This window comes from Nomascus leucogenys, chromosome 12 (genome assembly GCF_006542625.1).
Source record: "Nomascus leucogenys isolate Asia chromosome 12, Asia_NLE_v1, whole genome shotgun sequence".
Classification (NCBI taxonomy): Eukaryota; Metazoa; Chordata; class Mammalia; order Primates; family Hylobatidae; genus Nomascus; species Nomascus leucogenys.
Genome location: NC_044392.1, coordinates 43,751,773 through 43,823,861, shown reverse-complemented (window position 1 = coordinate 43,823,861; position 72,089 = coordinate 43,751,773). Strand labels below are relative to the sequence as shown.

The following is a 72,089-nucleotide window of genomic DNA, read 5'->3' as shown; positions in this document are numbered from 1 at the left end:
TGTCCCCACCAAAGGACAAAATCTGCTCCTCTAACAAATGTATTTGCAGGCTTCTGAATAATCTCTGGGGGCCCTGGGCATCTGCTCTATGTGTTTACATCTGGCTGTGTGCTCCCTGGCATACTTCATTCAGTTAACAGTCATTTAGTGCCTACTATGTACAAGGCAATGAGGCTAAGCACTTGATATGCATTATCTCAATTCCCAAAACAACTCTTTGTGGTGGGTATAATCAATGTATTCACTTTATAGATGAGAAAAGCAAGGTTTAGAGGATCAAAGGGACTTAAGACCCAAGGCTGGTAAATACTGGAGCAAAAATTCAAACTCAGGTCAGTCTGGCCCCATATCACTTGTTCTATACTTACAATACAATCTTTAAAAAGAAAACAAATTAGCTTGGATGTAATTTACATACCATATATTTCCCCATTTAAAGTGTACATTTCAATACTTTTTAATATATTCACAAGTTTGTGCTGCCATCAAAAGAGTCCATTTTAGGACATTTTCATTACCTCAAAAAAAGTTTGTATCCTTCAGCCATCCACCCATTTTCCCCTATTCCCCATCTTTCCTCAGCCCTGGGTAACCACTAATCTAATTTCTCTCTATATAGTGTTTCCTATTCTGGACTTTCATAGGAGTGGAATCAAATAGATGTGGTCTTTTGTGACTGGCTTCTTTAATTCTGCACAAGATTTCAAGGTTCATCAGTGTTGTTTTATGTATCAGTACTAATATTCCATTGAATGGATATATAATTTTTTAAATCTATTCACTCATCCATTGTTTGTTTCCACCATTTGGCTATTGTGAACAATGCTGCTATAAACACTCATGTGCAAGTTTCTGTGTGAACATGTGTTTTCATTTCTCTTGGGTATATGCCTAGAAGTGGAACTGCTGGATTATATGGTAAAATTCTGTGTTCAATCATTTGAGAAACTGACAGACTGCCTTCTAACACAGCGGCACTTCACCATCAATGTACGAGGGCTTCAATTTCTCCCCATCTTTGCCAGCACTTGTTGTTATGAACTTTTTGATTCTAGCTATCCTGATGGATGTGAAGTGGTATCTCAAGGTTTTGGTTTGCATTTTCCTGATGACTAATGCTGTCAAGCACCTTTTCATGTGTGTATTGGCCATTTGTATATCTTCTTTTGCAAAATGCCTATTAGGTCATTTGCCTATTTGTAAATTAGGTTATTTGTCTTTTTATTGTTCAGTTGTGAGAGTTATTCATATATCCTGGATAAAAATACCTTATCACATATACAAATGCAAATAATTTCTCCCATCTGTGGATTATCTTTCCATTTCCTTTTACAAAACTATGTCCATGTTTTATTGTATTGTTACATTCTCTACCTTTAAAAAAGTAGTTTGAACATAAAGGTCTTGAAGGCTCAAGGTGGGGACCCTGGTAGGGACTGACCACAGGTGCCAGAAAAGGATTTGCTCAGAGTCTTCTTAGAAATCTTCTGTTTTTCACAATTCCAGGATGGGGTAAAAAGTGATAGTTTCACTCCACATCCCCAGATGAGCTCATCTGATGATGAGAAAACAGCCCTTCATGGAGCATATGTATGCAGAGAGAACCATATGTTAAAAACAACTGACACACATAATCTTTAATTACAAATAATAAACGCCTGAGAAGCAAAACAGTGCAGATGAGATGTAGTATGAAGGAGCTGGGAACCGGGAGGAAATGGACGTGACATTCCAGGCAGAGGCAGTGGTGTGTGAGAAGGTCTGAGATAGGAGGGAGCAGGTGTGATTCAGGGGCTGATGGCTTCTATTGAGGTCCAGTTTACATCCAGTACAATTCATCAGTTTAAAGTATATTAACAAAGTTTCCTTGTGTTTCTTAGAGAAAAATTTTAACTCTTCTACAACTGCGTATTAGATTCATGTACTGTTTTTCTTCTTACATGGGAATGGGGGACAGTCTGGCCTGGTCTGTCATTTTTCTGATGATATCATGAGTCGAACCATGTCTCCCCTTTCTGTTTGCATCTTCCCCCTGGAACTTAAGTTGAGAGAGACACATGTTGATGTTGATGTTCTCTGCTTAGCTACTGTGTAGACACAGGTGGGTTTAGAGGCTGGACTGTGGGTAGCTATCTTCTGAAAGCTTAGTTTCTGTGGTCTTTCTCTGAATTTTTTGGAAACATTTGTACTTCAGGTCAATGTCCTGGGCTTATGCAGTATTTTCCAGTGACAGCAGTGCCCCATTGATGTACATGTCTGTGAGTGTGCATGTGTATTTTAATTTCTGAAAGACCTACCACCTTGGTATCCAGTATTATTTGTGTTACTATGTCTGGGAGCAGAGCCTAAAGAAAACAGCAAGGGCCGGGTGCAGTGGCTCACGCCTGTAATCCCAGCACTTTGGGAGGCTGAGGTGGGCAGATCACAAGGTCAGGAGTTCTAGACCTGCCTGGCCAGCATGGTGAAACCCTGTCTCTACTAAAAAGACAAAAATTAACCAGGCATGGTGGTGCGCATCTGTAATCCCAGCTACTCAGGAGGCTGAGGCAGGAGAATCACTTGAATCCAGGAGGCAGAGGTTGTAGTGAGCCAAGATCATGTCACTGCATTCCAGCCTGGGTGATAGAGCGAGCCTCTGTCAGAAAGAAAGAAAGAGAGAGAGAGAGAGAGGAAGGAAGGAAGGAAGGAAGGAAGGAAACAGCATGCTCATTGCAAACCCTTTTGGGGTAAGGATAAAGAGCTTTGCAGAAACTACAAAGTTTGTTTCCTGAAACAAAAGGCAGAGCAGGGTATCTTGGCTGTTATAGGGCTGAGATTTGGGTTCACTTGGAATCGAGCCATTCTTCACTCTTGAGATGCTTACTCAATGCAGATCAGCTCTCACTGTAGATGTTAGAGAGACCTGTAATTACAATGGAATATTTGGGAATTTTTCTAACAGATGCCTAGTTGCATCCTCACATTTCTTGGTGTGTGCAGCACCACTGTGGGAAAGAGCTGGTAGCTTGGGTGAATTAATGGGACTCTTCTCCTTATACGTTAATTTGCAGAGGCTAGGGAGGGATGGAACCCACACATGGATTCCCAGCTTCCCAGCTGTGCTCCCAGGATATGATGCTGTTCTGCTTAAGACTCCTTTCAGAACTTGCACCTGAAGGCCCGGACCTGCGATGGCTGAGCTGAGCTGAGCAGGGCAGGGCAGGGAGGGTAACCCATGTATTTGGCCTCATAGTTGAGATCCAGTGTCAGCAGCTGATGGTTCTGGAGTATGTTGCCTCTGATGATAAAGCTGGTGGAGGCAGGTGTATTGGGGCCTTAAGACCACAGAGACCTACAGGGCAGGGGTGAAGCAGCTGCACCACTTGACCCAAGTTGCACCTGGTGGCGGTGTCAGGAAGGATGGAGCAGACCTGGTAGTTTCTGCTCCACAAGGTCTGGCTAGCTGTCATTCACGGAAGGACACAAAGAAAATATTAATAACTACTGCAATAGTTTGTGTTTATATATGACTCATTTAGGGAAATATTTCAAAGGTAATTAGCATTACGATGAATCAATACAGCAAGGGATTGTGGAAAATGGGGTATAAATGAATTGAATTATTGGAGTTGTATTATTCAATGTATTGGCACATGAAAAGGATGAGTTGATGATTTTTAAAATAGCTAATGTTTAAGTAGGAGTTTTAAAAATTACTGAAATGATGGTCCATCATGTGTACAGTAAATAGACTTAAGTCCATGACCAGCAGATCAAAAAAATGTGAATGCACATTAGTAATGTTAAAAAGTCCAAATTATCCATTTAGTTCCAGTAAAATAACGTTACCTAGCACGTTATATTAACTTGAATTTTATTGCTGTTTCTATTTCTATACTTTTAATTTTATTGTTTTGAGATAAGCATACGGTGTATAGATTTTGTGTTTGTATGCCTTTGAGTTATGTGATAGTAAAACAATTTAAGTCAAAATTGGGGTTCAAAGGGCATGATGTTTCACTTTTAACAGGGGACTCATTCTCAGCCCTCACGCTAGTGTCGGCCACGCATAGTGTCAGTGACACCTAGTGGTTCAAGCAAGAACTGCAACTTCATTGAATAGTGGACGATTTCAAAGAAAAACAGGTTCTCTTCTTGGATAAGCCTGTGGATCCCTTTGATGAGGTGTTGAAATGAGGGACTACCAGTCCCCGGTGTCTCCCATATTGGCCTGTTCCACACTGACTCTTCAGCTATTTGAAGCAAATTTATGGAGGAGGGAATGACACTTCGTATACTAGGAACAGAATGTAGAAACTAATGATGACTTTTAGAGTGAGAAAGTTTTCAGGAAGACATTTCTAACAATTAGAGTGGTTCAACAATGTACACCACGAAAGCCACTAAGCCATGATTTTAGGATCACTTGGCAGTCTGCTAGGCTCATTCACTAGCTAAGCCATCTACATCACACCAACCTCATAGAACACACAATTCAATTTTTTTATATTTGTAAATTTATGAATTGTTACGTGCTAGAGAACATCAGGCAATTTATGAATGATCAAATCCACTGATTACAGAATTCTAAAGGTCATCATGGTCTTTACAATGATCTGTCCTCAGCAGCCTGTGCCTGACCCATTCCCATTACCATGCCTGCTTTCCCACCCAAGTTCAAAGCCATCCTGAAAAAGTTGCTTGCAGCATCATGGAGGCACCAACACCTCTGAACTCTCATAATTGTCTTTCTGCATACTGGAATTGGGGGCAGGGAGAGGAAGAGGGGAGAAGTGAAAATAAACCAAGCTTGCAGCACCTTCGGCACTAATCATGAGGTCTGCTGCTCTCTAACTGCTTCCCCACAGTTGTTTGGTGCCTATGGCCTCAGAATCATGTAGATCCTCTTATAAGATTATAGCTCCTATCAACTGTTCTATAAATAACAACTTGAAATGTTATGTTTTCCCTTTGAGATATTCCCTCAGGTCTTGCATACTGATGAAACTACTGACTCAGTGGGTCTGAATGATTCCAGGAGCAGCTGACTCATCAAAATATGCAGTTTCCAAATGCTGATTATTTCTCCCCTCTTACCCCGACCAATCAACAACCCCAATTTTCTGGCCTCTCACCCTGCATGATATCCTTAAAACCCCAGCCCAGAACTTCTCAGGGAGATGGATTTGAGGATCTTCTTCTATCTCCTCACTCAGTGCCCTGTGATCATTAAACTCTTTCTTTGCTGCAAACCCTGCTGACTTAGTGTAATTGGTCTGTTACTGCACAGCAGTCATAGGAAACTATTGGTCCTTTAACAGTAGGTACCATTAATATATTCATATTTCCATTTTAGAAAGATGTGAAACTACTTTTCATAAGTTGTCCAGGCACACCCAGTAAGAAAGTGACAGAACTGGGCATCTGTCTGCAGAGCCTGCACACTCAACTTCTGTTCTTAGAGTGTGTCTCCAGATGGTGGTCACAGTTATGACCCACAAACTTGTCATCATTCCTAGGCCATATGAAGCCCTTCCAATCTTTGCAGGATATTAGACCCACCTGTGTCTCCAGACAGACCATCCCTACCTTCAAATGGAATGCCTGGAATTTCATTCAATTGTGCTCTGCAGTGTTGCCGGAGGTTCCCCAGATTGGCCCAAAGTTCAGCATACTCTCAGGCAAAAAGGATGCAGTGTCACTTGATTCCAAGGAAACTCTTGTCAAGTTTAGGCAGGTCACACATGGGCAGGAAATCAAACATGAAGAAGATGGTCAGGTTCCCCAGCACAACATGCCCAGGGAGAGAGCACCTGCCAGAAACAGCTCAGGGCCAGAGGAATCATAGCTGAGAATCAAAATGCAGAAATCATTTGCATCTGATCCTTCTCAATTCTGGAAAGCCTGGAATCCAGAGGCGTCATGATCCCCTTAATTTATTAGGCTGCCTCCTTCATTTAATGAGAATTGTCTTGTTAACCCCATTCTCAGGTCTGTAGAACCATGACAGTTGTTTTCAAATATCTCTTTTGAACACAGGTTCTTCTTATCTCAGGATCGTCATAAATCTCCTCTTTGTAAACAGGACTTTGGTCACAATCATACTTGGAATGAATATCTCATAACCTCTTAACTGCATTTTGCTCATGACCTTGATAATTTTATCACATTTGTTTGAAACAACTTTATATTGCCATTGCTCTTCTTCCTGGCCTCTGTGGATTTTTCCTGAAGTCATCATAGTTGAAGGGCTTCACCCTTGTGAGGGTGTTTGTGCGTGCTACGCCTCTGCTATCATTGAGTTTGCACTGTAAATCTATAGCTCAAACTCCTGTGTCTCCAACTGCACATATTGTGACACATTAAGTACAAGGCCACCTTTGACTCCTTCATCGTCACAAAGGTGCAATTCTTTCCCTATCTGTTTGCAATTTGGAGCACATCTGTTCTTTTCTCCAGGGCAATGACTCTCAAACTCTAGGCTGCATCAGAATCACCTGGAAGGCCTGCTGAACCACAGATTGCTGGGCCCCACCCATAGAAAAAAAAATAACAGAGAGGGGGGTGGGAGGGGATAGGATGAGAGGGGAGAAAAAAAAAGAAACAACTAGAGTTATCATGTCATAGAGTCAATGGTGAAATATGTATTTATTGTCTGTCAGTGGCAAAAGCTTTCAGGACTTCTGTCACTTCACTGCTAAGAGTTCCTCCAGCCTCTGCTTGGTTAATTCCAGGGAAGGAGAAACCCACTGCTTCCCAGGCTGGCAACTTCAGCCTTGGGGAGCTGAGACGAGTCACACCCCATGAGGGATGCAGGAGTGACAACCAGGAAGTCAGAGTTACCCCTGATGACAGCTCCTTCTCTTATGTCCTTTGATTGTGAACCTCTTTTCCTACTATCGTCTCTGGCAGCCACTGATGTATTTGCTGTCCCCATAGTTTTGTCTTGTAAGAGTGTCGTCAAAATGTAATCATGCAGTTTGCAGTTTTTTTTGAGAACAGCTTCTTTTGCTTGGCATAATGCATTTGAGAGTCATCCATGTGAGACAGCCAGGTGGGAGGGGGCTCCTCAGAAAAACTCCTACCAGCCTGCACAGTAGGGTGGAGCCACAGAAGTTTGTGCTCTTTCCAGTGGGGAGGAGTCAGGCCCCTCCCCTTCCTTTGTGGAACCTGGGATGTGAAGGGTGGGAAGGAAATGCTCCAGCAGGGACTCTGGCCTTCCAAGAGTTCTTTGCCACTTTTCTTTCTTTTTACCCAATACAACCCTGTCTTACTCACCATTTAAATTGTCTGCAAGCCTGAATTTTCATGGCCATGGGACAAAGAACCCTGTTTTTAGCTGAACTAAGGAAAAGTTCTGCAACATTTTTGGCGCACAACGTTGGGCCACAAAAGCAGTGAGTGAAATGGGGACTCAAAACCTCTCAATGTTGCTCCTAAGCCTTTTCATCCTTGGACTTCTGAGGGTGGGGGAAAACACGCCCCCAACCCCCTTAGCTCCTGGGACTTTTTATGGCATTTCCCTTCCTTTTTCAGGACCCACTGGTGAGCAGCAGCTCCCCGCTGCTCTCCCCTCCCTGCCGGGGCTGGGATGCATGGCCCAAGGGTCCCACACAGCCAGTTGGCTGGCATTTTCCACCACAAGCAGCTGGAGACTTCCCCTTCTCTGTCCAAGGGGTTCAGCTCCATTGGACAGTAATTAAGCTTTTCTCTTCGTGGGGAAACCACTTGCCTAAGAATAAGAGGTTCCTCCCAAGATTTTTAAACTATTCTTTTTCCCTCTTCTCTACCCTATCAGCAGTTAAGTTTCAAGCAAGTTTTTGTTTGTTTGTTTGTTTTGTTTTGTTTTAGAAGATGTTTTACTAGGCTAAGTCCCCCAACTATCACTATCACTGTTGGTACTCTCCATAAAGTTTTGGTTGTGAAAAAGAATCTAATGGAGACTGGGCTTTCTTCTGCCTGTCTGTGTATTGTGTGTAATGTCTAATTAATTTGTCCTAAAGAAAGACAAGTGCTTGAATCAAGTATTTTTTTAAGGGAAGTTAAAAGTTGCAGTACCTTTCAGTTCACGTGACTTTAATCTTTGAGAAATAAAAGCAGCCTTAAAGATTATTGGTAAAATGCTGGTGCCATTAAAATGTAAATAGGTGAACTAAATTATGCAGGTCAGATGCAAGGTTTGGTAAGTGTTTTGAGGTTACAAACTGCTCTTTGGATTTTGAGAACTGTGCCTTTCCTGCTTTACAATTGGTAGGGCCTAGGGACATATGGAACTAACCATGCCCTTAATTTAGAAGGCAAACCTTGGCTGCAGTTAGCACACAATTAAAGCAATTTACCAAGTTTTACCTTAAAGTTAAAAATGTCTAGGAGTTAATTGAAACTACTAGAAATAGATTTACATGCAAGGTGTGTAAGAACAGTAACATTTGTTTTTTAGTAAAAGGTTATAAGAAGGCATGGAAATGTAAACTTTTGCCTAGGGTTAAAGGATTGTTTTGAGTTAGATATGAAAAGCTGAAAGTTCAAAGAAGTGGTGAAAGAATTGTGGAAATTAATCTTGCAGAAGAGGTTCTCTGTGTGAACATATTAATTAAATTCAAAGGGGTTATAAAAAGTTTCTGCTTCTTTAAATTTCTAAGTCATCATTTTGGCAAAAAGTTTATGGTAATCTAGAACTTTATTCAAGTGCTTTAAACACATTTAACAGTCTTCCTAAAATCAAACTTAAGTTTCAAAATTATCTTTCCTGACACCTAGCTTTTCAGATGCTTCAGAGCACCCCTGAAGTGTCCAGAAAAGACAGGTAAACAGGATTATTTGACATGTTTAGGTACATGGGGTTGCCAAAATGATGTTCAATTTTCTTTAGGTTATATCTTGGAGAATAAGGCTACTATATGTTCCAAAATTGTGTGGAATTTCTAAAATTCTAATTTCTGAATTCTGAGTATATGCTATCAATCATAATTAAAGTTTTTTATATTAAGTTATTGTGAACCACAGAGATAACCAAACCTCTTTGTCAATTATGTTTCTAACTGTAACTGCCCTAGACATTTTGCTATTCACAGACAATTGTTGTTTTGTTTTAATCCTTTAAAAGATGGTTTATAATGAACTATAGAATTTTAACAGGTACTCTCAAATACAGGCTTCTGATAACTTTAGAGATTATAATACTAGAATAAAGGAAAACATACAGGATTCATGAAGAGCTGAAATGTTCATGAATGTCAAGCAAAACAAGAGTTAACTAAATGGACTGAACTTGGAAAGCTGAAGCAACCTTTTTGACTTTTGCTTAGAATATTGCTGATCCTTGTTTTGTTTTTCAGAGTCAAGGAAACTTATTTTGAAATATTTATAGCCTTTAGTAATCAAGTAAGGTATGTTGATGAAAAGAGTCAAACTCTGTAAAATATTTTAAGAGATTTATTCTGAGCCAAATATGAGTAACCATGGCCTGTAACACAGCCCTCAGCAGGTCCTAAGAACATGTGCCCAAGGTGATTGGGGTACAGCCTGGTTTTATATATTTTAGGAGGCATGAGACATCAATTAAATACATTTAAGAAATACGTTGGTTTGTTCAGAAAGGCAGGACAACTCAAAGCAGGGGCTTCCAGGCTATAGGTAAATTTAAATATTTTCTGGTTGACAATTGTTTGAGTTTGTCTGAAGACCTGGGATTAATGAAAAGGAATGTTCAGGTTAAGGTAAAGGATTGTGGAGACCAAGTTTTATTGTGCAGAGGAAACTCTCAGATAGCAGACTTTAGAGATAGCAGGTTGTAAAATGTTTCTTACTGGACTTAAAAATGTGCCTGGCTCTTAGTTGATTACCTCCTGGGTCTGGGAAGGAAGGAAAACAAAGGGGAAATGGGATTTTCTATAGAATGTGGATTTTTCCCATAAGAGACTCTACAGGTCAATTTCAAGGTATGGCAAGAAAATATATTTTGGGGTTAAACATTTCGATTTTCTTCCTTATTATGCCAGAGTCAGATTGGAAAGTAAGTCATGATATACAGGGTTAAAATAAAGCCCATCTGATGAGAATTTATGGTTTGTAGGGCATGACTCGTTAGACCCTTTGGGTAGGAATGTGGGAAAGATAAAGAATCAGAGCTTAGTCCTCAGGTATATACATGTTCGTTTCTCTCTGCCTGGTTCCTCTAGACTTTGGAAACTATCTGTGAGTATTTTTATGGCAATATAGTTTTTTTCATCAGTGCACCAAGAATCCATTTTTCTTTTGCAACAGGACCCAATTAGAAAAAATGGTTATTCTACACGGGTTTGACTGGAAGGGCATACTTCCCTTTAAGGAGTCAAGCTTGACTTACAGAGCCAATAAAAGCCTCATGGAAGAGTGGCCTCACACCTTCCCCTACACAGTCTCTGTACAAGGTTCCTGACCTGTGGTCAGTAAAGAATGTGACTTTCTAACAAGTCTAGGAGCTCCAAGTTTATCTTGGGACCTTAAAAGGAGAGGACCATGCAACTCACAGGTATTTGAGGATACAAACCCATGGCTGGGTTGGTTCAGCTTTAAAAGGTCTTATCTGAGATGCCTTGTGGAACAGAATTCCATCAAGGCCAATCCAAAAGTCCTATGTAGAAATAATTATTCTTGCTGCACTTTATGGAAATAATCAGGCCTAGTATAAAACCAAAGTCTATTTTGCAAACCCTCAGTCCTATGACGATTTGTTTTTTAACAAACATGAGGACTACAGAGAGAGAAATTATGTTTCAAAGCTTATCATATATTTGTCATTAAATTCTAAACACACTAGTTGTTTGTAAGTTTTCGCCTACATTTTAGGATAACCCTGCTTGTTCCTGTGAACCAACCAGCAATCTCTAGCTGCAGCTCAGAAAGAAGAGGAAGGATGGGTAATGTAGAAATCTGGATCGATATTCTAGTTCTGAGCAATTATCCTGCAAATCCTGCCAGGTGATGGAAATAAATAGGATGCCCATCACGTGAAGGTTTCTCTTTTGGGAAAGTAACACCAAGGGAGCTAACCAAAGCCAAGGACCATGCATCCAAATCCTAGCAAGCATAACTGTAGCCACCAGTTATCTGGGTTTGTCACAAGACATCCTTTTTTTTCCCGTCTTGGAGGACTCAGTTCCACAGTTTCACCTTAGCATTTGGCTTATGATAAGGAGTCCATGCAACCCCCTGAGAAACATTTTTGTCCCAAACTCAATTCCAAGCTTCAGGTCAATGCTATAAGAAAGAGAACTGGGCCAGGCGCGGTGGCTGACGCCCGTAATCCCAGCACTTTGGGAGGCCGAGGTGGGTGGATCACGAGGTCAGGAGATCCAGACCATCCTGGCTAACACGGTGAAACCCCATCCCTACTAAAAATACAAAAAATTAGCCAGGCTTGGTGGCAGGCACCTGTAGTCCCAGCTACTCGGGAGGCTGTGGCAGGAGAATGGTGTGAACCTGGGAGGCAGAGCTTGCGGTGAGCCGAGATCTTGCCACTGCACTCCAGCCTGGGTGAGAGAGCAAGACTCTGTCTCAAAAAAAAAAAAAAAAAAAAGAAAGAAAGAAAGAGAACAGGATCTAACAGATCCAGAGGCAGGCAACTACAAAGGTTAAAAGGCACAGCGCAGGTGAGCGTGGCTAATTCCTGCCGATTAAGCCAACCCCGAGCTTGCTATTTCATGGATAAAGGCCACGTTAATGTCCATGCCATAAATGAGATACAGGGAACTCCAAGGCTAGCAACAGCAGGGGCGATACGGCATACATGGGTAAGAGTGGATGATTCCCACCCCTAAGGGCCCCCTGCTTCATGGATGCAAGCCACTTTGTCAATCATGCAGGACCCGCCTAGGTTGTCGGGACTTGGGGATGCAAGGACGGAAGAGGAAAGAGGACACTCTTCCTTCTCTCCGTCACATGCCCCGGGTATCTGCTAGGAAGAGAAGGGAGAGAGGGATGTCTGCTCCCCTCTTTCTAGATGGGTAGCCATTCATCTTCAGTCTATACCCCTTTCACATGCGCCCCGAACCTCTGGGACTCCTTTAACAGGTGCCTCTTTTTTTCCTTTCTCCTTCTCTGTCCTCTCTTCACTAATAGGTAATTGTGTCTCTGTACTACAAGACACTCCCTTCGGATGCATCCTACAAACTGGAAAGAGTTAATTTCCCAAACCTTAAACTGGTTGGCTTAGGATTGGGCTCAGGGGAAGGGAACCCAGAAGCCCAACATGCTGGCAAAAGGGTAAAGTATTTTAACCAATTGGGCTTTTGGCCTCCCTCTTCCTGTGCAAACTGGTAAAAGGCCTCAGAATTTTTGAGCTGTCCTTAACCCTCCCCTTGTTTCATATTGATACATGTTTTCTAATAACATAGTTTGTCTCTTCTTGCCTTCAGGCCATCAAACTCCAAACAGTCGTGCAAATGGAGCCTCTGACAATGTCCCCTTCTGCTGGGAAACTTTAAATAGACCTTTGAGGGAGCTTGGACGTTGTTTCCCCAAAAGAGCGTCCCCTGTCAGCAGGAAGCAGTTAAGCTGGGTCTTCATCCTTATCCTTAATCTAACAAAAGTTTGATGTACTTCTTTAGAAAGGGGAATGAGACAGCCGGGTGGGAGGGGGCTCCCCGGAAAAACTCTAACCAGCCTGTGCACTGGGGTAGAGCCACAGAAGTTCACACCCTTTGTGGGGAGGAGTCGGGCCCCTCCTCTTCCTGTGTGGAACCTGTGATTCCAAGGGCAGGCGGGAAGCGCTGGAGCAGGGACTCTGGCCTTGCAAGAGTTCCTGTTTGCTCCTTTTCTTCCTCTTTACCCAATAAAAACCTGTCTTAATCACCTTTAAAATTGTCTGTGAGCCTGAATTTTCATGACCATGGGACAAAGAACCCCATTTTTAGCTGAACGAAGAAAAAGTCCTGCCACGCATGTTGTTGTGTGTTTCTGGAGTTTGTTCATTTTTTTAGTTGCTGAATAGGATTCCATTGTATGGAACTTGTCCAATTTGTTTATCCATTTCCCTATTAAGGGGTATTTGGGTTGTTTCCAGTTTTGGGTGACTATAAACAAAACTGCTAAAAATATACATGCATAGGTTCTTCTGTAAATCTCAGCTTTCATTTCATTTGGGTAAAACCTAGGGGGGAATTTCTGGGTTGTACAGCAAGTGTATGCTTAACTTAATAGGAAATTGCCAAACTGAGAAGCAGTTTCTAAAATGTTTATGAATATTTTAGTCTTCAGAGCTGCTCGGGGTGGGTACTGCTATTATCCCACTCCCAGGTGAGGATGCTCAGCTCTCCTGGGCTGAGCAGCTTGCTGCAGTCACAAAGTTGGCACACAGATCTAGGGAAGGTGGCCTCAGGCACTCTCGCTTGATGCAAGTACTGCTATCTGCTTCAGTTTCTGTTTTCTCAGGACTGGCTTCCTTTGCTTTCTCACAGTCTCTGCCCTCCTAATGCAGGCTGGCCCAGCCCAGCCTTCTGTGAACCTCCTCCATCAGGACATTTTCCCTGTGGTGGTGCCATTTGGGGCTGCCCATGCCCTGAGAACTGCAGCTGTGTGCCAAATGCCAGCTCTGCTGCTGGCAAGCCACTGGCCTCCAGCTGCTGCCTCCCTTTGCCCCATTCCCTGTCAGGGTCCCAGAGAGACAGATCAGTCAGCTCTCCTGGCTCCTCTGCTCAGAGCCCCGCACAGCCCAGGGACCTAGTGACACCTATTGGCCATTTGTTAGAACTGTGGCTGTACTTGAGTTCAATGTGCAACAAGAAGGCTCTGATGCAGCTTCACATTAAATAGGCACTTACGTGGCAAAAGGATGTGTGCTTGTGTTTAAAAATTCAAATAGCTGGTACAGACATACAATAAAAAGTAAAGTTTCTCCTCCCTATAGCTCGCGTTTACTCCTGTGATTAGCGTTTTCTGTTTTTAGTTATCTGGTCAGCACACAAATATAAATAACATGATAATACGTGTAAATCCTTGATTTATGCACTTTAGATAGCGTGTTAGTCCATTCTCTCTTGCTATAAAGACATGTTTGAGTCTGGATAATTTATAAAGAAAAGAGGTTTAATAGCTCACGGTTCTGCAGGCTGCACAGGAGGCATGATGCTGGCATCTGCTCAGCTTCTGGGACGCTTCCGGAAACTTACCATCATGACCGAAGGCAAAGTGGGAGCAGGTGCATCACATGGCCATAGCGGGAGCAAGAGAGAGAGGGACAGTGTAGGGGGAGGGGCCACACACTTGTAAACAACCAGCTCTCACAAGAACTCACTATTGTGAAGACATTACCAAGGGGGAATGGTGCTAAACCATTCATGAGAAATCTGCCCCAGAGATCCAATCACCTCCCACTGGGCCCCACCTCCAACACTGGGGATTACATTTTAGAATGAGATTTGGGCAAGGACACACATCCAAACTATTCTAGATGGTGTCTATTAACTACATTGTAGGAAAGATCAAGAATTTAGGGCATTATAGGGCTTTCCTGTCTTCCTGTCCCATTTACTTCCTGGATTCAATCTGTAATACGACTAGGTTTTTCTAATGGCTAGATTTATGCTGTAAAAAAAGTACCTAAATTTCAGTTTCTTTTTCTTTTCTTTCTTTTTTTCTTTTTTTTTTTTCTTGAGATGGAGTCTCACTCTCTCACCTAGGCTGGAGTGCAGTGGAGAAATTTTGGCTCACTGCAACCTCCACCCCCCGGGTTCAAGCAATTCTCCTGCCTCAGCCTCCTGAGTAGCTGGGATTACAGGCGTGTGCCACCATGCCTGGCTAATTTTTGTATTTTTATTAGTGACAGGGTTGTACCATGTTGACCAGGCTGGTCTCAAACTCCTGGCTCAAATGATTCACCGGCCTTGGTCTCCCAAAGTGCTGGGATTACAGCTGTAAGTCACCACACCCAGCCAAATCTCAATTTTTTGATGTATTATTTTTAGAAAAAGTCTATATTGATTCTCCACTACACACACACACATACTCTGTTCTCCACCTCCAGATTTCTGTGAGCCATAATATTACTTTTCTGTTGCACATGTTTATAGAATTTGAATACTGAAGTAGCCATAATTAAGTGTTCTGCACTTGAAGTTGATTCTAAAAATTGAAAACCCTTAAATAGTATTTAAGGCATTATGATTATGTAAACACGATTCACTGCAGAACCAAGTACTGTGATTAGGCCCACAGAAAAGGAAATAAAATACTATGTAATTAAACCTTGAGCACTCAAAGGAGAATGTTCTATGAATGAAGGTCTCTTTTCTCCACTCCATTAATTATCCAGTTACCCACACTTCAGTTGCTTCAAATTTGAACCACGACTTTCTTAGACTGCCTTGTTTTCCCTGGATTTCTAATTGTCATTCTATTTGCTGTAATTTTTATTGAAGAATCACATATCTCATCTGATTGTTTAGAATTGACTTAGACCTGCTTAGAATCTTTATTCTGTGTTCTTATTTCTATAATTTCTGGAGTGGAAGTGACTTGCTCTGGTGGAAGTGGCACAGTTTTCACCGAGTCCTCTGACTTTTTGGATGCATTTTTTTCTGGGGCTACTGTGTAGCTGTCAGCTTGGATTTTTTTCTGGCACACCTGAGTCCTACATTCTCATGGATCTTGTGACATTTTCTTTCTTGGATTTTATTTTTATTGTTAAAGTTTAGATTTGCTGGAACATGTGCTACATCAGTATAACATGGTGGTTAAGAATGGGCCCCTTGAGTTTAAAACCTTGCTTCATATTAATCCTGTGGCCTTGAATAACTGGATCTCAGCACTGTGGCATCTTCAGCTGTAAAACAGGCACAATACAGCTCTCTTCTAAGTTATTTTGAGATGGAGTGAGACAATATGTATAGTACTGTTAGGACAATGACCAATAAATGGTATATCTAATATTTTGGTGGATTTTGCAAGGGAGAGAAGTAAAGGGATGTGCTCATTTGGCCATCCTGAATTGGCAGACAAGACATATTTCTGAAGTAGTCAAGAAGGCCCACCTCGTCACTATGCACATCCTCAATGCCCTCATGCCATCCTCGATGCCAGTGACTGACATGTACATCTCCAGAGCTCCCTCCTGAATCCAGCCTTCCATCGCTGACTGTCTCCTTGACATCTCCACCTGCATGTCCATTGCTCAAAACCAAACTTCTGATCCTCTCCCCTAACTTGTTCCACTTACAGTGTTCTCCACCTCAGGATGGAGCTGTCATCCTTCTAGAATCTCAGGCCAAATATTTTGGAATCATGTTGATTCTTTTCTTTCTCTTGAATCTTCATTTCATCCATCAGAAAATTCTGGATACTTTAGCTTCAAGATATGCCCAGTATTCCATCACTTCTGACCCCACCATCTCAACTGTCATAATCTCTCACCTGGATGGTGTAGTGGTCTCCTAACTGGCCCCCCTGCCTCCACGTGGCTCTCTGCTGTCTAGCCCCAAACTTGTTGGGTGTGATCCTATTTTATGCCCTCTTCTTGGGGCACTCCTCCCTCTGACACCTGCAGGCTGTCCAAATGGCCATGGAACATTTCATGCCTTTGTTCAGATCACCGTCTCCGTGAGGACTTCCTCGACCACTCTTTATTGTTGCAGCCTCCTCTGGGCATCCTAATCCTCCTATTTGGCTCTATTTCTTCTTTTTCATGGTGCATGCCACCTTCTAAATCATGACATAAGTTACATACTTATCATGTTTAGCATTCACTGTTTCCCCTGCTAGAATGTCAGCTCCTTGAGGGCAGAATTTTTTTAATCTGCCTTGTTTACCAATGTATTCCAAGTACTTAGTACAGCAAGCACCTGGCTCAGTTGTAGGTACAGAATATGAATACATATGAATAAGAATTCTCAGTTGTAGGCAAAACTGAGGATATGTGTAGTAGCAAGGTGGGTCTTCTTGATGACTTCTCAGCAATTCTCAGTTGTAGGCACTGAATATGAATTCACACTAAATAACAACACACACTTAATGGAGGAGTTTGCAAATGGTGGTGAGGAGAGTGGAGGAGCTCCCACATTGCCTTGCCCCATGGTTTAGCTGTTGAAGGTGACACCTGAAGGAGGCGGTTTGGCTAAGTACAGGGAGCAGACTCTCCTTAAGGGTAAGAGTGACAGGGAGGTCACTTTCAGAGTGCAAGAAGGGTGACAGGAAACATGAGCATGCACAGGGCCTGATGGTCTCAAGGGCCCCTTCCAGCTCTAACCTTTGGTGATTTCAGGCCAGGTGAGGTGCTGAGCTCCCTGGCCCCAGAGGCATTCCAGCATAGGCTGGCTGATGTCTCAGCAGGGATGCTGTGGAGGGGCCCAAGCATGAGAAAAGTACAAGAAGTGGATGCCCTCAAGGCCTTCTCTAGTAATAAGACTTGAAAATTAAACAACTCACCCCTCCCTGACCACTCCCACACCCCAAAGCCTGAAGCCTGGAGTCCCTGGGCCAGCTGGGGAGGGTCCTCTTGAGCCATTCCCTGATCCTCCGTACACCTCTGTTATCCCATGGTTATGGCCACAGCACGTCCTCCTCATTCCCTTCCCACGCAGAGCTCATTCTATTTTTGGTGAGGCCAGGTGACAGTGACCCTGACAGAGAGCACAGCCTGGTCAGATGGAAGGAAGGCAAGTGAGGGGCACCTGCCTCTCAGCCTTACTCTCCCATGTCTTCCCCCAACTCTCCTCCATCCACCAACATGGCCACAAGGCCACCTCTGGACCAGATCTTCCATCGGGTTTGCTCTGTGGTGCCCCACTTGGAGACACAGGTGGACGTGGTGTTCAGAGGTGTGGGACAAACGCATAAGATGGACGAGAGCAATGATGGAGAGATGGGAAGGGAGGCGGAGGCCGGGCGTGGAGGACACGTCCCTGAGGCACCCAGCAGCCTGAACACTCTCATTTTATCTCTTTTCATCAGAGTCCTTAATCTCTTAAACTGCCTGATGCCAAGAAACGTAGAGCTGCATGATATGCTGGGCCCCATGCACGAAATTTGTATTTATTCAAAGCCTTCTTATAAGCAAACATGTTCTTTTGTCAATAAGTGACCTGGATGAGTGTCTTTGGGGACATCACCCATTTGCTTTTATTTCTCTGGAAAATGATTAAAGAACATTCAAATCAGAAAGATTTTATGAATTTATGTAATCCCTGAAATGCTGAGTTTATGCATTCCCACACCTCCCATCTAATTATCCCATTCCCCTCACATCAAAAAGAAGACCAGATTATTTTCCAACATTTTCTTCTGAAGCATGCTTTTTTTTTTTTTTTTTTGAGACGGAGTCTCGCCCTGTCACCTAGGCTGGAGTGCAGTGGCACAATCTCGGCTCACTGCAAGCTCCGCCTCTGGGTTCATGCCATTCTCCTGCCTCAGCCCCCCGAGTATCTGGGACTACAAGCGCCCGCCACCACGCCCGGCTAATTTTTTATATTTTTAGTAGAGACAGGGTTTCACTGTGTTAGCCAGGATGGTCTCCATCTCCTGACCTTGTGATCCACCCGCCTCGGCCTCCCAAAGTGCTGGGATTACAGGCGTCAGCCACTGCACCTGGCCCTGAAGTATGTTTTTGCAATTCAGCAGCTGCTCCACTGTAATGATGGGGGAGGGACCAAGAAAGGCAAACAGAAAGCAATGCAAACTTTATAACAAACACAGGCACCTCCCCACCTGCTTCCGTGAACATCTGCATGGTGTTCTCAAACCTTACCTCCTTCCATACGTAATTCAGTCAAGCAGCTGTTATTTCTTTTCCAGTTTTATAGACGAGGTAACCAGAGCTCAGAAAGGTTAAACAGCAATGGGTAGTGGCCTGTACAGGAGCCAGGCCTTCCGGCTCCAAGTCTCATGTGCTGTTTTCCCGCTTCACACTTGCCTCTCCCCAAATAGGACTCTGTGGCCCATGATACTCACTGAGGACATTTGGTGAAGTGACTAAGTGTGGACTCCGGGGATGCACAGTTTAGCTCTGACTTACTATTTTGTGGTCTTAGGCTAAACTAATTTCTTTAAGTCTCAGTTACCTCATCTGTAAAATAGGGATGTGGCAGGCCTATTCTCCCTGATAGTCACACAGACAGGCCTGCATGACACACAGACAGGCCTGCATAGCACCCCAGCTACACAGACAAATTTCCACAGCACTGCCTTAACACTGAGCAAATAGTTAAACCTAGGGAAATCGGTGCCCAGACATCAAAGCTGGAAATGAAACATATGGTCAGTAGGAGCCTTGCATGGGCTTCTCCCTAACCTGGAGCAAGCCAAAATAATAGAGACAGTCATAGATTCCTAGTGCCAGGACCTGTCTCTGGTCAATGAAATCTGAGACAAGTCAAGGTAACAGAGGCAGCTGTTTGAATAGATTCATTGGAGAGTCTAAGACAGCTCTCTGGACCAAGCCGTAAAGGAGATAAGAGAGAAATAATCACTCCAGTACCACAGTAGACAGGCCTTGAAGTTATTGGGGGCCTTTTAATTGGACTTAGCAAGCTTTTTTTTTTGCCTCTGACCTTCTAGTTGAAACAAAATTAGTTACCAATAGACTTAGGTGAATGCTGTACTGCACAGGGGCACATAACCCCAACCTATATAAGCACTAAGAAAATTGTAACACTTTGAGTTGGACTGATAGAATTATCTCTGGCCTTCTCACTGTATCTGGTTACAGCAGTAAATTCCCTTCTTTCCTAGTTTGTCTGCTTCTCGTTATTGGGCCTTGAGAAAACGCAGCCGAACTCAGCTTGGTTCCAGGAACAGGGACAGTAATGGATACATATTGCATAGGCCTGTTATGCACCCTAAATAAGATAATTTATGCAAAAAGCTTAGCATAAGGTATGACACATTAATTCCTTAATAAGTAGTAGTTATTCTTATGGCAAGCTCTCTGTTGAGTGGGCAGTGTTAATCAGAGGAGATTGGAAGAGGGGAAAGACAATAAAATTGGTTAGTTGAGGTAAAATTAGGAGACATGAAACAGGTCAGCTAGATGTCAAAGAGACAGGTGGACTTTGAGAAGTGACGAAAGACAAAACAAAAAGAGGAAGTGGGCATAATCTTAGAATATTTCTTTTAACCACAAACATGAGGGAAGCCAAGCCTCTCTTCTCTTTGAGTAGACCCTAAAAGTAACAGCTTAGCGATCTGAACCAACTGAGAAACAACCCCAAAAAATGTGTGAAGCCGAGAGACCACCTTTGTGATTGTGATGGTTAAGTTTATCTGTCAACTTGACTGGGCCACAGAGTGTCCAGACATTTGGGCAAACATGATTCTGAGTGTTTTGTGAGGGTCTCTCTGGGTGAGATGAACATGTGATTAATTAGACTAAATAGAGCAGATTGCCCTCCCTAATGTGGGTGGGGACCATCCAGTCTGTTGAAGGCCTGAATAAAACAAAAGGGCTGATTCTTCCTCTCGTAAGGGGGAACTCTTCCTGCCTTGGGCTGGGACATGAGTTTTTCAGCCTTTAGACTCAAACTGAAAAATGGCCCTTCTTGGGTCTTGAGCTTGCTGGCCTTTGGACTGAAAGAAACTATACTATTCGCTCTCCCGCTTGCTGACTGCAGATCTTAGGATATGTCAGCCTCTACAGTCACAAGAGCCACACTGCTCTCCTAGTATGTGGGGCTGTCCCCTCAAAGAAACATTCTGCCTCTGTGGAGCCTCCTGAGGCCACTGCTGGGCAGTTGAGATTTTGTCCCTCAAGAACTCGAGTTCTCTCCAGGCCACACTATATTCGAGGCTGAGGTTTGCTCTTCGTTTGCCCATTCTAAATTAAAGATAGACCCATTTCACTGGGTCTGTCCTATCCCAGGCTAAAGCATGGGGTATTTGTTCACTTTCTCCTTCCTCTTCACTCAGGACCAGCACAAGGCTGCAAACTAGAAAAATGTGTCTGTTCTAAAGACGGAAGCCTTCCCTCTCACGGAAGTCCAGCCTCAAGAGCAGACGCTTAGCCTGCACATTTGGTTCTCACACCCTTGTTAATCATTGTGTTTGTCAGTGTTCTCTAGAGAAACGGAACCAACAGGATGTGTGTGCTTGTGTGTGTGTGGTTTTTTTGTGTGTACTCACATGCACCCATGAGGTAACCACACAGATATACACCTCATCTGTGTACACAAACACATATACATTTATACACACACATACACATGCACACATACAGACAGATTGGTTTATTAGAATGAATTAGCTCTTGTGACTGTAGAGGCTGACACATCTCAAGATCTGCAGTCAGCAAGCTGGAGATCCAGGAGATCCAACAGTGTAGTTTCTTTCAGTCCATATGCCAGCAAGCTCAAGACCCAAGAAGAGCCATTTTTCAGTTTGCGTCTGAAAGCAGAAAAACTTATGTCCCAGCCCAAAGCAGGAGGAGTTCCCCCTTACTTGAGGAAGAATCAGCCCTTTTGTTATATTCAGGCCTTCAACAGACTGGACGGGGTCCATCCACGTTAGGGTGGAGTTTGTTCTGCCACTGTGCAGTTATCATTCTGAGATGAGGGCACCTTACTCTCCCAATGAGACATTCTAAATTTCCTCTTTTGAGCCTGGTGCTTCCGCCTTCTCAGAACTGCATAGGGTGTGAGCTTTGTTGGTGATGTGACCTCCAGAACAGACTGTGAGCAGATTCTTTTTCTTTAATCCTGAGCCTATGCTTGCTGCTGTCCTTCTTGACTTTCAACTAGGCCTAAAAAAGCGGCCTCGGTGGGAATGCATTTCTCTTGCTCCACTTCTATTTTAGTTGCATATCTGTAGTGACAACAAATGCCTCCAGCCTTGTGCTCTACAAGGCTGCACTGGGCTGCATACAGGCTCCTGTCTCAGGTGTCTGGTTTCCTCCTTGAAAGGTTGGGGCAGCAGAGCCAGCCCTGTCTATCTGGGCAAGGCCCTGACACTTGGAAGCATGAAAAGCCATGTGGCAGGTGGAGTGAGCTTCCAATGCCCTTGGAAGGATTTTATTTCAGGGCCATGGGGCTTAAAAGTGATCACTGTACAATCCACTGGGAGCAAAGATCAAGATAAGGTGTGACGGACATCATAAAAGTGGAAGAGAACATCCCATTGTTCAGAGATGGGAGAACAACTCTGAATGGAGAGGGCCCAGGTTGTATACATTCACCCTTTTCATGGGAAAGTGTGAGGCCTGAGGTGGGGAAACAAAGATAGTGGCAGCTACTTTCCCCTTCCCACGGTGGCTGATGAAAGCCATCATGTTACAGAGAAGCTCTCTCAGCAACAGCAGCTGGTGGTGCTGTGGCCAAGGGCTGGCCAGGGAGCAGCATGATCCGTGTGAATCGAGTTGGGCCCTGGGCAGCCAGAGCCACACACTGCCTCTCCATGGGCCTCTGCTGAGACCTACAGGGCCTCACATGCATGCAGTGTGGTCCCAGGACCAGCAGCATCAGCATCCCCTGGGAGCATGTTAGAATGGCAGTCTCAGCTCCACACAGACCCACCGAATCAGTATCTGTATTTTCACAGGATCCTCCGGTGATCCACAAGCACATGAAAGTGTGAGAAGCCCTTCCTCTTGCTGGACAGTTTCCTCATCCAAGCTCCTTCTCTTCCATTATTTCTTACTCAGGGAAGCCAAAATACCTCCTGGATTTCCTAGTGAGCACACTGGATTTTATGCCGGTTTGATTATCCACAGTTTTCTTCCTCATTCATTCATTCATTCAGTCAAATAGTAATTGAGCACCTCCTGTGTTCCAGTACGTGTTCTGCCTGCACCCCTGGTCCTCCTGGCCTTGACTTGCTGGGTTACTTCTGTTAGGATGGGAGGTGCTTGGGACCTGGTATATGAAAGCCACTTACTTGGGCAGGTAGACACTGACACATGTGCAGGAGAGAAATTACCTTGGTGTCAAGTGCCGACCTTAGAGTTTGAGACAGGTGGAGGAGTGTGAAATGCAGCCCCCGTGGGGAGATCCATTACATGTCCTGTGTGCACAGGCTGTGTGCTGTCCCATTTGGCAGCACACTGCAGTAGCCCCACCAGGCCGATGACAATTGAGAAATGCATCCACCCAAAGCAGGAACTCTGTGTTGGAGTTTAGGAGCTGAGGCCTGTTAGGCCAGCCCAGCATCTCCTGAAGGCCCACTCTCCCTTTGTGTGGTAAGACCCCCTCTGTGGGGGTGTGATGGGAGCAGTACTCAGAATAGCAACCACAGCTGAAGCCCACTAAGGAAGCCAGGAGATGTGCTGGGCCCTGGGGTGGGAGCACCTCGCCACTGGATTAAACAACCTGCCAGTCAGGGCTGTAACTAGGAAATAGGTGAGAGTCTAGCAGGGCTCTGCATTCTGGTCAGACTGAGAATGAGGACATGTGAAACAAAGGCCAGTAGATATGATCTGGGGCAGCCTAAATCTTCCCACTTCAATGCTTCTCCTCCCACAAGGGGAACTTTGGGGTGCAGAGGCTGAAACAGCAGTTGGAGAGATGTGTGGACTCATCTGTGAGGAGCTGAGGAAGCCAAGAACAGGGATCTGGAGACCGGGGTTGACACCACCTTAACTTCAGAGTAGATGATAGGGGAACGCTAGGAGGCAAGAGCACATGCATGAGCACCAGGGTGGGCCTGGGGGTGGGGGAGGGCATGCGGAAGGGGAGACTCACCTTGTTCCTGAGATGCCTGGGGTCAGAGGCCACTGTGGAAAGAGGAAAGTGTTCAGTTGTGGAAGACTGGCGTGGAGCTCTCCCCTTGCGCCTGCACTGTCAGGCCGGCCCTGAGCCTCCCGGAGGCCAGCTCTCCCTCTGCACGGTGTCAGCCACTCCTCTTGGTTGGTGCTCACCCTGTCCCACTCCATTCCGAACTCCCTCAGCCTCTCAGCACTGACAGACCCTCTCTTCAACACCCCTTCACACTTTGTGGCCCACTGTGGGCTGCCTCGAGGCTCTCGAGAGAAAGACATTTGTCTTTTATCTTGTTAGTTATTTGAGCATAATTGGTATTATTGTTCTGGGAAGGTGTGGCGGGTGCAAGTTTTACAGAGCACACTCCATCAGGGTCTAGGCCACCTGAAACTGAGCCTGCCGCCTGCCTTGTCATCTCTGTGGCTGGGGGAAGCCACTCAAGATCTCTTGCCTCGGTTGCCTCATCTATATGATGGGAATAAAAATATCCTCTGCCTGTAAGGTTGTGGTGAAGCTATATGAGTTTACACATATGTATGTGCACATGTATCTGTTGGTCTGTGCATATATTATTTCTATCATCTATCATGTGTTGAGCAGTTTCTATGTGTCAGGTACAGTCCTGATTGCTATACTCAATACATTTTCTCTCTCTCTATTATCATATGTATGCATGCCACAGTTCTATATAAGAACTATGACATATAGTTCTAACAGCGATGCATACAAATGTAGTATATTTACTTATTACACTTATAGAACTATACCCAGCACAAAATAGGAACTATTCAGCACATGATAGATATTATAAATTATTATTGTTATATTATCATCAAACTGGAGAGAAATGTGACATTCTCCAGACAAGGCCCTGCCCTTTTGGCTTGGAATGAGGATCAGGACTCCCTGCAATTGCACAAAGAAGCAGAGTTTGGTCCAGAGTTTGAACTCTGGAGAAGACTGTTTGGTGATTGACTGTAAGATTTCAGGCAAGTCATTTAAGGTGTCTATGCCTGGTTTCCTCATCTGTAAAATGGGAGTAGTAACAGCGCATACCTCAAAGGGGCTTGTAAGAGTGAATGAGTTCGCATGTCTCAGAGGGGTGCTATAGAACCAAGAATGAGGCACAAACACAAGTCACTTGACTTTATATAAGAAAAATTGGAAAACCAGAGAGGGAAGCACACTGGCTAAAATCACGCAGCACTTTTTATGAAGCAGAGGTAGAAAGAAAAGCCTGCCCCGAAGGATTTTGTTCTTCTTTCCTGCTCCGAGTAAGGAGGCAGCCGGGCTGGGATTCCCTCATTTCAAACCACCGACTGTGAGTGAGGGCTGATGACACAGCCAGACCTCCAGCATGTAGTCATCGTCACAGCTGCTCAACCCTCTGCGGTTTCAACAGCATTTCCACACCTATTTTCTCATTTAGTCCCCACAGTTACCCCATGAAACAGCATAGTAGCTGTAATAATGTGCCCCCAAAGATGTCACACCCTAATTGCTGCAACCTGTGACTATATTACCCTAAATGGAAAAGAGGACCTTTCAGATGTGACCAGGATTACAGACCCTGAGATAGGGAGATTATTCTGGGTTATCCAGATGAGCCCAATATACTCATATGACTCCCTAAAACCCAAAGACTTTTCTCAGGTGAGGTCAGAAGGAGGCCTGTCTATGGAATAATGGTTAGAGAAATGTGACTTTGCTGGCTTTGGGAAAGGAAGGGGACAGTGGCCCAGGAAACTGGATGGGCCTCCAGGGAGGAACACAGCCCTGCCAACACCGTGATTTTAGCCCAGTGAGACCCACAGAGCTGTAAGATGATAAATTTGTACTGTTTCATCCCCCCAAATTTATGGTAATTTGTCACAGCAGCAATCAGAAACTAGTACAGGTAGGTAGGTGTTATGGACTAAATATTTGTGTTGCTCTCCAAATGTATGGGTTAAAACCTAATCCCCAATGTGATGGCATTTGGAGGTGGGGCCTTTGGGTGACAATTATGTCATGATGATTATCATGATGAGACACGAGAGATGATCTCTCCCTCTCTCTCTGCTGTGTGGAGGATACAGCAAGGAGTCATCTGTCTGGAAACTGGGAATAGGGCCCTCACTAAGAACCTGACCATGCTGGCACCTTGATCTTGGACTTCCAGCCTCCAGAATTGTGAGAAATAGATATTAGTTCTGTAAGTCACCTAGTTTATTGTACACTGTTACAGGAGTCAGAACTAAGACAGTAGGGAAGTAGTCACAGCTTATGGAGAGGGATACTGAAGCTCTGAGAGGTTAAGCAAATGCCCAAAAAGATAGTTTTGTTATTCAGGTTATACTGGGGCTCTCTGCAGAGAATAGGGAAAGGAGAGTGCAGGGGAGGCTTGGATTCACCTGAAGCAACGTAGGCACAAATAAAGAAGCCCTATGACCCAGTGGGAGGGGCGGCTCTATGCTTGTCTGGCTCAGATCTGCTGAGGGGGTAGAAACTGAGCTATACTGTCTAAGTTGAGGGTGGGCCAGAACAGAGACATCCTTGGGTCTTACCTGCATGTTTCTTTTTCTCCTGGATGATCCGTACTTCTGAGTAAACCACATTTTCTCCTCTAGGATTTACTTAGAAAGAAGTTGAAGTTTCAGAGGATGCTGAGGTTCTTGCCTCTTGTTAGAGATACTTCCTCCTCCCCCAGCCAGAGTCTCTTTTCTGGAAGGACTAAAGCCCTCTAGGCCTTCAGCGTAGTCCCTCCCCATCTCCTGCCCCACCCCTTTCCCACACCAGCCCTCTGGCTTCTGCCAAATGCAGGATCCTTGGGCCTCACCATTACTGTACACTGGTTGCAACTCTTCCCAGGCTGGTACATTGTGATAGGTGGGCTCTCGGGAGTCCGAGTCTGAAGGGCTCCTGTGAGACAGAGAAACGTGAATGTTTCTTTGGAATCCAGACAAAGTAGCTATAATGATCACTCCCAGTGAGTGACTTCTTACTGCAGGGTGGCTGCCAGGCCAACATGAACAAGTACATAACAAATTGCCCATGGGCATTCTATTATGAATCATAATCATATTATATATGTTTCCAGGCTTTATGGTCATCTAGTATGTAACAGGCATGGTGCTGATGCTTACAGCAATACGATGTTAGTTCTATTTCATCCTCCTTTTGTAGCTGAAACAAATGGAGGCTCCAAGAAGTGACTTATGAAGATCATGTAATCAGAAAGGGGATGAGCCAAGGCTCAAAGCTGGCTCCAAAGCCTGCATGCTCAGAGAGATCAGTGACCAGAAGGCTCTGAGGTGCTCTACATGGTTTGGATGCTGCTATCATGGGCTTGCCCAAGGATAGCTGTGAGCCTTTGTGAGGCTCCTAAAGTCAGCCTTAGGGATACAAGATGGTGGTCCCTTCTTCACAGGGACTACCTCCTGCTGGCAGAGTGACCTCTCTGGGTGGCCAAGTTGTGCAGCTCCATCTTCTAAGTTGTTACCACAAGAGGTGTTGATGAGATCAGCATCTTCAGAGATTTCTAGGTTGACTGAGCTAAGGTCATCTCAAGATATGGAAAGACTTGGTGGTCATAGTGGTCATTCAGACAACCAAGCCAACAATGGTTCAAGGATGTGGGTTAATAAATGAAAAGGCAATTAATACTTGATGAGATAACAGCCTATACAGCTAAGGGGGTGGGTGCAAAGGTCCTGGGAATTGCCTTGAGATATCCCCAGGGAGGTACAACAGGTAGTGGCCACACCCCAGCTCAGCAGCACCTGGCAGAAACTGTGCTCTTGGTAATCATCAGATTCAATTCCATTTTTCCACCCTGTGGACATTTCACTAATCACACAGGAATGCAGCTCAGCTCTTACCTGGCGGGGTCAGAGGCAGGCTTTCCCCCTGTAAAGGAAAGCAGAGAAGCATTGGATTCAGGAAGATGAGACCCTCAGTGGGGGCACAGCTCAGGCAAGTCTCACTTAGAAACTGCCAGGAGTTGCTGTCACTGAAGGTTGAATCCTTCTTTGTTATGCCCCAGGGGGGTAGCAGATTGGGCAAAAACTACTGACCCTGCCAGAGGGGTTTGCTAAGATGTAAAACAGGAGTCCACAATCCATAATCCTTTAACCTGGAGATTTTAAAGATAATGATTGGTAGCTGCGGGCAGGAAAACAGACTTGATCAACTATAAAAATAATGTACATTAAAAAAATCGGAAAATTACCAAATCCTATCTGGTTTCTATTTTCATTTCTATTTCTCCGAGTTTTTCTCCTCTTCTTCCCATTCTTTGGGGGGGGACGTCTTGTAAGGGTCGAGGGGAAGACACTCTGTAGTTTATGATTTTGGATAAACTACATCTTATCAAGATGTCTCCCACCTGATAGGTCTGTTTTGGAAACTGTGCATCTGGTAAAAGCAATTCTGGAGGACCCAGAGGGAAAGGAAGAGGATTGAGGGACAGAGCGGATGAGCTCTTGCGAGCCTGGGCTGGTCACAAAGGCAGCATGAGGCCCAAGGGAAGGTTGCTGGGAAGGGCATGAACTCAAGCCACGGTGTGCCCAGAGTCACCCACCTGCTTTTCTCGAGAGCCAGCAGTAGAGCAGCAGTGCCCCAGCAGCAAGGCCTGCTATGCTGAGCAGGACCCCGGTGACGCCTGTGGCAAAAGGGCCACTTCTGTTCGCGGTCAGCCCTGAGGGGGAGACCCTGTGTGTGAGCCAGAGGAGAGGTTGTGGTCTGGAACTGCCCGCTCCCGGAAGCTGCTGCCTGGGCCTGAGGGTGAACCTAGGTGAGCAGGGCCTCAGCAGCTAAGCAGGGGCTGGTGTGGCACAGAAGATGGCTCCCGTCTTTGTGAGGAAGCCCTCTCTGCGCCTGAGGCAAGTGTCCAGGGTCAGGGTGGCCGGTGGCCAGTGAGAGAGGAGGCAGCCAGGTGAGCAGCTCTAAAGTCAGTGGCGCTCTTGCCCCACGCCCGCCAACCCGCGCTCTCAGCCCCAACGCCATCACTTCAGAAGCACTTCAGGAAATATAACAGTTTAGAGAGCCGCCAGCTGTGTGACTTCTCCCTGAGGACTGCCTTCCTGATCAAGCACTGTGAGGGTTATCAGAGGGTCCACGGAGGAAACATTTTGTCTGCATCTGTGGCCCGGGCACGGGAAACTTACCTGTGATATAAAGTGTCACTGTCTCACTGCGCTGGGCCCCGAGGCCATTGTCGGCCTCACAGGAGTAGTTTCCAGAGTGTTCTGCAGTCAGAGAGAGGTTGAAGGACGCTCCTCCAGAGGGGGCCGAGCTATTTCCTAGGGTGACATCCTCATGATAAAACCGGTACAGGATCAGGGGAGAGCCTGTCAGGGCCTCACAGTGAAGCTCCAGCAGGTCCCCCACCACAGCATGGGCCCCGGGAGCCCTGAGGGTGAGGACGGGGCGAGACACCGGAACTGAAAGAGAACAGAGAGTCAACAACAGTTCCTGCTTCTAACATATGTGTAAGAAACAAAAGGTATCATAAACAAATGTAAAAAGTCATATCTCAATCTTGGAAAGTAGATTAAAATATAGATGATAAAGCTAATTACTTTGACCTACTAATAGTTTTCAGTGTACAAAAATATCCAATAGAAAACTGTAAAAAGTGTATAAATCACTGAAAACTTCAAACAGACAATAAATATATAAAAAGATTCTTGTCTTCATTACTAATTAACTAAACACAAAGACAACAATACAATACTATTCTTTTTTCTATTTTTCAGGTTGGCAAAGCTTAAACAGACTGATCATACTGATTAGCTTGTAGATAAACAGGCACCTACATATGCCCTAGGTGGTAATACAAATTTAACACACTTCCTTGAATGGCAATTTGGCAATATCTACAAAATTTAAAGTGCACATAAACTTTGACCCAACAAATCTACTTCTAGTGGGCCAGGTGTAGTGGCTCACACCTGTAATCCCAGCGATTTGGGAGTGTGAGGCAGGAGGATCACTTGAGACCAGGAGTTCAAGTCCTATTTCTAGGGCCATCTCCTTTAGGGATACTGACTTAAAATATGCCAATATATTTCTACAAGAATTTCTATTGTAGCATTTTTATAAGAGCTAAAAATTAGAGACAATTTACTGGATTAGGTAATGAAATATGAATGATATCCAAGATGCATTTCTTAAACAAAAGTCAGGATGTATTTTTAAGTTAAAAAATGCAACTGGCATAACTATATGTGTAATATTATTCGAGCTTTCTAAAAATTATATACCTTTAGATTTGTAGAATATTTCTAGAAGCATACACATGAAACAGTTAACAGTGGTTATGTCTGGAGAACATGTGCGTAAGAAGTGACATGAGCAGGTAGAAAGAGACCTTTATTTTCAATATTGGCACTTTTGTATTATTTGATTTTTTTCATCACAAAGATTCACATGTTCTTTCAGAATAACAAATTACTAAAAACTAAAATGTTGTGTTAAAAAGTGGCCACAATGGATGAGAAAATGTCATCATGTATCAGACTAATGTGAAGAGTTAGAGAGGACCATGCTTCAACCTGGCTTTACCCTGGCTAGCTGTGTGTCTGCAAGCTAGTTATTTCACTTCTCTAAACCTCAGTTTCTTTTCTGCAAATAGGGGATACAATGGTTTAAAATTTATCCTTACATGTTTATCTTAATAATTAAATGAGATATTGCATATTAAACATTTAGCACAGAGCCTGGAACCTGGTGAAGGCTCAGTGAGTGTTGATGATGACGCCATTGGTCATGATGATAATAAGAAATAATATTTCCTTTTCTGGCAGTTCCTGGTCTCTATGACCTGGGTCCTAGTTTCAGGATTCAGACACAATTCATTCAGGCTGAGCAAGAAACCCTTTAGCTGTTATAACAGCAACAGCAGAAATAACATGCATTTGAAACAGAGAATTATAGAAACAAGGGAGTGAGGATGAGCAGAAAATCATGAAATCATAAATATAGAATGTGGGAGGTGTGATGTGTTGGTTTGCTGTATTGTGAGGAAAGATGGAGCAGCCCTCGGTCCATGGTACATGCCTGTGTGCTGGCTCTAAGGGATAGGTGTGTAAACTGTGTGGGGAGATCCCCTGCAAATCTCAGGAAAATTGGTTGAGGTTGGTGCTGCTGGTGGGGGAAGAAGAATGAGCTGACTGAATGGGAAAACCCAAATCTAAAGTCATCACCTCCTGGATAACAATGAGACAGTTGCACTGGCTACTTTGTGAGTTGCTGGATCCTGGGTTAGCATGCCCAGATCAACCTGCTTATGTGACTCTGTCTATTCCTTATGATACCCAGGCACATTGCCAAAGGGAATAAGACCATCAGTGTATATTTTGCTTTACATGACCGGAATGGCGATTGCATACCATTGTATGGTCTCCTGTCTCTCCAGGATATATTCCAGGAGCAGGTACAACCTGCTTTTACTTTTGCACAACTCCTTCTAGGAACCTGTAAGTCTGCATAATCCATATTCCCTGTCTACCAAAATCATAGAATTCTAGCACAAGGGATGATCGTGATTTTCATCTAGTCTGATTTTCCCACTTTATGGGTGTGGAAATTGAGGTCAGCATGGGAAATGTGCTTGGCCAATGTCATACAGCTAGTTATCTTCAGAGCCAAGTCTAGAAGATTCATCTCAACACCCCTTAGCATACTTTTGCTAAACACTGGGTCCCTCTAAACAGAGGTTTCAAAGTTTGGCTTGTAGGAGGTCATCACCAAAAAGATTCAAAGCTCACTAGAAGCAGCTTTCCTTGGGTTATTACACTTAACTGAAAGAGATCAAAGAACAGCTTTGAGAATAGAGGAATTTGGTTGATGGATGTCCATTTCCATTCCATGTCATCCTGCTCCCCATTCTCCGCCCTGGTCACCTGTGTCCCTTGCTTTAAAGATCAGCGAGTGTGTCTCCTGAAGGGCTGTACAGATAGCCCATGTTAACATAGGATTTTTAATGTGGAAATGTAAGGAACATTTACATCCCCAGTAATGAAAGAAACTCAAGAGTAGAGGCTTGTTAGAAGTCAATGAGAGAATAATATGGACAAAAAACAGCCTAATCTTTTCTAGGGCAGAGAAACATATACTTAGAATTCTTTGGTTTCACTTTCATATAATAATTTCAGTTCAGAATATAGTTTATGTTCTAAAAAAGTTTTATTTGCATTTTTAGTGAGGTGCTTTGATCACATTCAAGAAGACTGCTGGGAAACATCAGATTCCTGGAACCATACCACAAAGGATCCGAGACTTTCACAGGGAGGTTCTGCAGGCACGAAGTGTGCTGGGATGCCACACAAGCAAACAGCCCTGAGGAGCTCTGTGGCTCCATTTTCAGCTGTGGGGAGAGCAGGCACAGTCAGTTCTTGGATGTGCTGCTGGTGGGCAGGGCCCACTCACCTGCAACTTTCAGTGTCACCATCTCACTGCGCTGGGCCTCCAGACCATTGTCCGCCTCACAGGAGTAGATTCCAGAATGTTCTGTAGTCAGAGAGAGGTTGAAGGAGGCTCCTCCTCCAGTGGGGGCCGAGATCTTACCCAGGGTGACATCTTCATGATAAAACCAGTACAGGATTGGGGGAGAGCCTCTCAGGGCCTCACAGTGAAGCTCCAGCAGGTCCCCCACCACAGCCTGGGCCCTGGGAGCCCTGAAGGTGAGGATGGGACGAGATACTGGAACTGAGGGAGGAAAAATGTTATGTGTCAGCTGCTTCTGCTAAAATATATTCCTTCATGCTAAAGACATTTCAAATGGAAAAATGTTTTTCTCAGTTTTTAATGCCCTTGTGACATTACTGAAAACTCAGCAACATTTTCAGATCTCCAGAAACAACAACATTTGTGTAGTGCTATAAACAGCTTGGAATACTGGAATATACAAACTCAAATGTGTTTGAAGAATGTGAAAACAAAGATTAAACTGAAACTCAGGTGTCTTAGAGGTAAAAAGACAGTTGGAGAGAGGAGAAATCGTTTCAACAGAAAATGAAGAACAGGAGAGACTTGCTGCTTACATCACCAGGGATGTAATTGCATCTGGGCTGCATCGGAAATAGGGCCCACAAGAGAATGAGTATTGTCAAGTTATTTGCTCATTTTTACATTCATGTATCCATCAAAAATTAATTGAACAAAAATTTTTTAAAAAGTTGAGCAAAAATAAAAATTAATTGAGCATTTAATAAGACCCAAGAATGGCATGACATGCTAGGGAATCAATGATGAGAAAGACATAGTTGCTGGTCTCATAGAGCCTACAATCTAAAAGGATGAGAGGCAGCAATTAAATAAAAATACAGTAAATTAGAATTAAAACTTTGATAATTGGTAAAAGACAGGGTGGTATGAAATGTATGTGTTAGTCAAGGAAAGCTTCCTCACAAAATGACCTTTGAAATTAACATTGAAATTAATCAGTTGATGATGGAGGTGGAGAGTGCACCAGGCAGGCAAACAGTATGTGCAAAGGCCCTGAGTTGGGAATAAGACTGGCACATTTGAATTATTGAAATAAAGTGGCATCATGCTGAGAAGAGTCTGCAAAGTACCATGAAATAGGAGACTGGAGATCTAGGCTGGACTTCATAAGCCATGAAAGGATTTGGGTCCTTCTTCACAGAGCAATGGGAAGTCTATAAGTCTATCTATGCAGGGCTGTGAGATGATCAAATTTGTCCCTTTTAAAAGACCATTTTGACCTCTGTGCATGAAATGGACTGTGGTGGAACAGAAGTGGAATTGAGGGATAGACGAGTGGCACTGTAGTAGTCAAAATGATGGTGGACTTGTCTAGATAGAGGTGGTAGAGATAGAGACCCAAGAAATATTTAGGAAGTCAAATCAACAAGACTTAATGATTAACTGGCTGTGAGGGGTGAGGAAGAGAAGTGTTGAGGAAGAGAAATGTTGAGGAAGACTCCTCTGTTTCTGCTTTGTGTATCTGTTGAGAAGAGATGTGTTTCACAGAGGTAGGAACCCTTGAAAGAGGAAGGGAATGTCAGCAGTTCAGTTTTAGAGATGGTCAGATTGATATGTTTTTGAGATATTTGAGTGAAGATATGTCATGTGCAGATGCTCAAGTGGGAGGTCCCTTTTAGAGATAGAAGTTTAGGAATCATTATTTATAGATGACAAGGCCATTTATACATGACATACCCAGGATCATCCAGAGAAAGGATTTAGATAAGCAGGCATAAGTCAAAGTTCTGGAACATGCCAATGCTTAAAGGTTTTCTATAAAAGGAGGAGCCAGTAAAGAAGACTGAAGAAGTGGCCAGGGAGAGAAGAGAGCCAGAAGAAGATAGATTCACTGAAGGGAGGGTTTCAAGAAGGAAGAAATGGTAAACAACATGGAATATATCTGAGATGTCAAGGAAGATGAGGTTTGAAAAATGGCCATTGGATTTAAAGCCTTGAAGGTCATCGGTGACCTTTGTGAGAAACATTTTGGTGGAGAGCTTGGAAAAACCTAGTAGATTAGAGCCTAGTGGACAATGAGGACATGGAGACAACCGGGGTAACTGACTGTTTTTGGAAGTTTAGCCATGAAGGGGTAATGTATGGAGGCATAAGTGGGACCAAGAGAGCATTTTCCTTGGATATGGGAGAGATATACCATGTTACATGCCAGTGCAAAGGATCCTACAGAGACAGAGATGTTGGGGCCACAGAAGAGAAAGGGATAATCAGTTGTATAGCTTCTGAGAATGCACAAAATGATGAAATCTGGAGACCAGATGGCGATGTTCACCTATAGGGAGGGAAGTCCTCTCTTCTATATTTTAGGAAAAGGAGAGATGAGTTACTGGGTGGATACAGAGCTAGACACTCAATTTGGTGGCGGGAGTGGAGGGGGTTATTGTCTAGTGGAGTAGGGAATTAGTGGAGGTATTAATGACCTGGGAGTTCTGTCAAGGTCTGAGAACAATAGTGATAGGAGGGGCTGACGCAAGCAGAAGGCCAGGGGGTGGTTGTCAGATAATAAGGGCTTAAAATTGTCCTTTTGGAGATGAAGTTGTGTATGTATGTGGGAGTGGCTGACTGGTGTGGAGAGGATAGGCCATGGTGTTAAGGGGGTTATACATGTGACCATGAGACTCATGAAATGATGGCAGATTGTGGTGTATGGAGAAGGACTGAAAGTACAGTGCCAAAGCCTTCATTGAGAATGGGCATAACTAGGAATCTGCCTGTGACAAGGATGCATGGAAGATCTTGATGTTGCTGAATGGAACAGGAGCAGGTAAGGAGGCAGAAGAATTATGTCTTCTAACAAGGGTCTGAGGTGGGAACCCAACCCACTCTGAGACAGGGGCAGGAGAGGCTAGAGAGAAATGTGTGAGCCAATAAGAGAATTGTGTTGGCCTCTTTATTGATTGGCAGACAGAGAAAACCACAACTAAATCTCTTCCAAGGTGAAGCACACAGAACTTTATAACTTTCTTTCTTACTATCACTGTTGGCCAGAATATAGTTTGTATTTTGAAAGCCTTTACTCCTATGTTAGGGGAATTTTGGTCATGGTGGCTGGACTGCTGCTAGCAGGAAAAGTACAGCAAGGGAAGGGAAGGTGCAAGTTCCTGAATGCGTAGGATACAAAATTCAGTGATGGAGGCTGTGTAGGCACCAAGCCTGACAAGATGTCACACAGCAAATGACTCTAGAAACCGTACCTCCGATCTTGGCTACTGGTAAAGTTAGGGGAGATGGTCTTTTTATTTTTGTGCTGCTGGTTAGGTCAACTTACCTATAACACTGAGTGATATTGTGTCACTGTGCTGGGCCACTAGGCCATTGTTGGCCTCACATGAGTAGTTTCCAGAATGTTCTGCAGTCAGAGAGAGGTTGAAAGAAGCTTCTCCTCCAGAGGGGGCTGAGCTGCTCCCCAGGGTGACATCCTCATGATAAAACCAGTACAGGATTGGGGGAGAGCCTCTCAGGGCCTCACAGTGAAGCTCCAGCAGGTCCCCCACCACAGCCTGGGCCCTGGGAACCCTGAGGGTGAGGATGGGGCGAGACACTGGAACTGACAGAGAAAATGAGTTAGGGACACATGTATTTTTAAAATTAAAAACAGCTCTTTGTCCTAGCCAGAACAATCAGACAAGAGAAAGAAAGAAAGAAAGGACATCCAAATTGGTAAAGAGGAAGAAGTCAAACTGTTGCTGTTCACTGATGACATGATTGTATACCTAGGAAACCCTAAAGGCTCATCCAGAAAGCTCCTAGATCTGATAAATGAATTCAGTAAAGTTTCAGGACACAAAATCAATGTACACAAATCGGTAGCACTGCTATACACCAACAGTGACCAAGCTGAGAATCAAATAAAAAATTCAAACTTGTTTATGACACCTACAAAAAATAAAATACTTAGAAATACACCTTCACAAGTAAGTGAAAGATATCTATAAGAAAAACTATAAAACACTGCTGTAATAAATCGCAGATGACACAATCAAATGGAAACACATCCCATTCTTATGGATGGGTAGAATCAATATTGTGAAAATGGCCATCTACCAAAAGCAATCTATAAATTCAATGCAATTCCCATCAAAATACCACATAACTCTTCACAGAACTAGAAAAAACAATCCTAATATTCATATGGAACAAAAAAGGAGCCTACACAGCCAAAGCAAGACTAAGCAAAAAGAACAAATCTGGAGGCATCACATTACCTGACTTTGAACTATACTACAAGGCTATAGTTACCAGAACAGCATGGTACTGGTATAAAAACAGACCGGTAGACCAATGGAAGGAGAGAACACAGAAATAAAGCCAAATACTTACAGCCAACTGATCTTTGATAAAGGAAACAAAAACACAAAATGAGGAAAGAGCACTCTATGCAACAAATGGTGCTGGGATCATTGGCAAGCCACATGTAGAAGAATGAAACTGGATCCTCATCTCTCACCTTACACAAAAATCAACTCAAGATGGATCAAAGACATAAATCTGAGACCCAAAACCATATAAACCCTGGAATATACTTAAAAAAACTCTTCTAGACATTGGCTTAGGCAGAGTTCATGACCAAGAACCCAAAGCAAATGCAACAAAAACAATAATAAATAGATGGGTCTGAATTAAACTTAAAAGCTTCTGCACAGCAAAAGAAATAATCAGCAGAGTAAACAGACAACCCACAGAGTGGGAGAAAATATTCACAGACTATGCATCTGACATTGGACCAGTATCCAGAATCAACAAAGAACTCAAACAAATCATCAGGAAAAAACAGTCACATCAAAAAGTGGGCAAAGGACATGAATAGAATATTTTCAAAAGAAGATACACAAATTGCCAGCAAACACATAAGCATGCTCAACATCACTATCAAGGAAATTCAAATGAAAACCACAATGTGATACCATCTTACTCCTGCAAGAATGGTCATAATTAAAAAAACAAAAAATAATAGATGTTGGCATGAATGTGGCGTAAAGGGAACAGTTTTACACTGCTGGTGGGAATGTAAACTATTACAACCACTGTGAAAACAGTATGGAGATTCCTTAAAGAACTAAAACTAGAACTACCATTTCATCCAGCAATCTCACTACTGGGTATCTACCCAGAGGAAAAGAAGTCGTTATATGAAAAAGACACTTGCACAAACGTGTTTATAGCAGCACAACTCATGATTGCAAAACTGTGGAACCAGCCCAAATGCCCATCAATTAAGGGGTGGATAAAGAAAATGTTATATATATGCATGTGCATGTGTGTGTGTGTGTGTGTACACTATGGAATACTACTCAGCCATAAAAAGGAACAAAATAATGGCATTCACAGCAACCTGGATGGAGTTGGAGACCATTATTCTAAGTAACTCAGGAATGGAAAACCAAACATTGTATGTTCTCACTTATCAGTGGGAACTAAGCTATGAGGATGCAAAGTCCTAAGAATAATATAATAGATTCTGCAGATTCAGTGGAAGAGTGAGAGTGGGGTGAGGGATAAAGTACTACACACTGGGTTCAGTGTACACTGCTCTGGTAATGAGTGCACCAAAATCTTGGAAATTACTACTAAAGAACTTACTTATGTAACCAAACACCACCTGGTCCCCAAAACTATTGAAATTTTTTAAAAAATGAAAAACCCAGCTATTCATTTAATAAAATCAAACTTTACAGAATTATCTACGTAAAAATAAAAAGTTTTACCATTTTCTTTATTTTTTTCAGAAATTACTTCTGTTGAGTATTTGGTGATACTTTCTAGATCTTTTCTATGTATAAGTACACTCATAGACACACAAATAAATACATTAAAAGCACACACATGCATGGGATCACAATAACATACTGGTCTACAACCTGCTTTTTCCCCTTAGCAATATATTATGGGCATCTTTCTGTGGTATTACTTAAAAATCGACATCACTAACTTTTAAAACTCATCTTTATTAAAGCACAATTTACACACATTAAAGTACAACTTTTACATTTACAACTTGATAATTTTGGAAATATATTACCTGATTTTATTTTATTTTATTTTATTTTATTTTTTTGAGTCAGAGTTTCACTCTTGTTGCCCAGGCTGGAGTGCAATGGCACGAGCTCGGCTCAGCACAAACTCCGCCATCCGGGTTGAAGCCATTCTCCTGCCTCAGCCTCCCGAATAGCTGGGATTACAGGCATGCACAACCATACCCGGCTAATTTTGTATTTCTAGTAGAGACAGGGTTTCTCCATGTTGGTCAGGCTGGTCTTGAACTCCCAACCTCCTGCCTGCCTCGGCCTCCCAAAGTGCTGGGATTACAGGCGAGAGCCACAGTGCCCAGCCTACCTGATTATTCTTAACAATGACAAAGTATTCCACTGTACAGATATTCTATAATACATTTAAGCATTTTCCCATTAATGGATGTTTGGGATGTTGTTGTTTCTTAAATGTAAAGTAATGCTGTGTTAAGTAATTCTGTAGATATATTTTTGTATATTTACACATGCATTTCTTAGGATAAATTCTTAGACATGGGATTTCTGGGATGAAGTATACAAACATTTTAAGTAATATATAATGTCAAATTGTTCTTCTAAAAGACTGGACCTTTTAAAATACAAAAGTACAGGCAACAAAAGCAAATATTAGACAAGTGGGATTACATCAAGCTGGAAAGAATTTGCACATCAAAGGAAACAATTAACAGAGTAAAAAGACAACTTATAGAACGGGAGAAAACATTTGCAAAGTATATGTCTGACAAGGTGTTAATATCCAGAATATATAAAGAACTTAACAGGAAAAAACCAAACAAGCTGATTAAAAAATGGGCAAAAGACTTTAACAGACATTTCTCTAAAGAAGACATAAAAATGGACAACAGGTACATGAAAAAAATGGTCAAGATCACTAATGATTGGGGAAATACAATTAAAACGCCAATGAAGTATAACCTCACTCCAGTTAGAATGACTGTTATCAAAAATCAGAAGAAAACAAGTGTTGGTTAGGTTGTGGAGAGGAAGGATTCCTTACATTGCTGGTGGCATTGTAAATTAGTACAGCCACTACAAGAAACAGCATGGAAGTTTCTCAATAAAATAAAAATAGAGCTACCATATTATCCAGCAATTTCACTGCTGGGTGGATATTCAAAGGAAATAAAGTCGCTATGTTGAAGAGATATCTGCACTCTTAAGTTTATTGCAGCCCTGTTCACAATAGCCAAGATATACAAGCAATCTAAGTGCCCCCCAGCAGATGAATAAATAAATAAAATGTGGAATATATACACAATGGAATAGTATTCAGCCATAAAAAATAATGAAATCCTGTGATTTGCAGCAATATGAAAAGGCCTGGAGGATGTCATATTTAATGAAACTAGCCAGGCACAGACAGACTGATACTGCATGATTTCACTCATATTTTGAATCTAAAAAAAAACAAAGTTGATACTATAGAAGCAGAGAATAGAACTGTGGTTATCAGAGACTGGGGAGGGGAGAGGGAAGAGGAGGATAGGGAGAAGTTGGTCAATGGGTATAAAGTTGTAATTCAACAGGAGGAATAAATTCTTTTCTATTGGACAGTAGGGTGATGACGGTTAACAGTCAGTTATAATATATTACAAAAAAGCTAGAAGAGAGGCTTTTGAATGTTTTTATTCCAAAGAAATGATAAATGCATGAGATGATGGGTACATTAAATATCCCAATTTGATCATTATATACCATGTATGTGTATCAAAATATCAAAATGTACTTCCATAAATATATATAATTACAATGTGTCAATTAAGACGAAAAGGTTGAACCAATTGACACTTGTAATAATGGTGTGTGAGAGTTCCTATTTCCTCTTTCCCTGATCATTTATGATCATATCAATGCACAGGTTTATTTTTATTATCTATTTTTTTGTCAGTCCTAACATCTATGGTTGCGCCATCCGAAGAATTCACTTGTTCTCTCCTATGTGACCCTACAGGCTACTAGTTGGTTTTCCATGGAATTTTAGTGAAGTATAAGCCATTAATGATAAGTAACTGTTGACAAAGTATTCAGAAACGATTTACAAAATGGACATTTTGAAATCTGTCACCAATTTTTTAAAACTGTCCATTCTTTTTGAATTGTGAAACAATTCACAATTTACTCTGAAATAATAATAATCATGAGAAAATGATTGTTCCTTTACTTCCTCTCCTTCCTCTGACTAACTGATTTTTCTTTGTTACATTTTTTTTTACATTTTCAGTGTTCATAATAGTTACTTTCTATTCTGTGACCATAATTCTCACAGCTGATTAGCCTTTGTTTCTATATCTAAATCAGTGGTTTCCAATCTTGTCTACACAATACTCTCACTTGAGGTCGTGTCAAAACATATTGATTCTGTGGCCCCATCTGTGAGATTCTGAATTGAATTAGTCTGGAGAGGGGCTTAGTAATGTGTCTTTTATAAAGGTCTTTGATGAGTCTAATGTGCAGCCAGGGTTGAGAGCCAGTCATAATGTGGTTTCCTCATTATGAGTCTTTTATATTCATTTACATCTTGTTGGGCTAGATTTTGTCATTAGGTGGTTTTTCCAGAAGGCTTAGTGCATTCTCAGTTTCCTGAATCCCTGTATTTTTGATGATGCCTTTTTGATACAAAATTTTCAGTTGTTGGCCGGGCGCGGTGGCTCACGCTTGTAATCCCAGCACTTTGGGAGGCCGAGGCGGGCGGATCACGAGGTCAGGAGATCGAGACCACAGTGAAACCCTGTCTCTACTAAAAATACAAAAAATTAGCCGGGCGTGGTGGCGGGCACCTGTAGTCCCAGCTACTCGGAGAGGCTGAGGCAGGAGAATGGTGTGAACCCAGGAGGCGGAGCTTGCAGTGAGCCGAGATTGCGCCATTGCACTCCAGCCTGGGCGATAGAGCGAGACTCCGTCTCAAAAAAAAAAAAAAAAAAAAAAATATTTTCAGTCATTATTCTTTCCTCGCAGGTCCAAGTCTGGACCTCCTCTCTCTTTGGTATTGAGTGTGCTGCAAAGTCTAAGACTAACTTGATATTTTTCTTTCTGAGATGACTGCTTTTTTTCCCCATAATCATATACACATATATATTTTTTTAACCTCAAAGGTCAATAACTTCATAAACATATATGTTCTGATCTACATATTCAAGTTTTCTTTACTTCCCAACAATTTCTACTACATCTTTGAGCTTCATTTTACTCCGGTTCAATTTTCTGAGGGTCTCCATTTTAATTATCCACATAACTGGATAACGGAGGGGGGGGGCTCCATTGTCTGATTTCCATATTATAATTTTTGCCTTTATTTCTGTATCTTTCTACTTTGTATTCTGTATTGTTTTCTCAAATTGGTTCTTCATTCAATTAACGGTTTTCAAAGGTATCCATTCTATTCTTACTGCTTCAAATTGGTATTTCATTTATAAAATACCTTTGTTTTTTTTTCCTCTTGGGCTTTGCTAGATGATTTTTTAAAATCCTCTCTTATCATCTTGTCATATCATCTGTCCACTAAATTACAAATGTTGACTGAGGACCTACTGTGTGCCAAATACTAAGTAGGCACAGGGATGTTGTGGAGACCAAGATGGATGCAGTTCTGTTCTCATGAAGCTTACATTCTACTGGCATTAAGGGTGACAGTCAAGGAACAGAAAATAAAGAGGCTTAAGATGCTGCTAAATATGAGAAGAAAGCAAAACATGGATAAAAACATGATAATGGCATACAGAATGAGTGAAGTCTAGAAGCTTCCTAGATAGATTTGGCTCTGACTTTGGAGTAGTCTCAGAACATTCACATTTTAAAAATAACCTCTTTACTCAACAAGTTATGCTAGGGGCATGTCTGACACATCAGGCTTAAGATTTTTCTATCATACCATTTTGCTTCTCTGAAAAGAAAATAAACTTTCCCCCAGTTTCTAATAAACAAAGATTGAAGTAAAAACAGAAGCAGCTTAACTCCTATAATGACACCAAATCATACACATACAATTTGCACACGTTTGTTGAATGTATGTCATACTTCAACAATAGTTTTTTAAAATAATGCAATAAAATGATACTGATTTTAGCGGGTTAGGAAACAAGGGATCATAAAAACTCCAGAAGTTTGAGGAGCTGGTTCCTAGGGAGCCATTTCCCCCTTTGTTCACCAGCAGCTTTCCCCAAATCTACCATAAGATTGGAAATCCTTTGGAGAATTTAAGGACTTGACCAATATTTATCTATAAGACTGTGCTTGTAGCTAAGTTTATATGTAAATGTCAGTAGAGAAGTAGGACACACTCTGTGCATCAAGAAAAATTGGCATACTGTTAGAACATACAAGGAATGAGGAGAAAATACAATAAATAAGTTTATTTGGTAAAAGCTGGGGAATCTACTGAGCTGTTTTAGGGGTCTGGCTGAGCCAGGACTTATGAGGACTGAGAACCCCTGCTAGTTAGTTGAGGAGGAAGCCAAGAAGCGGATTAAGTTGACAAGAAGCGGATTAAGTTGACTAGGGGAGGAAACTGGACAGTGCAAACAGATTTTTAAAGGAATGGGTGAGAAAGAACTCGGCCAGGGATGGGTGATTGGCAGGAACCCAGCACTTACCGGTGACAAAAAGGCTCACTGCCTTACTGCGCTGGGGACCAAAGCCATTGTCAGCTGTGCAGTAGTAATTCCCTGAATGTTCTTCAGTCAGAGAGAAGCTGAAGGACACTCCTCCCACAGAGGGCGTTGAGCTGCTCCCCAGGGGCACGTCCTCATGATAAAACTGGTATAGGATTCGTGGGGAACCTCTCTGGACCTCACAGTGAAGTGTCACAGTGGCTCCTTCAAAAGTCAGGGCCTCAGCAGAGTTGAGGGTGAGGACAGGAGGAGACACAGGGACTGAGGAAGAGAAAAATTGAGTCAAGATTTGCTTTTGCCTCTTACTGTAGATTTCAACACTTGGCCAGTGCAGATGCCCAGTCTCCAGCCCAGGATCTCCAGGCTTCACCTACCTGGAGGGCAGCCAAGCAACTTCTCAGGTTTCTCTGACCAGCAGCCCTCCATGCTGATCTTTCCCTATCTGTTCATTTTTCCAGCAGACCAATAGTCTCTTCTTCTCTCATGGCTCCTCTTGTAGTGTGATCTGCCTCCCTTTCGCAGAGGAGATGATGCTTTCAAGGAAGAAATTCCTTGTCTTTCCACCACCAGACTCACTTGCACTGCTCCTCACTTCTTCCTGCAACCATGCAGGCTTCCCTGCAACCATGGAAGAGCCATGCCTGGCCTGTCCAAGGGGGATTTTCCTATGTCTCTTGACCTTGTGCACATCTGCCTCTGTCCTAAACATAAAGTCCTTACCTCTTTTGGCTTCTTTCAAACTACATTTTGGTGTGTTTAACTATCTCCATATAAGAAAAATAAAAAAAAAAAAAAAAAAAAAAAAAAAAAAAAAAAAAAAAAAAAAAAAAAAAAAAAAAAAAAAAAAAAAAAAAATCAAAAAAAAAAAAAAAAAAAAAAAAAAAAAAAAAAAAAAAAAAAAAAAAAAACTTTACATTTGGATTGTAAATTAAATTAATCATATCTCAATCAATAAATAAGAAAAACTATACAAACAAATATGCAAAACAAGCACACGTATGTTTATTGCGGCACTATTCACAATAGCAAAGAGTTGGAACCAACCCAAATGTCCAACAACGATAGACTGGATTAAGAAAATGTGGCACATATACACCATGGAATACTATGCAGCCATAAAAAATGATGAGTTCGTGTCCTTTGTAGGGACATGGATGAAACTGGAAAACATCATTCTCAGTAAACTATCGCAAGGACGAAAAACCAAACACCGCATGTTCTCACTCATAGGTGGGAATTGAACAATGAGAACTCATGGACACAGGAAGGGGAACATCACACTCCGGGGACTGTTGTGGGGTGGGGGGAGGGGGGAGGGACAGCATTAGGAGATACACCTAATGCTAAATGACGAGTTAATGGGTGCAGGAAATCAACATGGCACATGGATACATATGTAACAAACCTGCACATTGTGCACATGTACCCTAAAACCCTAAAGTATAATAAAAAAAAAAAAAAAAAAAGAAAAACAACCTTATTTGTATTTGAAGTTCCTCACAGTTGGTTTCTCCACTTTTCTGTGGACAGCCTTCTCGAAGAATTGGCCTACATTTATCATCTCTACTTCTTTATCTCATATCTCATATGCATATTCTGTTCATTACAACTCGGTTTTTACCCGCAATAATCTACTAAAGCTGATTTTTCGTGCTTATGAATGTAGTAATGATGATAATGATAAATATAAAAAAGATATTTGTTATAATGACATTATAGTGCCTTTAAGTTCTGGTGTGTGTATATTTGTCAGATGTAATTTGTGAATATCTATATGTATAAAGACACTAAGTTAATCATCAAAACAATTCAATGAGGTGGGTACTATTGTTGTCCCTATGTCACAGATGAAAATACTGAGGCCCCGAGTGGTTGAGTCACACAGCTAGTAATTGAAGAGGCAGCAGTCGAACCCAGGTATTCTGGTTCTAGTCTGTGTTCTTCTGCCAAAGGGTACTTTGTGGCTAAATTCACTGGACATGACTCAGTTTTTTTTCTTTTTTTTGAGATGGAGTCTTACTGTGTCGCCCAGGCTGAAGTTCAGTGGCATGATCTCAGCTCACTGCAAACTTTGCCTCCTGAATTCAAGCAATTCTCTTGCCTCAGCCTCCCGAGTAGCTGGCGTTACAGGTGACTGCCACCACACCTGGCTAATTTTTGTATTTTTAGCAGACACAGGATTTCACTATGTTGGCCAGGCTGGTCTCAAACTCCTGACCTCAGGTGATCCACCTGCCCCAGCCTCCCAAAGTGCTGGAATTACAGGCATAAGCCACCTCTCCTGGTCGTGACTCAGTTTTTATCTTTCATCATCTCTTAGCTTTGCCTTATCCGAACTGGCTCACTATCATCTGCTTAGAACATGTTCTACCCTTGGTGACAGTGGGGCACACTCTCATAGTGAGTGCCTTTTCCCTTGGCCAGAGTCCTTCCTTCTCATGTCCCATTTCCTCTACTGGGACTAGACTGGGGGTTCTGTCCAACTGGACACTCCCTTGTTGGGCCCCCTCCTTCACTCCTGGCTGTTCCTCAAACAGGTTGGTCTATGACCTGATCCTCGCTGTACTGCTGGAGTGGTTTTCCCCAACATTTAAAACCTTCATGGAGCCCAGATTGCCCTGCAGAATATGGCTCAATCCCTTACTCTGCTTCTAAGTAGGTTCTAACGATGTTGTCTTCCCCAACCTTATCCTGCGGTTCTCCACTGTTCTGTCTATGCTTCAGTCATCAAGAACTGACCACTCTCCAGTTCCTTGAAAGTGTCTTCCCTCCCTCACCACAATCCTCTTCTCCATCAGGTCTCATCTTGTTGCGGGAAGTCAGGGACCGTGAACGGAGGGACCAGCTGAAGCCATGGCAGAAGAACATAAATTGTGAAGATTTCATGGACATTTATGAGTTCCCCAAATTAATACTTTTATAATTTCTTAAGCCTGTCTTTACTGCAATCTCTGAACATAAATTGTGAAGATTTCATGGACACTTACCACTTCCCCAATCAATACCCTTGTGATTTCCTATGCCTGTCTTTAGTCTTTACTTTAATCTCTTAATACCATCATCTTTGTAAGATGAGGATGAATGTCACCTCAAGACCCTGTCAAAATTGCGTTAACTGCACAAATTGTTTAAACAATATGAAATCTGGGCAACTTGAAAAAAGAACAGGATAACAGCAATGTTCAGGGAACAAGGGAGATAACCTTAAACTCTGGCTGCCTGTGAGCCAGGCGGAACAGAGCCATATTTTTCTTCTCTCAAAAGCAAATAGGAGAAATATCGCTGAATTATTTTTCTCAGCAAGGAACATCCCTGAGAAAGAGAATTCGTCCCTAAGGGGAGGCCTCTGAAATGGCCGCTTTGGGGATGGCTGTCTTACGATCGTAGCTGAGGGATGAAATAAGCTCCGGTCTCCTGTAGTGCTCCCAGGCTTATTAGCACGAGGAAATTCCCGCCTAATAAATTTTGGTCAGACCAGTTGTCTGCTCTCAAACCCTGTCTCCTGATAAGATGTTATCAATGACAATGTGTGCCCAAAGCTTCATTAGCAATTTTAATTTCACCCTGGTCCTGTGGTCCTGTGATCTCACCCTGCCTCTATTTGCCTTGTGATATTTTATTACCTTGTGAAGCATGTGATCTCTGTGAGGCACACCCTATTTGTACACTCCCTCCCTTTTTGAAAATCACTAATAAAAACTTGCTGGTTTTACGGCTCAGGGGGCATCACGGAATCTGCTGACATGTGATGTCTCCCCCAGACACTCAGCTTTAAAATTTCTCTCTTTTGTACTCTGTCCCGTTATTTCTCAGACCAGCTGACACTTAGGGAAAATAGAAAAGAACCTACATGAAATATCGGGGGTGAATTTCCCCCAGCATCATCTCAAATTCCAAGAATTGTTTTCTCACTTCCCAACTCAGATTGGCTTGCCTTTCATCTGCTCCTGCAGCCACCAGGTACTTCTAAACTTAGGTTGATGTTTTCTCTATAATTTGTCTGCATTTGCTATTAGCCCCTATGAACTGTGTGGGCAGGGCCAGGTTAGTGTAGTCTTAGATGCATCCTTAGATATCAGTATAGTCTGGTCCATGGAATATATGCAATCAGCATTTATTAGGTGAAGAAGTGGGTCATTGAATAGGACTTTAAACATCTCTGAGTGTGTTTGATCATGATGTCCCTGTCTCCACTTTCCTTGGGCCTCTGAATGTTAGGGGTATTGTTCTTTTTCTATATCATTTGATGTCTCCCCCTGGGTTCCCTGGTCCTCTTCTTTATAATCACACACATCCATGTGGGATGGACTGGATTCTTGCTTGTCTTCCAAGCTGGTATTATTGTTTTACAGGAGAGGAAACTGAGGCCGCTTCCAGGACCAACCAAGACTGGACTCTCTGTCTCCAGTATAGACCCAAATCACACTGTCTCCTTCAACACTGAACCTGGCCATTTAGCCACATATGGATGGTTCAAAACTGAGATCCAGAGCTCAAAGGAAACCTTTTTGATGTCATAACTATTTGACAGCTACCTGAGTAGCCATGAGGGCGTTAAGCCAAGCAAGCAGAGGTTAAGCTGTCTCCTGGCCTACCCCCAGCCTGCTGCTGTCTGTGCCTTTCTTACCTACTGCCCAATCAACCCTAAAAAAGGCTTGAGCAAGGGAGACATGTTGGATTAACTGTGATCCAGCAACTTGTCTTTGTGTCTTACATGACTTTGCATCCGGTTATTCATTGATGTCTGATGTTAACTGGACAGGGGACATTTCTGTGCTCCTGAGAACTGAGTCTGAGTCTATATCTACTAATAATAATTTAGTAAATGAAAATCAGGCATCTGGCAGATCTACAGGACAAGTGGAGAGCACGAGAAAAGCAATTGGCTGCTCAGAATTTGAGGAGCAGGGAAAAGAAAGCTGCTGCATCATTAGGTGGGATGGGAAGGCACCCAGACTGCAATGGGATGAGGCTCAAGGAGCAGACAGCTGGTTCAGTGAGCTAGAGAGTGGAGGAGGATATTAGGTTGTTCCAAGAAAGAAACAGAGGATACTGGAAGGTACATGCTGACTTCTGAAGGGCTGGGTGAGAGAGGACTCTTGGCCAGGAGTGGGTGATTGGCAGGAACCCAGGGCTTACCAGTGACGGAGAGGCTCACCACCTCACTGCGCTGGGGGCCAAAGCCATTGTCAGCTGTGCAGTAGTAGTTCCCTGAATGCTCTGCAGTCAGAGAGAAGCTGATGGCCACTCCTCCTGCAGAGTTCGCCGACCTATTCCCCAGGGCAGCATCCTCATGATGAAACTGGTACAGGATGGGGAGTGAACCTCTCTGAGCTTCACAGTGAAGTGTCACCTTGGCTCCCTCAAAAGTCAGGTCCTCAGCAGAGCTGAGGGTGAGGACAGGATGAGACACAGGGACTGAGACAGAGAAAAAATTAGTCAAGATTTGCTTCTGCCTCTTGCTGTAGATTTCGTAAAAGGAAAATAAATCTTGGGAACCCCAAATCGCTAAGCCAAAGGGAAAAGTCAAGCTGGTCACTATTTCAGGCAAACCTGCCTTTTATTTTATTTCTTAATAAGATAACTTCAAAGACTTTTTTAAAAGCTACATACCTCCCTCAAAATTTGTCCACTGAAATATTTCTTTGTGGGCCCCAAGATCTTTACCCTAAAATGGTTCTGTTTTAAATGGTTCTGTTTTACCCTAACAATGTAAATTGATAGCTGATTTTCACAAGTGCAGGACAAAAGACAGAACTTTAAGTCATTCCTGCTTACAGGAGACAAATGCCTATCTGATTGTTTCCCTGACTTAAAAATGCAGACTCACTGGGCTAAAGGAAGACAGAAGTGACTATTCCTCTGCCCCTCTCTCAGATGTAAATTGTGTATTCTGCTAAAGGTTGATCAAAGACTCAAAAGAATGCAACTGTTTGTCCGTTATTTACACATACTTTTTAAAAAATTTCTTCCTTTTTCTTCAGTATCTTCCCTTTCACCTTTAAACATTGAAACCCTCAAAATCATCTTTGGAGAAGGCAGGGAGCTGAATGTGGGGCACATGTCCTTAGCCATGGCAAAATATATTATCCAAATTGATTGAGACCTGTCTCAGATAGTTTTTGGTTCACAGATTCAATGTTTCACCTATGCTGATGTTCAGTCTCCAGTCCACAAGCTCCACCCACCTGCAGGGTGACCCAGTCACTTCCCAGGCTACTCTCACCATCTCTCCTGTCTTCCATGCTAGTCATTCCCTATCTCTTCCTTTTCCATCAGACCTCTTGTCTTGTCTTCTTTCCCAGCTCCCCTTATTGTAGGACCTGCCTCTCTTGTGCAGAGCTGTTGCTCTCAAAGAATTCCCTTGTCTTTCCACCAGAGGAACCACACCCTTACCTACACCATCTCCTCACTGCGTACTGTGCCCGGAAACTATGGAAGAGCCCTCCTTGGCCTGCCTGGGGGGATTTTCTTCTGTCTGTTCATCCTTGTGCACACCTGCCTCTATCCTAGATAAAACGTTTTTACCTCTACTGGCTTCTTGCAAACACCATTTGCATGTGTTTAACCCTCTCCATGTTAAAAAAAAACAAAAACCATCAGACAATAGAAAAACAACCCTATTTGCATTTGAAGTTCCTCACAGTCGGTTTCTCTACCTTTCTGTAGTCAGTCTTCTGGAAGAAGTGACCTACCTTTAACATCTCTACTTCTTTATCTCATATCTCATATGCATGTTTTGTCCATTACAACTCGGTTTTTATCCCCAATAATCTACTAAAGTGGATTTTCATGTTTCGGAATATAATTATGATGATAAAGATAAAAATAATAAAATAGATGTTTGTTATAATGACACTATAGTGTCTTTAACTAAGTTCTGTTGTGTGTGTATTTGTTGGATGTAATTTGTAAATATTGATATATAGAGAGACACTAATTTAATCATCAAAGCGATTCATTGAGGTGGGTACAATTGTTGCCCCTATTTCACAGATGAAGATACTGAGGCCCCAAGTGGTTGAGTCACACAACTAGTAAGTGCAGAGGCAGCAGTCAAACCCAGGTATTCTGATTCTAGTCTGTCTTCTGCCAAAGAGTACTTTGTGGCCAAATTCACTGGATGTGACTCAGTTTTTATCTTTCATCATCTCTTAGCTTTGCCTTATCCAAACCAGCTCCTTCTCTTCTGCTTAGAACACATTCTGCCCTTGGTGACAGTGGGGCACACTCTCACAGTGCCTCTTGCCTCGACCAGAGTCCTTCCTTCTCAAGTCCCATCTCCTCTACTGGGACTGGCCTGGGGGTTCGGTCCAGCTGGACACGCTCTTGATGAGCCCTCTCCTTCACTCCTGGCTGCCCCCCAAACTGGCTACTCTGTGACTCGTTTCTCACTGTGCCGCTGGAGTGGTTTTCCCCAAGATTTAAAGCATTCATGGAGCCCAGATTGCCCGGCAGAATATGGCCCAAGCCCTTACTCTGCTTCTAAATATGGTCTAACCATACCTTCCTCTCCAACCTCATCCTACCTTTCTCCACTGTTCAGTCTGTGCTGCAGTCGTCAAGAACCGACTGCCTCTCCAGTTCCTGGAACATGTCTTCCCTCCCTCACCACAATCCTCTTCTCCTGAAATGTTCCCACTCATCCTCAGGTCTCAACTCACACATGAGTTCTTCCAAGAAATTTTTTCTCACTTCCCAGCTCAGATTGGCATGCCTTTCCATCTGCTCCTGCAGCCACCAGGTACTTCTATCCTCAGGTAGATCTTTTCTCTATTACTTGTCTGTTTTTGCTATTAGCCCCTGCAAACTGTGTGGGCAGGGCCAGGTTAGTGTAGCCTTAGATGCATCCTTAGATGTTGCTACAGTCTGTTCCATGGAATATATGCAATCAGTGTTTATTAGGTGAAGGAATGAATCATTGAATAGAATTTTATACATCTCTGAGCATGTTTGATCATGATGTCACTGTTTCCACTTTCCTTTGGCCTTTGAATGTCAGCGACACTGTTCTCTTTCTACATCATTTGATGTCTCCTTCTGGGTACCCTGGTCCTCTCCTTTATAATCTCACACATCCATGTGGGAGGGACTGGATTCTTGCTTGTCTTCCAAGCTGGTATTATTATTTTACAAGAGAGGAAACTGATGCTGCTTCCAGGCCCAACCAAGACTGGACTCTCTGTCACCAGTATAGACCCAAATCACACTGTCTCCTTCAACATTGGACCTGGCATTCAGCCATGCATGGATGGTTCAAAATTGAGATCCAAAGCTCAGTGGAAACCTTTTTGATGTCATAACTATTTGGCAGCCACCTGAATAGCTCTGAGGGCATTAAGCCAAGCAAGTAGAGGTGAAGCTATCTCCTGGCCTGCCCGCAGCCCACCATTGCCTGTGCCTTTCTTACCTACTGCCTATCAACTCTAAAAAAGGCTTGAACAAGAAGGACATGCTGGGTTAACTATGATCCAGCGACTTGTCTTTGTGTCTTACATGTCTTTGCCTCTGGTTTATAGATTAATGTCTGATATTAACAGAACAAGAGATACCCCTGTGCTACTGGAAATTGAGTCTGTGTCTACTGAGAATAATATAGTGAATGAAAATCAGGCATCTGGGGAGCCACAGGACAAGTGGAAAGCACAAGAAAAGTACTTGGCTTCTCAGAAATTGGGGACGAGGGGATAGAAAGCCGTTGCCCCATCAGGCAGGGGTGTGAAGGCACCTAGACTGCAATGCAATGAGACTCAAGAGGCAGACAGCTGGTTCAGTGAGCTGGAGAGTGGAGGAAGACATTAAGTTTTCCCAAGAAAGAAACAGAGGATACTGGAAGGAATATGCTGACTTCTGAAGGGCGGGGTGAGACAGGACTCGGGCCAGAGGTGGGTGATTGGCAGAAACGCAGGGCTTACCAGTGACTGAGAGGCTCACAGCCTTACTGGGCGTGGCGCCAAGGCCATTGTCAGCTGTGCAGTAGTAGTTCCCTGAATGCTCTGTAGTCAGTGAGAAGCTGATGGATGCTCCCCTTTCACAGCGGACTGACTTGTGCCTTAAGGGGACACTCTCATGATAAAACCTGTACAAAGTGCGCAGAGAATCTTCCTGGGTTTCACAGTGAAGTGTCACCTTGGTTCCCTCAAAATTCAGAGCCTTTTCAGGGCTGAGAGTGAGGACAGGATGAGATGCGGGGACTGAGCAAGAGAAAAAATTAGTCAAGAATTGCTTTTGCCTCTTACTGTAGATTACAAGGCATGGCCAATGCAAATGCCCAGTCTCCAGTCTCCACCCTTACCTTGCTGCCATCAGAACCACACACCCTTACCTGCACCTGCTTCTTGCTCCTTCCCTCCGCCCTATGACTATGGAACGTTGCACCTGAAGTGCCCAATTATTCTGAGTCTTCTTTCCTATTCCTGTTCATTTCTCCTTCACTTGCATTGGCCTCAGGGATTTATTTGCCATTGATAGTTTTTCCTTAAAGATTAGCATAGTCTTTTAGAGCTTTTTCTTCTGCTCCTAATTTCTCCCTTGGCTCAGACTGACCTTCTTTCTCAGGTGAGAAAACTGAGGCAGGGACAGACTAGCAGACCTGCCTGTGTAGGCTGTTTTCAGGGCCAGCCAGGGCCAGAGTTGGTGTCCTGACTCCTAGTCTGGTGATGATCACATTGTCTCCTTAGAAGTGAGCCTGGAGTTTGCCATGAGTGGAGGGGTGACACAGGGATCTACAGAAGCTGTTTTTCCCTCATCACTGTAACTACCACAATAGCTTTGAAGGAAGGATGGTGCTGTATACTAGTAAGGGAGGTGATGTAATCTGGCGTGCATATTTATACTCATAACTAGGGAATGGTAAACCTCCAGACTTACGTATTTGGAGTAACTATGATGTTGCAACCTGTCTTTGTATTCTACAGAAATTTTCCCATTGGTTATTGTCAATAAGTAATGTTAATTGGGACAACAGATACCTCTGTACCCCAGAGTCAGAGAGCTATGCCACAGCCCATGGCTTATCCCTATGGGCCTAGAAGAAAAAAAAATGATGTCAGGGAAAAGAACCCTGTGAGAGAAAAGAAAGAATTGTATTTAATGGCATTGAAAGAAAAAAAAAATAGACCTTTCTTTTCTTGGATTTTCCTGGGTCTAAGATCTTCTAAGATGTTCACAAGAGTAGAGGTCTCTTTGCTTGCACAACTCCCATTCTCATAGGTACGAGTTTTTACTACAGAGACTGGTGACCCAAGCTGATATGCAGTTCTGTCCCACTTTTCCAGCCCTCTCTGCAGCAAATCTCAGATTCCACCAACACTTACTCTGCACCTGTATCCAAGATCTCGGGCTGTTAGATATGATGCCGTAAGGCATTGTTGCTGCCTGACACCAGTAGAACCCCGAATCTTTACTCCACATGGCAGTAATCTGGAACTTCGAGGACAGACTGCAGCCTGATCCCAGGGTCTGGTCATCTCTGAAGAAGCAGAACCGGAGCGGGACATCTGACCTCTCTAGAGAGAGCCGGGTCTCACAGGTCAGGGTCACTGGGCTCCCGCTGATGGGCTGGAAGGAGCTGGCTCTCAGCATTGGACGTGTAAATGGCTCTAGAAAGAAGAATCACAACAGTCCCAGAGCAATGAGGCTGGAACTGCTTTGGAGAAAAACACACTTCAAGCAGCAGCACATCCAAAAGCAGGCAAAGAAAGGAATGCCATTGATCCTTAGCTTCCTTCAGCCCAAAGCACTACTGTACTTCCTCTGGTCCTTGCAGGAATGTGCCCTGTGGTTTAGTGGTATTCCAGTCCACCCTTTTCCTCCTGTTCTATCTCTACGACCCCAAGGAGTCTCCTTTTGACCAACTCACTTCACAAAATAATGAACACTTTACCTTGGACTTGGATTTTGACTGTGTTGGAAGAAACAGGGCAACAACTTTCCTTGTATCCAGTACAGCGATATGCACCATTGTCCTTGAGACTTGCATTAGGAATATGGAAGTCAGTTCTTTTATTAAGGAATGCCAGGACATCATCATTCTTGTAAATAGTATTATTAAGTGTTACTTCCGCCTTTGCCCGGCACCTCAGAACCACAGGGTCTCCTTCAAACACGGAAAGTGGAGCTTGCAGGATCAGCGAAGCTATGAGAAACATAACAGTTATTTGGTTCATCCTATTGTTTCCCCTTTCTTTTCATTGTTTTTCCAAGTAGATTTTATGTAAAAAAAATGGGTTGGGAAAAAGAACTCTTAAAATAATTATCATTTCTTTTTTTCTGATTTAAAAATGAACACATACACTTGAGAAAAGTTGAAAAGCAGAAATGTAGGTAAAATCACCTACCATCTCACCACCCATATTTGGCATATGTTTTTCCCGTTTTCTCTTCCACTTTCAAGTACTTGAGAGCTCATGTGTATTTCTTTTATGGAATAATAATAATATTTGTAGATTTGATAACTTTCCTTTCACCTATTATGCTATGAACACTTTCCTATGTCATTAGTATCATTATTGAACCTGATTTTTAATGTTCACAAAGTTTTCCTTCACTGGCAGTAATGTAATTTCTTTAATGAGTTTTTTTTTTTTTTTTTTTTTGAGACGGAGTCTCGCTCTTTCGCCCAGGCCAGACTGCAGTGGTGCTATCTCGGCTCACTGCAAGCTCCGCCTCCCGGGTTCACACCATTCTCCTGCCTCAGCCTCCTGAGTAGCTGGGACTACAGGCGCCCACCACCACGCCCGGCTAATTTTTTATATTTTTAGTAGAGACGGGGTTTCACCGTGTTAGCCAAGATGGTCTCGATCTCCTGACCTCGTGATCCGCCCGCCTCGGCCTCCCAAAGGGCTGGGATTACAGGCGTGAACCACCGTGCCCAGCCGAGTATTCTTTTTTTAAACCATGTTAAGGTCTGCCATTTTCAGGGATGGATATCTATGATTGTTTCAGTAGGCAAATTCTTAAGAGAGGGATTGTTAAGTCAAAGAGTATAAGCATTTTTATTTATTCCTTGCTAGTACACTGCTTCCACTACATTAAAAAATGATATAACTTCAACTTCAAAACAGGTGGCTTTAGGACAAAAAAGGAAATGTCTCTTCCTTTATCTTTCTTTCTCTGTATATTTATCTATCTATGCGTTATCTACCCATAAGTATGAACAATTCTCTGCCACTTATTATTCCAAGTAAATAATGTGACTTAAAACTATACATAGACGCCAGGCGCAGTGGCTCATACCTGTGATCCCAGCACTTTGAGAAGCCTAGGTGAGCAGATCACTTGAGCCCAGGAGTTCAACATTACCCTGGGCAGCATGAGGAAATCCCATCTCTACTAAGAATACAAAAATTAGCCAGATGTGATGGCAGGCTCTTGTAGTCCTAATTACTAGGGATACCGAGGTGGGAGAATTGCTTGAACCCGGGAGACGGAAGTTGCAGTGAGCCGAGATAACACCACTGCACTCCAGCCTGAGTGACAGAGGGCGACTCCATCTCAAAAAACAAAACAAAACAAAACCAAAAAACTATACCTAGATTCAGGAACCATTCAAATAAATTAGTCCTCAGACTTTCTGGTACCGGAGAAGCCTGTAAAAAGTACAAATTGCTGGACCCCACTTCTATAGATTTTGACTGAGTAAGCATAGGTAGGTCCTGAGTATCTGTATGATTGATAAGCTGCCCAGGCTTTCTGACTCAAATCAAACTTTAAGAACCACAAGTTTAGAGACATTAATCCACTCAAGTAAAAATTCTAATCATTTTAGTGTTTAAAATTAAGCAGCTAATCCCATTCCCTGTCTGGTTGCATTCTGAGCGTTTTACTCTCTCCCTGTCTTACCACAGTGTGAAATAAAATTGTCCACTCATGAAGGGTCTGAGGTAAACTGTAATAACAGCTAGAGAGAAACATGGGCTGAATTGATTTCTAAAGTTGGTGCGTCTTTCACGCTCTCTCACCTGAAGAAAAGTCCAAGTGCACAGGGCTACTGAGACCGGAGCCCTGGGCCTGGCATCTGTACTCTCCAGATTCCTGAACCTCAAGGGTATTGTCTGGGGTTTCTCTTGGTATTTCTTTCCCAAGGTACCGATGGTACCATTTTGTTTTCTGTGGTGAGTAGAAGCGAAATCCCTTGCAAGTCAGAGTCACTCTCTCTCCTTGAAAGACTGTGGTCCATGGAGGCTGGAGGAAAATAACGGACCTGTGTGTCGTTGCTGAAGAGGAAAGAGAAAAGGAGTCTGAGGTGCAGGCTCCTGCAGGCCCAGCCTCAGGGCCTCCTGCTGCATAGCCTGGAGGACCTGGGTTTGGAGGATCTGAAAGAGGTCCTCTGGGAGGGTCACTGATAGCTCAAAGCTCCCTGTCAGCCAGTGGCCCTCACCTCACCCAAGGGAGAAATTGCCCATGGGATGGCAATGAGCAAAATGATTTCAGGAGAGTGACACCAGCAGGATTTGCCATCAAATATCACAGTTAGGTAGCCTTACATGGAAGTGGGTCCCAGAGAAAATCAACTCTGCCCTGTCATTTCATCATGTTCATACACTCATAAGAAACTCCAAAGGTTATGTTAAAATCACAATTTTGCACTTTCCCTGAGAATAAATCATATTATCTTAAGATTTGTCCCTGAGAAAACTTTGAGAGCTCAATTTACCTAACATCTTCATTTTGTAGATGATGATTCAAATGCCCAGAAGAATCCCATCATAGCTAATTGTGTCAGAGCAAGGAAGGGACAAGTCACTTACTGGCATCCAGAGGTGACCAGGACAAGGTTACAGCTGGGGCCACTGATTAGGACAAGGAGAGGGGTTGTAGAGGGTTCTTGCTATTCATGGGTTCTCAATTATCCACTCTGAGCCAAAGGAATGGCTTTAAGAGCCAGAACTAATTAAATGTGGAATGCAGATAACTTGTCTTCTCCCCATCTCCCCTTTCTGTGCCTTTCTTTTTTGTAAGGACCCAGTTGTTGGATGTCTTGGAGGATTTTACTCCAAAGTGTAGAGAATGCAGCATTCCTGCTGGCATCAGCACAGTGGGATGTTTTCAGGGGATTTTTCTGGCTCGCTGATGGAGAGGATCCTATCCTGAGTCCAGTATGCTTGCCATGGAGTTGAAGATGTCCTGCCTGGCTAAATGGGGTCTGTTGGCAATAATAGTAAATGCAAGGCTTAGCAAAGGCCAGGAGCTGCTTGGGCAGCTCCCCTTCCCCCAGGGAGGATCAGAGGGTGACCATGGAGCCATCCTGGCCCTTGGGCGATGCCAAAAAACCAGGCATCACTTTCAAATCCCTGCTGACCTCAACAAGAAAATAGGAGATATTAGAGAGCTCAGGCAGCCATCACAAATGTTTTCTATTTATTAGGAAGAGACACTCTTAACCAGAGACGCTGAAGAGCCAAAGACAGGAGAACTCACCAAACTGTCCACTGACAGGAGCTGCAAAAAATAAGAGCCAGAGATGAGCACAGAACCATGATTATTTTGTTTTAAGAAAATAATCCTTTTTTTTACCCATGCATGTATTGCTTGTCCCTTTAAATAATTCATTTAAAAACTCTAATAATTATTCATCAAATGTATATATATATACACATATATATACATATATATGTACATATGTTATATACATATATATATGGCATGGTATTTGGACTTTTACAATGAATTTTAAAAATGGTATCTGCCCTCAAAAAGTTGACTAGTGGAAAAACAGAAACACGATTTAAAATAATATAACACAGGGTGTAAGTGCAATAACAGAGATACACATGGGGTATGTTGGGGGCAGAAGGGCCACCTAGTCCAGTGTGTAGGATATATGTGTGTGTGCGTAGAGTGTGTGTTTGTGTGTACATGTGTTGAACAGGATGGGTGGATCCTTGAAGGTACCTGAAGGAGATGATACTTCACAAAACTGTGAGTGAGAACATGAATCTGCAGGTGGATGTTAGCATTTGTGTGTGGTGAGAAGTGATGGGGAGGGTAATCAAGGTAGAAAGGGCACAGAAGTGGAGAAATGACATTGGTGCTCAGGAGTTGGGAGTGTTGGGGGAAATAAGACCAGAGAAGCATGCGGAGCCTGAGTAAGTGGTTCTAATTTTATTATAAAAGTCATAAGGAGTCATGGAATGGTTTCAAGGAGGAGATTGACAAGGTTAGAATTTCAAACTTTGATGGAGCCCTCTGTCAGTGGACAGAATTTAATGGGACAATATGAAGCAGGAAGACTGATTGGAAGGCAGGGCAAGGAAATGGACATGAATTAAGCCTCCCTTGGGCACCAGACTCCAGACTATATAGTCTTTTCATGAGATCATTGAATCCAAGGGCTTGCTATCATCATGCCTAATTTTTAAACAATCAACTGATGCTCAGATTACTTAGATCTGATGCTCAGCCCAAGAGATGGTAATGTGTAATTTTTGTCAGAGTATTTATGCAAATTATCTTCATTATCTGCTTGTTTATTTTCCCTTCTCTATAATGCAAGCTCTATGAGACCTAGGACTTTTCTTATGTTCACCATATATCCTCCAGGACCTATAACAGTGACTGGCATGTAAAAGATATTCCTTTAATATTCACTAAATATATTTTTGTTGTATAAAGAATTAATTAAAGAACTAGGTTAATAATATAGGGGTAGAAGGATAGAGATTTGAGAAATGGGTAATGAAGAGAGAGAGGACACAAAACTGGCAGGTTTATCAATTGAGTAGATATTCTGCATATGGGTTGATTTATTTATTCAACAGATTTTTGGAATGCCAATCATACTCCAGAGCAAGGCAACAGAAATCCAGGAGTGTGTGAGAGACACATCATTCCTGTCCACATGAGGCTGTTGGAGACTTATCCAAACTTAAGTGTTTTACTGAGAACACAAATTATTCACCATTCACCTGAATATTTTGGCTTCCTTGCTCTTTGCATTGTTTTAAATGAAGCTAATATTTTTGTGAGTGGTTTCTTTATGGTCTGCATTTACATAGGTTATTTCCTATAACCATGCCAATAATCCTATGAGGTAAGCACTAGGATTAACCCCATTTTGTAGACCAGGAATCTCGTAGCCAGTAGGTGGCAGGATGAAGTTTTGAACCTAGATCCTGCTTGACCCCAGAGCCCATGTTATAAACTTTGCCCTCTCATGCCCAGGACCTGGCCATTACCCACATTGTGTGGGGCCACATTGAGATGTGTTCCTGCTTCAGGAATTACAGTCCATGCACCTTCCAACTATGAGGTCCTCTTTTCTTATATCATGCCCGCTCCATTTCTGCTCCTCTAGCTCCTACTCACCTCTAAGTTTCATGAAGTCTTTACTAGCTATTTTGAATACAGTTTATTATCTGCCTACAGCATTCATTGGTAACTTTGCCTGGACAATTATTTAACTGGGATCTTGTTGCATAGCTGCTTGAAGGAAAGTACATTAGCCTTGCTGGAAGCCCTTCTATGTCATGACTTTCCAGAACACAGACATAGTGTCTCCTATGGACTCTTATTGTTCAGCACCTGGTACAATACTGTGCATAGATATTACTAAACACATTTGCTGAACAAATAAATAAACATATTTAACTCTAATATTTAAACTTTAGTAAAAATCAACCAGTTCGCACATATGAGTTGATAGAGACTTATGCACACCCACAGGGACAAAGAGAAAGTCATGTGCTTTAGATTTATCCTTGCTTTGTCCACCTACTCCTCTACGACCTTCTCCACCCCATGTTCTTAATCAGCTAATTGCTGCAGTGGTTTGCAATTATGTGCAAGAGAAAGAGCTATCTTTCCCGTTAGAAACCTTGCGCTCTCATGCTCGGGGCCAGGATCTGGCCTTGTCATACAAGGAATAAATAGATCTCCTCTGCAGAGAGGAGAGTGGGCTCTTCTATGAATAAGACAATATGAACAAACAAACATGAAACATTTTCTGGACTTTATGAAGTACTTTTTAAAGAAAAAAAATGAAATTTTAATTGTCATGGTTACTGTGGTTTCCTACTCTGTAAGATTGAAAATTCCTTCTAGCTGTGACCATTTTCTTTGGCCCCAAGAGAAAGTCCTGAGCTACAGAGTAAAGTTCAAAAATACAGTCTCCTAATGTAGGAAAGATTCTCTCAGCAGGGGCTGAGCCCCAAGAAAGGACCAGGCCTGTGGTGGAGAGAGAAGCTGTCCAAACCACACCCAGGGCCCATGGTGAGCCCTTTTACTCACCCAGGACCAGTAATATCACCCACAGCAGCATGAAGACCTGGACCACCAAGGGCTGAGATGAAAAGAGAAGTTTTCTCAAGTCCAAAACAGGTTTGGACTTGATCTTACAGTCAGGACACTGCACACCAGCTCTAAGGAGCACATCTGCGAAGCTGCACTCTCAAAAAGAGCAGAATGCATTAGTGAATTGAAAAAAGGAAGTGGGAGTACCTGTCTTCAGCTACTAATCACAGTTTCCTACCCAATGATCAAAGGGAAAAAAAAAAGTTAAGGTTTTAAAAAATCAAATACCCTTGACCCTACAGTTTTGCTATTGGGAAATTACCCTGAAGGAAGTATCTGAAGAGAGTTCTATAAGAACGTTTATTGTAGCATTCATTATTGCCCAAACAGTGGAAACAAAACAAAAAACCACGATATGGGGACTGTTTAAGAATATTCTGATTCATCCGTATGATGACAAGCAATCATTAAAGAATAAGGTAAATCTGAACATGCCAAGAAGGGAAGACTACCTTGTTTGATGTGAAGAGAATAAAAGTGAGATATAGATTGGTTTTGTAGTATTATCCCACTGGGTAAATATAAAAAATAGGATATATATGTACATCAACTCTTTTAAGTATACTTGCTTCTTTTCCTGGAAAGTACACACAAAAATATTGATTATGTTTGAGGAGCAATAGGTGGGAAGAAGACAATTTATTTTATGTATTTCCGTACTGTTTGATTTTTTTTAAAAAAATTACCAGGTGAATGTATAGCTCTTGCAATTTTCTAAAAGTCAAGTTTCCATCCTGGTATACTGGTCAACAGAGGTTCCTGAGGCATCGCCTGCCATGAGGAGTGCCAGTTTCTTTCTTTCAAATATTTTCCCACCCTTTCTCTCTGGGCCCATACCTTGGTCTTCCTAAGGGGGCATTTAATTTTATATCTACAAATGCACATCACCTTAGGTATATTATGTCACATCCGACCCACTGCACCCTGAGGCAAGAAAACCATACAGGGGTTACAGGGGTGAATAGAGATTAAGAGGAGAACTTCAAAGGGAACACAGAGTCTTTACCTACTTTTGGTGCTAAAACAAATAATGCTGCTATGAACATTCTAGTATACATTTATTGGGGCATGTGCACACATAATTCTATTGGGTATATACCTGGGAGTGGAATTCCTGGCTCATAAGGTATTCAGTTTAGGAAGTATTACCAAATTATTTTCCAAAGTGGTTGTGCCAATTCACACCACACCCACCAACCAATGTATGAGAGTTATCATTGTTCTAAAATTCTGGCTGATATTGGTATTGTCATCTAGTAATATCTGACCATTCTGCTAGAATTATCTCAATGTGATTTTAATTTGTATGTCTCTGGTGAAGTTGAGAATGAGCATTTTTTCATAGTCTAATTGGTGATGTAGATATCCTTTTTATGTGCAAACTCTGTTCAAATATTTCCTCATTTTTCTCTTAACTTTCAGTCTTTCTCTTCCTGTTTTGTAGTTATTTTAAACTCTGAATATAAACCGTTTGTTGGATATATGTATTGCAAATGTCTTCCTTCAATCTGTGGCTTGCTTCTTTGCTCATTGATAGTGCCTTTTGATGAACAACCATTCTAACTTTGACATAGTCCAGCTAATCAATCTTCTCCTTTGTGGTTAGAGATTTTTGCATCCCTTCTAAGAAAGTTAGTCTACTCCAAGATCGTAAAGATACTCTCCCAGGTTATCTTCTAGAAACTTTATTTTTTACCATTTATTTTATATTTATAATAGCATTGCAATTGATTTTTGTGTACAGTTTGAGTGTTTATATTCACTTTTAATGTAAATACAGATAATTTACCCAGCCCTATTTATTGAAAGTTGATTTTTTTCCACAGTACAGTGCAATTTCACCTTTGTTATAAAACAAAAAGCCATGTAGGTCTATTTTTGGAAACTCCTTTCTTGTCCATTAGTCTATTTTGTCTATCCTCATGCCAATATCACACTCTTCTAATTATTGTTGCTTTATAATAACTCTTACTAACTGATAGTTTAAGTCATAAAATGCTGTTCTTCTTCAAAATTATTATGACTATTTTTGGCTTTTTGTATTTTTCTATACATTTAAAAATCACCTAGTCAATTCCTGTCCCCTCTCTCCCCAGAAGCCTAGTAGACTTTTAATAACTGGGATTGCATTGGATTTATAAGTTAATTTGTATAAATTAGAAAAGATTTAGTCTCCCAATCCATAAACATAAATATCCCCTCATTTATTTAGGTTAACTTGACATTCTTTCAGTAATTTTCTGTAGCTTTGCCTGTGGAAAGTATATCTTTTGGTAGGTTTATCCTTAGGTTATTGATATGTTTTTGATGATATTGTAAGTGACATCATTAGATTTTTTTCTAAATGTATATTGGTATATAGAAATATAATGCTTTTTTGTTTTACTGACTATTATTTTTATTTTTATTTTTTTGAGGCAGAGTTTTGCTCTTGTCCCCCAGGCTGGAGTGCACTGGTGCAATCTTGGCTCATTGCAACCTCCATCTCCCAAGTTCAAGTGATTCTCCTGCCTTAGCCTCCCAAGTAGCTGGGATTATAGGTGTCTGCCACCACCCCAGGTAATTTTTGTATTTTTAGTAGAGATGAGGTTTCACCATGTTGGCCAGGCTGGCCTCAAACTCCTGACCTCAAGTGATCTGCCCACCTTGGCCTCTGAAAGTGCTAGGATTACAAGCATGGGCCACCATGCCCGGCCTTATTGACCTTTTAATATCTACTAAAATTGCTGAATTTACTTATTAATTTTAATAGTTTAGGTTATTTTAGATTTCATGCAAACACAATCATATAATGATAGTTTTATTCATTATTTTTAATACATAAACTTCCTTTTATCTCACTTATTGCACTGACTAGGAACTCAAACATGATACTAAAGAGAAGTGGTAATATCAGGTGTCCTGTCTTAGTCTCACAGAAAAAGCTCTTAATATTTCAATATTAAATATAATATTTTCTGTAATTTTTTTGGTAAATACTATGTATCAGATTAAATACCTTTCCTCATATTTCTAATTTGCTAAGAAATTTTCTTTTTTTCCCAAATAATGGATCCTGTTTCAGTAAATAACTTTTATTGCCTCTATTAATGTGATCATATGATTATTTACTTTTATTATTAATATGATGAATTACGTGGATGATTATAAATGTAAAATCAACTGTGCATGCCAACTTGGCCATGATGTATTATCTTTATTATGTATTCTTGAATTTGACTTATAAATTTGCTGTACTTTTTAGCATTTGTGTTCATGAGAAAGATGGACCAATTTTCTTTCTTGACAAATTTTAGTAACAAAATTATATTGGTCTCATAAGCAAGCTCCTTCTTTTTCTATTCTCGTGAAGAGCTTGTGCAAGATTGATGTTATTTCTTCCTTAAATGTTTGGAAGATTTTACTGGTAAAGATACTTAGACTTGGAACCTTCACTGGAGGAGGGCAAATTACAGATTTGATTTTTAAAACTGATATGAGATTATTCAGATACTTTATTTCTTCTTGTGCCGGTTTTGATATGTTGTATATTTTTAGGAATTTGCTTATCAATATTTCCAAGTCTATTGGCACAACATTATTTACAATGTCCTCATTTATTTTTTAATATATTTGAGATCTGTAGTAATTTTTTTTATTTTTTCACTCATAATATTGATAACTGTCTTCTCTTTGTCATTGTATTTTTTTTATTCTTGATCAGTCTGTAGAGGGAATCATCAATTGAATTAGCCTTTTCAAAGAACCTTTTGGCTTTGTTGATTTTTCGGTATTGTATGTTAATTTTCTATTTCATTAATTTCTCCTTTTTTCCTTAATATTTACTTCATTTTACCTTTTAAAAGTTAACTTGCTTTTTAAAAACTTCTTACAGGGATACTTAGGTCTTTGATTTTTTGATCTTTTATTTTCCAATATGCTATACAGTTTTGTCTAAGTGTGGCTGCAATGTCTAAGTTTTGACATGTCATATCTCTATGATCATTTTGTTAAAAATATTATTAATTTCCATTAGGGTGTTCCTTCTGGCCAATGGGTTGTTTTGAAGTGTATTGTTTCTTTTCCTAATAGAGATTTTCATTTTTGTTGATATTAATCTCTAGTTTAATTCCACTGTGGTCTGAGAACATATTTTATGATTTCAGTCTTTTGAAATATGTTGAAATTTGCTTTATGGGCTAGTATATAGTCACGTTTTGTAAATTTTCCTATATTTGCAAATATTGGTGCAGCATTTCATTTCTGTCAATTACATAATTCTATATTCTATATTCTATATTGTGTTATTCAAATATCCTATGGTCTTACTATTTTTTCTAATATTCTATAAGTTACCAAGAGAATTATGTTAGAGTTTTCCATTATCATGGTGAATTTGTCAACTTCCTTTTTATTTCTGTCTTTTTTGTTTTATATTTTGAAGTTATTTTATGAAGCGCTTACACATTTAGAATTGTTACCTCTTCCTGATAAGTTGACACACCTGCCATTATTAAATATCTCTCTTTATCTCTGTTTCTTGCCTGAAAGCCACACTGAGAGAGTCTCATCTACATCTGGACTTGATTCAGTTGACTGGATGCCATACTTAAAAACCTGAATCTGATGCTGTGTTTGCTGTAATGTTATTAAGGACGTTCAGCTAATCTGAGTATCTAGTTGAGCATGGTCCATTTATTGAACCATTGTTGTTTTAAGTCACAAGGTTTTAGCTTTTTTTTTTAAATGCAGCAATAGATAACTGAAATGGGCTTATTCCATCATGTTTAGGAATGTTCTTTTTTATCATTAAGTGATAATCCAGTTATCTCTAGTAATGTTTGTTTTAAAATTTATCTTTCTTATTAGGTCAAACTTGTGAATCATGGTATTCAAATCCACATCTTTTCTAATTTTAATCTACCTCAACTCTTGATTTCTTTTATAGCATAGCTTTTGCGTGCTTTAATTTTATCTCATTCTTTGTGATGTTTGTAATTGTATAGTTTTATTTCTCTTGAAATAAAGACATTTACTGCTCACAGAATGCCCGTATGCTCCACATTGTTCAGCTGTCATATAGTAGAGGACCATGTGACTAGATGTGTCCTACAGGCTGTGAGAGGAAGTAGTATAAGTTATTTCCAGGCTGATGTATACAAGAGCAGGCATGAAATGCCCCTGTATCACTTCTCTTGCTATTGGCACCAAACAGCCTATGTGATTCAGACAGTGCAGGTACAAAATGGTGAAGCTTCTATGAGCCTGGATCTTTTGCCAATTCATGTTGGACATGTAACTTGAGTTAAAATAAGCTATTATGTGTTGAGTCACTCAATTTTTAGGGTTGTTTCAAACTGTCTTCTTCTCACTAAAACACACTACCGGAACAGTTCTAAATTACCATTTTTTCCAGCCTTACTGGAAACTATCTTGGTGCTCTTCATTAAATGCAAATCTAACTTTTGGCTTGAGATACATAATTGTTATTATATTAAGAAAAAGGTCCGGCCGGGCACGGTGGCTCACATCTGTAATCCCAGCACTTTGGGAGGCCGAGGCAGGTGGATCACGAGGTCAGGAGATCAAGATCATCCTGGCTAACACGATGAAACCCCATCTCTACTAAAAATACAAAAACTTAGCTGGGCGTGGTGGTACATGTCTGTAGTCCCAGCTACTCGGGAGGCTGAGGCAGGAGAATCGCTTGAACCCAGGAGGCGAAGGTTGCAGTGAGCCAAGATTGCGCCACTGCACTCCAGCCTGGGTGGGAGAGTGAGACTCCATCTCAAAAAAAAAAATCCTTTTAGTTTTAATTTTTGTGTGCCTCAAGACCTTTTAAGTAAATTGCAATTATTCATTCTTTGAAAGTTAGCAAGATTTATCTTTGAAACTGTCTTATACTGATAGGTTTCTTAAATATAATTGTTCCTTGGAAACTGTTTAAAATTTTACTATGATTTATCTGTTTAAATTTTCTTTTTTTTTATACTTTAAGTTTTAGGGTACATGTGCACACTGTGCATGTTAGTTACATGTGTATACATGTGCCATGTTGGCATACTGCACCCATTAACTCGTCATTTAACATTAGGTATATCTCCAAACGCTATCCCTCCCTCCTCCCCCCACCCAACAACAGGCCCCTGCCTGTGATGCTCTCCTTCCTGTGTCCATGTGTTCTCATTGTTCAATTCCCACCTATGAATGAGAACATGTGGTGTTTGGTTTTTTGTCCTTGCGATAGTTTGCTGAGAATGATGGTTTCCAGCTTCATCCATGTCCCTACAAAGGACATGAACTCATCATTTTTTATGGCTGCATAGTATTCCATGGTGTATATGTGCCACATTTTCTTAATCCAGTCTATCGTTGTTGGACATTTGGGTTGGTTCCAAGTCTTTGCTATTGTGAATAGTGCCGCAATAAACATACGTGTGCATGTGTCTTTATAGCAGCATGATTTATAATCCTTTGGGTATATACCCAGTAAAGGTATTGCTGGGTCAAATGGTATTTCTAGTTCTAGATCCCTGAGGAATTACCACACTGACTTCCACAATGGTTGGTCTGATTTAATACTTTATTATTTTAGCTGAATTGGACTTGTTTGATATTAACGTCATGATTCTTGTTCTTATTTGTTTGCATGGCTGTAAGCTTTTGTCACCATTTTATCATGTCTCAGGCTACTTTGTTTTAGAATTATTTCTTGCATATAATATATGCTTGGGTTTTGTTTTTAGATTATAAATCTATTTCTTTGATAAAATTATCATATTTCCACATTCATAAGACAAAGGTTGTTGGTCTTAACTCTGTTATCTAATTCATGTTATCAAACTTTTTCTTTTAAATGTTTTATTTTCTTTCAATCCTTTGTATTTTTAAAGAGCGTACAGCACTGCTCATGTTTTGAAGGAATTATAGTTTGTTCTTAGTTATCCCAGTGTTTAACCTTGTAACTGTAGTATTCTTATAGCTATCTTTCTTGATTTGACAATATCTACTTATTTCCTATTAAAAAAGAAAGGAATCGGCCTGCTATTACTTTGTCCCATATGTTTTCATATCCTCCACCTCCTGATTTTATTGTTAATAGTGTAATTTCTATATTCTCAGGGTTTATAATATTTACACTGTGTTCTATAACCATAATTCTCACAATTGCCTGATTTTAGTGTTATATTTAATTGAATTCAATACTCATAATAGGTTTTAAGTCATGTTTTGTCTTAAAGTGCCACAGTCATGGAGTTCTTGCATGTTAGAAAGTATGTCTTTGCTTTATTCCTGAAATACATCTAGATTTAAAATTCTTGGGTTAATCTTTCTTCTCTTGAGGGTCTTTAAACATTAGACTATTGTCTTCTAGTTTTGAACGCAGCTACGAGTTTGAAGACAGCTTTTTCCCCTCCTCCACATAACTTGACTTTTTTCTGGTTGTCCACCAAATTCTTCAATTTTTTTTTTTTTTTTTTTTTTGAGATGGAGTCTCTTTTTGTCACCCAGGCTGGAGTGCAGTGGCACCATCTCAGCTCACTGCAACCTCTACCTCCCAGGTTCAAGTGATTTTCCTGCCTCAGCCTGCCGAGTAGCTGGGATTGCAGGCATGTGCCACCACACTCAGTTAATTTTGTATTTTTAGTAGAGATGAGGATTCGCCATATTGGCCAGGCTGGTCTTGAGCTCACGACTTTAGGTGATCTATTCACCTTGGCCTCCCAAAGTCCACCAAATTCTTTTTTTAAAAATCTCTGAAGTATAGTAACTTTATCCAAATATGTCGTGTTGCTAATTCTGTCAGTTTTCTGGATGCTTTCTTCTATTATATCTTTAAATATTTTTCATTTGCATTTATTCTGTTGGCTTCAGAATACCACTTATGGGATGGGAATATTGGATATCTTTTATCTGTCACTTATATCAATTATTTTGTCTGTCATAATTTAAACCTTTTTTCTTTCCTGTTTTATTTTGTTTAGTTTTATCAAATCCATCTTTCATTACTATATTTTCAGCAATTTTTATTCATTTTTTGTTTTCTGATTTTAATATGGCTGATTTTCCTCTTCTGTTTTTTGAGCTTTATTAATTTACCCTCAATATTCTTCTGTTTCTGCTACATTTTTTCAAGCCCAAATTGTCATTATATGAAAAAGAGAGTTTATTTTTAAAATTTCTCTGATGTCATGGAGAAGAAGTTGTCTGATTTTTTCCGGGTGACTGGGTGGCGTTGTGCTTCCTCTGCCTATACTCTTGTACTGCCTATGCTTTTTCATTCTGTCTACATGCCTGAATCCCACGCTAGCGATAGTCTGATTATGGCTTATCTCTCAACAAGGGCCACACTTTCCCAGCTCTCTATTGACTGAAGAGCAGCTTGTGGGACAAGCTGGGGTGTGAGCTGAGGCAGCAGACAGCTCAGACCTAGGTATTTTGCTTCCGAACATTTCCTCGCCATCTCTGCCATGTTTTCTTTCTTGAGAATCAAGAGGTGGTCCACCTGGCTTAGCATGACATCCTGTAGTTCATAGATTTTTTTCCGTGTGGTGATTTAGCATGTACTTCTCTTCAGTGAATAATGTTCACACCTGCAGAGCTAGTACTGTGTACCATCTCTCCTCACGTCTGCAAAGTGCCTCATTCTGACTGGATGTCCCTGCTTTTTTGAGTGTTCTGTGGGACTTGAGGATGCTCCTACTATCTCCATACTCCCAACACCTTGTCTTCTGAGTATGGGTTTACTGGTTTGGAGCTTCAGGACTTTGCCCCTTACTGTTGGAAAACTTGGAGCTTTTCCTGTAGATGTGTATTGGAGCCTGCGTTTCCTGCCACCTCATATCTTCCCTTGGTTTTGTTTGAATTTCAATTTCACTGTGATTAGAAGCTGCTCTCCAGAGTTTATAAGTTGAGGAATGTGGGTTTTCAAAAGTTTCACTGAAGATGGAGTTTCTTTTTTTGTTTGTTTGTTTTTTGGTCATTTGTGGTTGGTTTCAGTAAGTAAAATGTGGTAGATATGCCTTTTTCTCAACTGAAGGAGATCCTTACCCTTATCTCAATAATAGTTACCATATATTGGATGATAACTGTAACACAGCATCATACCAGATACTTTGTAAATATTACCTTATTTAACCTTTGAATCAACAGGGAAAAAACACAGAAAATATTCTTTCAGGCAGGTATTTTTATCCTCATTTTATAGATGAGAAAAACTGAAGTTCAAAGAAATTGCATACTTTACTTTCAAGCACCTTGTAAGCCAAAAGACACAATTAGTGGTAGACAGCTGTCTGAGCATGAGCCTGAAAAATTCAATAAAGAGATTCTACAGTCACAGGTATCTGAACAGGAATCTAGATGCAAGATCTTCCTACAGCCAGCTGTAGCAGCAGCAGGGGCCATGGTTTAATGGTTACCTCTCAAGAGCAATTACTAGGAGCCTATTTTGGTGACAGGAAATGGAAAATTATAGTTCTGAAGTTTATAAATAAACACTGTACTATTTACAACACAGAACGATAAAAACTAAAGGTTCTTGGAGGGCGTATTTAAACAGGCAGTGTGGAATTAACCACAGTAATCTCATGATCACTGAGTGGGCTTGGAGTAGCTCTCGGGCTCTGTCAGTCAGTTTGGAGAGTCGGCAGAGCCTCTCAGGAGCTCCTGGAGGGATGAGCAGAATTTTGTATGCTGACAAGCAGGATGCTGTGGCCACAGAGTGTGCTGTGGTAAAGGGGGAGAGAGAGTTGATACAGATGAAGAGAAAGTGTTGGCAGTGAAAACAAATCTGGGCAAAGCGAAGCTTTAATTTCTTAAATGTTAATATTGGATTTTCCTGAGGGAAAGTCTTATAGGCAATGTTCTGTCACGATGGAGAGGTGAAGGAGCACGGGCACTGTTACCAGAAAAACTCAGGGCTCTGCCACTCACTAGCTAGGTGACCCTGAGCAAATTATTAAACTTGAGCTTAAGTGTCTTCGTCCTAAAAATGAGGACCACCATGCCCACCTCACTAGGCTGGTGTGAAAAATCACAGGAGATAACTCAATATATTCAAAACCTTTGTCTGCATAACACCCAAATCTCTTGCTTTTTCAAAGTTCTATTCACTTTCTGCACTTCAGCCTTTCTACCAGTTGTCTTTACTTGTGGTAATGCATGCTTATTAAAAATCCCTGGGTGACTGCCTATATATTTAACAGCTCTATTGATGTACAATATTTAATGATAGTATTCTCTCGTTTTATCACCATCATCTAATTTTAGAACATTTTCACTACCTCAGAAAGAAACCTGGTATCCATTTGCAGTCACTTTCAATTCCCACCAACAACCCAGGCAACTAACTGATTACCATTTGACTTTCTTTCTCTGTAGAGTTGCCTATTTTTTTGAACACAGAAATGAATTCATATAATTTGTTCCCTTTTGTATTTGGCTTCTTTCACTGAGTATAAAGTTTCTGAGGCTCATCCATAAAATAGCATACATCACTACTTTGTGAATTTGTATTTTGCAGTTTAAATCCTCTAGAGCAGTATAATAAGGTTTAGTAAGAATTTATTGGAGGGCAGGCACAGTGGCTTATGCCTGTAATCCCTGCACTTTGGGAGGTATAGGCAGGAGGATCGCTTGAGCCCAGGAATTTGAGACGAGCCTGGGTGATATAGTGAGACCCTGTCTGTACAAAAGATACAAAAAGTAGCCAGGCATGGTGGTGCCTGCCTGTAGTCCCAGCTAATTGGAGGGCTGAGGCAGAAGGATTGCTTGAGCCTGGGAGGTTGAGGCTGCAGGGAGCTGAGATTGTACCACTGTACTCCAGCCTGAGCTATAGAGGGAAAGCCTATCTCAAAAAGGGGAAGAAGAAAAAAGAATCTACTGGAATATTTCACAATTTTCTGAGTGTACTACCTATACCAACCTGAGTGTGATAAATAAAGGCAACAGCTAGAGATGAGGAAAGAAAATGTCTTGATGTCTACCACAAGTAGCTGCTCAGACTTCCTGGGCATGCCACTCATGCTTCTGGGTTACGTTGCATTCTTGCTGCTAATTTTGCAACTACATTCAAAAGGAATATTTGGTCAGATTAAATTGGCCCCTTGACCTTTGTCCCTGAATGCTAGCCATCCTCTTTTTTTGTGCTGTGGCTTTGCTTACTTGAATAGGGTTCTAGGAACAAAAGCTCTCCAGCCTTCAAACTCTTTGCTAGTTCTCCAATATGTGCCCATTCCCACACCTAAATCAACCCGTGGATACTTCCTGTTATTTTGTTTGTATTGACTTTTTTCTTCCTTATTAATTTAGCTACCTGCTTATATTTAGGAAAAAGAATAATTGAAACAGGGATGTATCATTAGGTTTATTAAGCAAATCTCCTCCCATCTTAGGATACATACTGGGCCTGCCAAGGTGACTCTCATCTAAAATCTCTGCGAAAAGACTCTTCTCTTCTTTGTGGCTCTTCTCCCACTCAGCCGTCTCAATACAGCATTGGCCTTGTTTATTCAGATGCTGATCCTTGGCAATGGAGAAAGCTTGTTATAAACATAGGTTTTGAGCTGGGCATGTTGGCCCATGCCTGTAATCCTAGCACTTTGGGAGGTTGAAGTGGGTAGATTGCTTGAGCCCAGGAGTTCAAGATCAGCCTGGGCAATATGGCAAAACCCCATCCCTACAAAAAGTAAAAAAATTAAAAATTAGCCAGGTGTTGTGGCGTGTGCCTGTAGTTCCAGCTACTTGGGAGGCTGAGCTGGGAGGATCTCTTGAGCTCGGGAGGTGGAAGTTGCAGTGAGCCGAGATTTTGCCACTGCACTCCAGCCTGGAGGACAGAGTGAGACCCTGTCTCAAAAATAAATACATAAATAATAAATACGAGCATAGATTTTGGAATCGGACAAACGTGAAACTGAATCTTAGCTCTGTCACTGTCTGGGTGACTGTGGGAAAATTTTTGCAAGATTTTGATCGCAGTTTTTTCATTTATAAAGCAGGTGTTGGTTATACTTGCCTTCTAGTTGTTGTCAGGATTAAATGAGATGTTTGTAAAGTAT

At 41.8% G+C, this 72,089-nt stretch overlaps 1 protein-coding gene across 1 annotated transcript; it reads right to left on the bottom strand.

Annotated features, from left to right (window-relative positions):
• Window positions 1-23,355: 23,355 nt before the first annotated feature.
• Window positions 23,356-60,106, bottom strand: FCRL5 (Fc receptor like 5). The gene is made up of 16 exons (XM_030824160.1): window positions 59,989-60,106; window positions 57,181-57,201; window positions 55,722-55,976; window positions 53,645-53,896; window positions 53,076-53,360; window positions 51,675-51,953; window positions 47,899-48,177; window positions 42,742-43,020; window positions 35,392-35,670; window positions 32,046-32,324; window positions 28,781-29,056; window positions 27,494-27,521; window positions 26,452-26,534; window positions 26,180-26,248; window positions 23,616-23,647; window positions 23,356-23,538 (listed from the first exon to the last, which is right to left on the bottom strand). Exons 1-16 carry the CDS (start codon window positions 60,017-60,019, stop codon window positions 23,449-23,451), a joined length of 2,817 nt encoding a protein of 938 aa, XP_030680020.1. The 5' UTR covers window positions 60,020-60,106; the 3' UTR covers window positions 23,356-23,448.
• Between the last annotated feature and the right edge of the window lie 11,983 nt (window positions 60,107-72,089).

Bases quoted from the DNA above. Each gene is read 5' to 3' on its own strand.
- FCRL5 (XM_030824160.1), bottom strand. From the start codon at position 60,019: ATGCTGCTGTGGGTGATATTACTGGTCCTGG. The intron at 26,535-27,493 runs GTAAGAGCTGAG...TCTGTCTCACAG, and splicing joins CCTGCCTCTGACCCCGCCAG to GAGCCCTTCAGACTCGGACT. The intron at 23,648-26,179 runs GTAAGACCCAAG...CTCTTTCCACAG, and splicing joins GGAGAAAAAGAAACATGCAG to TGGCCTCTGACCCCAGGCAT.